The 72,089-nt window shown below is 39.6% G+C and overlaps 2 protein-coding genes across 3 annotated transcripts in view; both read left to right on the top strand.

The window, feature by feature from the left end:
• The window catches only part of PENK (proenkephalin), a 5,826-nt gene extending 5,085 nt beyond the window's left edge, over nt 1-741 (top strand). For both annotated transcript variants that reach the window (XM_010362529.2, XM_030938280.1), the window contains exon 4: nt 1-741. This exon is cut by the window's left edge and continues 247 nt beyond it. In XM_010362529.2, the coding sequence (XP_010360831.2) occupies nt 1-419 (419 nt within the window). In that variant the 3' untranslated portion in view covers nt 420-741.
• A 27,878-nt stretch (nt 742-28,619) lies between these two features.
• LOC104661772 (short-chain dehydrogenase/reductase family 16C member 6) lies at nt 28,620-57,376 on the top strand. The gene is made up of 7 exons (XM_030937976.1): nt 28,620-28,668; nt 29,907-30,253; nt 34,769-34,900; nt 42,278-42,377; nt 43,175-43,319; nt 54,028-54,153; nt 55,677-57,376. Exons 2-7 carry the CDS (start codon nt 29,933-29,935, stop codon nt 55,801-55,803), a joined length of 951 nt encoding a protein of 316 aa, XP_030793836.1. The 5' UTR covers nt 28,620-28,668; nt 29,907-29,932; the 3' UTR covers nt 55,804-57,376.
• The last annotated feature ends 14,713 nt before the right edge of the window (nt 57,377-72,089 follow it).

Below are 72,089 nucleotides of genomic sequence, written 5' to 3'. Positions count from 1 at the left end.
GTGAGATCCTCGCCAAGCGGTACGGGGGCTTCATGAAGAAGGATGCAGAGGAGGACGACTCGCTGGCCAATTCCTCAGACCTGCTAAAAGAGCTTCTGGAAACAGGGGACAACCGAGAGCATAGCCACCACCAGGATGGCAGTGATAATGAGGAAGAAGTGAGCAAGAGATATGGGGGCTTCATGAGAGGCTTAAAGAGAAGCCCCCAACTGGAAGATGAAGCCAAAGAGCTGCAGAAGCGATATGGGGGCTTCATGAGAAGAGTGGGCCGCCCAGAGTGGTGGATGGACTACCAGAAACGGTATGGAGGCTTCCTGAAGCGCTTTGCCGAGGCTCTGCCCTCCAACGAAGAAGGGGAAAGTTACTCCAAAGAAGTTCCCGAAATGGAAAAAAGATATGGAGGATTTATGAGATTTTAATACCCTTTCCCACCAGTGGCCCCAGGCCCCGGCAAGCCTCCCTCCATCCTCCAGTGAGAAACTGTTGATGGTGTTTTATTGTCATGTGTTTGTTGCTTGCCTTGTATAGTTGACTTCATTGTCTGGATAACTATACAACCTGAAAACTGTCATTTCAGGTTCTGTGCTCTTTTTGGAGTCTTTAAGCTCAGTATTAGTCTGTTGCCGCTATCTCTTTTTCATGCTAAAATAGTTTTTGTTATCTTGTCTCTTATTTTTGACAAACATCAATAAATGCTTACTTGTATATAGAGATAATAAACCTATTACCCCAAGTGCATAATATCCTTGTAAGTCCCTTTTTCTCCAAGGCTGTCATTTACCTTTGGTTTTCCACATCAATCCTAGTCTCAGGAACAGTAGAACCATCTGCTTTTGACGTAATAATCATTGTCCTTCTCTTTCAGCCAAGGCCACAAAAACATTTTTATTTAATTCCTCATATATGAAATCTTAGATGAGTAAACACATGGGAGCAAAGTAAAATGTATTTTCACTCTCATTTCTGGAAATCAGATACATGAAGAAAACCCAAAGCCTAATAAAGGAGCCAGCTATGCCTTCATTACACACACACACACACTTGCATTTACATCAGATGTGTATGTCTTCTTCAGTAAAGTATTTTAGAAGCTAGTAAGAAATTAAAGATAATTTAATCCAATTTTACAAATGAAGAAAGGGAAGCCAAGAAAGGTTGTGTAGTTGGCTCAAAGTTGCCCAGCAGTTGAAGGATAAAAATAGGATTAAAACCCGAAACTTTTTGTGCCCAGTCAATATCCTTTTCACTGCAGTTCCTTATCTCCTATCCAGGTCACTAGTAAGAATTGTAAGAACATGGAACTACATCTTAGTCACCATTGTACACCTCTACACTATGACTGTAGCAGATTATCCAATATTGGATGAATGGATATATGTGTGATGAATGAATGAATTTGGTGACCAGATAATGAGGAGATTGTGAGTGTTTGTAAGGTAAATTCCCAAAACACAAGGTGCTTATGACTACTTCATACTAATGAGACAACACTCAGATGTAAGAAATGTAACTTTTCTTCATTTTTCTAACTGAAACAACATACAGCTCAACCCCTATTCACTAAATCATTTCTCCAGGACCCCCACCAACCCTTTCTTTTGTGTTTTTCAAAACATTGCAATTTAGCAACTCAGGAAAGTGGGAGATGAGCCTCTGGTCTGCAGTCCACCAAGGTTGCTGCTGAGATGCTCACTGTGCAAGCCTGTGTGCCCCATCTGGTAAGGCAGCTGCACTGTGCTTGGCAGTTTGTTCTCTATGCACAGCCCCACCAGGGCTCGCAGGACATCCGCATGATCATGCTGTTAGGAGACCCATCTCCCGGAATTAGTGCAAAGAATCACAGGGCCCCACACTCATAGAGCCCCAGTTCCATCAACCTTCCTTATCCTTGGCAAAGCCCCGGAGGAAAAAAGATAATGCAATTATTATTGATAAGATAATACCATTATCTCACAATGGTACAATATGTATACCTACATATCTCATACAATATGTGCGAGAAAATAACACAAGTTCACCATCAGACAAATACATCTTTTAAAGCAAGCACAGTTCTTTCTTTTTTTTCCTTTTTTTTTTTTTTTTTTTTTTTTTTAGAGATGGGGGCTCACTTGGTTGCCCAGGCTGGAGTGCAATGGCTAGCTCACTGCAGCCTCGACTTCCCGGCCCCAAGCGATCCTCCCGCTTCAGCCTCCCAAAATGCTGAGATTACTGGCGTGAGCCACCACGCCTGGCCAAGTACAGTTTTTTATCTAGGAGGCTTTCTTCTTTTGGGGGGAAGAGGTGTAGACTGGGCTAAGGCACTCATGGTAGTTAACAGACAGTTGCTTGCGGCTCCATTTCACCCCCCACCCCCGAAGGCCCCTCCCTCCCCCACACGCCCGTCGCCTCCGCCAAGGGCTGCACGATGCTGGGGGTGGGACAGCGTCAAACACTTGCAGTTCCTCATCTCTCTCATGTCTGGCGTAGAATCGGGAACCTAGAGGATGCTTCAAAATTGCCCAGGGGAGGAAGGAACAGAGGAGAGAGGTTGGGACACGAGGAAAGGGGGAAGGGGCAATCGGAGATGACTCCTCTCCAGGCCGCGGAGCAATGCCAACCAAGGCTGTGCGCCCGCCCCGGGCATTACAGGACGCAGGACTCCCTCCTCCAGATGTCCTCAGCAGTAAGTACCGGCGGTCATTCACACATCTTGACTCGAGGGGCCTGCGGAGGTCTCACTCACTCTCCAAATTTCTCCTGACCTGTCTGGCCTTAAATTTGAAATTCCAGCATTAGTAGTTTGCTTTCCAACTTTTAAGGGCTTTGATGTTTGATGTTTTTAAGAATTTCCTATTTAAATTCTGAGGGGCCCAGGCCCCCTGGTTTGCTATTCTAAGGGCCGCTAGCCGGACTCTTGACACTGTGGCACTCAGTGCGTACTCAGCGCAAATGTCTGAGTTCTGAAAACACCAGACAGGCTAAGGTGGGGACTAACCTAGGACTAGGACTTGGGTGAGATGAACCCAAAGCCGCCGCTGACTTGAGAGGGTCCAGAGAAAACCACGTGGAACAAGAAGAAGGAAGACCAACAACCTGCAGAGGGCGCTGCTTCTCCATTCCGCGCTCTCCCGTAGCTGGGGCTCGTTCTCACCCACTCAGGCCTCCCACTGCTACCACCAAGCCTGCGCCCCCCTCTGGGCTCCCTCCGAGAGTTCATTTGTGAGCTCCGGAGCCAGGCGGCCTGCATCGAAATCCCAGCTAGCTGTGTGAACTGCAGCTCTCCCTGCCTTGGTTTCTCCTCTGTGCCTCATTCAGTTGTTGTGATAAGTAAAATGTGTTACGGTGTAGAGTCCTTAAGCCAGGGTCAGCGCACAGCAGCACTTACAGAGTTAGCAGCCATGATTGCTCTTCCAAGTGGATCTTGGGGCTTCCCCCCGCCCCCTCTTACCCCCCCCCCCCCCCCCACACACACACACCCACTTCACCCTGGACCTTTCAGATATTAGATACCATCCATGAGCCTCCATCCTGGTCACCAGGTAGGGGGATCCTTTCCTGACAGTTATATCCCATGAGGCAGAAACTGCTTACAAAGCCACCTCACACTCATCTGCACTTTTTCGGTTTCCTACTACAAACCTGGAAAGCTCATGTAATCAAAGAGTTATCCACATGTCATTCTGCATTTATCCAAACCACAGAAGGTCCAACCCCAAGAGCGAACCCTAATGTAGACTATGGCCACTCAGTAATAATGATGTGTCAGTGCAGGTTCATCAGCTCTAACAACTGGACCTCTCTGGCGGGGGCCTATTGATCATGTGGGAGGCTGTGCATGTGCCGGGACAGGAAGCATACATGAAATCTCTGTACCTGCCACTCAATTCTGCTGTGAACCTAAAACTGGTCTGAGAGACAGAGAGAGAGAGTCCAAAAATAAAACGCATGAAGACTCTGAGCTTTAAGCTAAAGCGATTTCTTAGGAGAAGATAGGGGAGGGGTGTAAAGCTTTGACCATTTTTATTTATGCGTTTGTTTTCCTTCTTTTCCTGAAATGTACAGAAGCACCCCCGCATAGATCAATTCATTCATTCAACAAATGAATATTTGATGGAAGAGGCTCCAGATGGAAGGAAGAACAAGTGCAATGCCTCAAAATGGAGACATGGTGGATTAGTGGAGAAGCAGCAGGATTTGTGAAGCCTTGGACAAGGGCTTAGGGTTTTATTCTCATTATGATAGAAAATGATTCAAGGCTGAGAGCAGGAGAGTGGCAGAATATAATGATATATTTAAACCTCACTGTCTCCCACAAAGAACAAATTTTATCTCTCCTCATTCTCCTGAGAGAAGAATGTACTACTTATCTGCCATCATTCTGCATCCATCAAAACATCTGGGTTTACCTGGAAAAAAAGTTCTATAAAACTTTCAGTGTTTTCTAATAAAAATGCAATGAATACATTTTCTTTATCAATTCCTATGCCAAAAATCAGAACTCACAGGGCTCACCAATAGCTTTGAGAATGAAAAATACAAACAAAACAAAACATGCAATTATATTATTGGCCAGGCACGTGTGTCTCTGCAGGGACTGCAAAACACATCTGCAGGGGAGGTTAGCAATAGCTTAAACACACCCATCCATGTCTCATGCTTATCCTTATTCTCTTACCTTTTTATCAGGTATAACATAAACACAAAGAGTTCCACACATCACGAGGGCACTTCTCACTGAATTGCTGCGAAGGAAACATTCCCATGAACCACCCTCCAGGGCGAGAAAGAGAGTATCACCAGCACCTCAAAAACCCCACTCACGGCCCCTCCAGATAACCATTCTTCCCTTCTGCCCAAGGTGACCACCCTCAGGACTTTGAAAATCATGGATTAGTTCACCTGTTTTTAAATTTTATAGACATGGAAACACACTTCCCGCCCCCCATCTATTTGGCTCCATATTTGATTTGTGAGATTCATCCATGGTGTTGTATATCGACGTGGTTCATTATTTCTATTGCCACAGAGTATTCCAATTTTATGAAAATATGACAGTTCCATTTCATTACTTGTGGATGCCTGGATGGTTTCCAGGTTTTGGCTATTGCAAATAATGCTGCTGTAATTGTGTACACTTTATTCTGCCACGTTTTTTTCACTTCATGTATCTTGGCAATATTTCCACATCAACATGTGAGTCTACCTGATGCACTTTACTGCATGGAATTGTGCCATGTATATGCTTTGGGTTTATTCTTAATAACTCCACTAGTAATTAGTTTTTTTCACATTACAAACAGTGCTTCAGTAAACATCCTCCACTGTGTCTCTTAGCATACACGACACATTTCTCCTGGGTACTTAACTAAGAGCAGACTTGCCAGATCATAGCGTATACATGTATTCAACTGTCGTTTATAGTGCCTGAACGCTTTAAAGAGTTTGTACTAGGCTGGGTGCGGTGGCTCGCGCCGCCTGTAATCCCAGCACTTTGGGAGGCCAAGGTAGGTGGATCACCTGAGGTTGGGAGGTCAAGACCAGCCTGGCCAATATGGTGAAACCCAGTTTCTACTAAAAATACAAAGTATTATCTGGGCGTAGTGGTATGCACCTGTAATCCCAGCTACTCAAGAGGCTGAGGTAGGAGAATCACTTGAACCCAGGAGGTGGAGGTTGCAGTGAGCCGAGATTGTGCCTTTGCACTCCAGCCTGGGCAACAAGAGCGAAACTCGGTCTCAAAAAAAAAAAAAAAAAAAAGAATTTGTACTATTTTGGACTTCTATTTGCCGTGTCAGTCTTTTTAAAGTAGGCCATTCTGTTTTCATTTACATTTCCCTAATTACTAGTGAGATCAAGCATCATTTCATATGTTATTTGATCATTTGGATATCCTTACTGTTTTGCTTTTCAAATGTGTTTTTCAGGGTACATATCTAAATGATTTTCTGTTCTGCGGTGAATTGCCTTAGACCCATCAAATGCATGAGTTCTTTAAGCTATAAATTGCCTTCAAGAATCATTTTTCATCACCTTGTTACAATCCACACAAGCCTATCCATCATCCTGACTATAGACTGACTCCATGACAATGCTAATTTGTCATTTACTGACTAGCAAAGTACTGGATATGCTTTCTGTTTTTCCTTCCAGCTTTTGTGTTTAGAAGTCCTGAGTGGAGTGTTGGGGTTGGAACAGCCCTCTCCCGTGGTCAGCCTTACCATTCTGCCAGTCTCCTTGCAGACTCCCTGGGATTAGGAGAACTGTGCAGGTCCTCCCAGGACCTTCCCCAGCAAGGTGAGGAGCACACCCCACTTCTAAGGGATTCACAGGTTTTGATGACTGAGTCATTTCAAGGAGCCACTCCATCCCAGGCCCGCAGCGAGGCACCCCCTTCCCTCAGCCACTAGGCTTTAGTCTCTCACCTCGCCCCTGGGGTTTCTTGTTACTCTTTTCCCTAGAGAACTCTGGAGGACCTCAGGCAGACCCTTTGCTGGCCACCACCTTGGTTAGTCTCATTTTGATACTGATCTAGAAAGAAATCGGAAGGGAGAGGGAGTTGTAGACATGAAAGAGCTAAATTTCTAAAATTCCTCTTTCAATTTATCAATCAAGTAGAATACTAGATCTTCAAAGTATCCAGAAAGGACTGAGTAGAGGATGGGCCATGATGAAGGCACACAATTTGAAATCAGCAGTGAGGTGATAGGAGAGGCCACTCTTGTTAAAGAATTGTCTGGCAGGATGGAGACTTAGGTGAATTTGGAACTAGCAATAGAGAATTTGCCCAGAAAGTCATTATTTCCTTTTCCTTACCCAAATTACTAACTGAATAAATAATTATGGAGCATATACTATGGGCTAGGGGTTCCCAGTCCCCGGGCCACAGACCAGTACTGGTCCATGGCCTGGTAGGAACCCAGCCGCACAGCAGGAGGTGAATGCCAGGCTAGTAAGCATTATAGCCTGAGCTCCGCCTCCTGTCAGGTCAGCAGCAGCATCTGATTCTCATAGCAGTGCAAACCAACCCTACTGTGAACTGTGCATGTGAGAGATCTAGGTTGCACACTCCTTATGAGAATGTAACTAATGCCTGATGATCTGAGGTGGAACAGTGTCATCCGGAAACCACCCCACCCCAGTCCGTGGAAAAACTGTCTTCCACAAAACTGGCCCTTGATGCCAAAAAGGTTGGGGACCACTACTATAGGCCATGCACTACCCTCAGCTCAGAAGCTACTGAAAATATAAGTCCACCCGATTATCTGCTTTCTCAAAATTTACATTCTATGGGTAGAGTGAGACAATGAACAACAAGTAAACAAGGTGATTTTGGATAGTTCTAAGTGCCATAATTGTTCTTCATAACAATGCTTAAATGCCGATTTATACAGTGTTATTGGTGAAATTCCTCTTTCACCTTCTGTAACTCCCACAGAAGTAACCACTGTTAACAGTTTGATGCTTAATCTAAATATATTGTTTTTATTAATGAATGCACACACATGCATTCACAAACACACACACACACACACACACAGAGTTTTATTTTTGTTTTTAACACAAATGAAACAATTCTGTACACTTTATTCTGCCACCTTTTTTTTCCACTTAGTATATCTTGGCAACATTTCCACATCAACTTGTGAGTCTACCTGATGCTCTTTAACTACTGCATGGAATTGTGTCATATATATGCTTTGGGTTTGTTTTTAGCAACTCCACTAGTAATTAATTTTTCCATGTTACAAGCAGTGCTTCAGTAAACATCCTTATAAATACATATGCACTATATATCCCATTCTATGTAAAAGGCACATGTGTGTGTCTGTAGTAATGGTAGTAATAGTAATACACATTGCAAATATTGCATAGGATTAACTTTTAAAAGTAGAATTGCTGGATCACCTTTATGTTAAAAACCCTCCACAAACTAGGCATTGAAGAAACATACTTCAAAATAATAAGAGCCATTTATGACAAATCCACAGCCAGCATCATACTGAATAAGCAAAAGCTGGAAATGTTCCCTGCCTGAAAACCAGAACAAGACAAGGACGTCTTCCCTTACCACTCCTGTTCAACATACTACTGGAAGTCCTAGCCAGAGCAAGCAGGCAAGAGAAGGAAATAAAAGGCATTGAAATTTTTAAAAACAAAGTCAAAACTATCCCTGTTTGCAGGCAATATGACTCTATACCTAGAAAACCCCATAGTCTTTGCCCAAAAGCTCCTTGATCTGATAAACAACTTTAGCAAAGTTTCAGGATGCAAAATCAATGTACAAAAATCAGTGGCGCCAGGCGTGGTGGCTCACGGCTGTAATCCTAGCACTTTGGGAGGCTGAGGCAAGCAGATCACGAGGTCAGGAGTTTCAGATCAGCCTGACCAACATGGTGAAACCCTGTCTCTACTAAAAATAAAAAAATTGGCCGGGCGCGGTGGCTCAAGCCTGTAATCCCAGCACTTTGGGAGGCCGAGACGGGCGGATCACGAGGTCAGGAGATCGAGACCATCCTGGCTAACACGGTGAAACCCCGTCTCTACTAAAAATACAAAAAATTAGCCGGGCGAGGTGGCGGGCGCCTGTAGTCCCAGCAACTCTGGAGGCTGAGGCAGGAGAATGGCGCGAACCCGGGAGGCGGAGCTTGCAGTGAGCTGAGATCCGGCCACTGCACTCCAGCCTGGGCGACAGAGCGAGACTCCGTCTCAGAAAAAAAATAATAATAAAATAAAATAAAATAATAAAAAAATTAACTGGGCGTGGTGGCACACGCCTGTAATCCCAGCTACTCGGCTGAAGCAGGAGAATCTCTTGAACCCAGGAGGCAGAGGTTGCAGTGAGCCAAGATCGTGCCACTGTACTCCAGCCTGGGTGACACACTGAGACTGTGTCTCAAACAAACAAACAAACAAAAAATCAGTGGCATTCCTATACATCAACAACATCCAAACTGAGAGCCAAATCAAGAATGCCATCCCATTCACAATATCCACAAAAACAATAAAATACCAAATAATACAGCTAACTAGGCAGGTAAAAGGTGTCTACAATGAGAATTATAAAACACTGCTGAAAGAAATCAGAGAGGACATAAACAAATGAAAAAAAAAAACATTCCATGATCATGGATAGGAAGAATCAATACTGTTAAAATGGCCATGTTGCCCAAAGCAATTTACAGATTTAGTGCTATTTCTATCAAACTACCAACAACAGTCTTAATAAAATTAGAAAAAATATTTTAAAATTCGTATGGAACCAAAAAGAGCCTTACTAGCCAAGGCAATACTAAGCAAAAAGAACAAAGCTGTAGGCATTGCATTACTCAACTTCAAACTATACTGCAAGGCACAGTAACCAAAACAGCATGATCCTGGTACAAAAACAGATGCATATACCAATGGAACAGAATAGAAATCCCAGAAATAATTCTGCCCATCTGCAACCATCTGATCTTCCACAAAGTCAACAAAAACAAGCAGTGGGGAAAGGACTCCCTATTCAATAAGTGGTGCTGAGATGACTGGCTAGTCTCATGCAGAAAATCGAAACTGGACATCTTCATTACCCATATACAAAAATCAACTCCAGATGGATTAAAGCCTTAAAGATAAAACCTAAAATTATGAAAACTTTGGGAGATAATCTAGGAAACACCATTCTGGACATAGGATCTGGCAAAGATTTTATGAGGAAGACACTAAAAGCAATTGCAATAACAACAAATTGACAAATGGGACCTAATTAAAGAGGTTTTGCACAGCCATAAACAGACAACCTACAGAATGGGAGAACATATTTGCAAACTATACATATGACAAAAGTAACTATCAAGAGAGTAAACCAGCAGAATAGGAGAAAATATTTGCAAGCTTTGCATCCAGCAAAGGCTTAATGTCCAGAATCTGTAAGAAACTTAAACAAATCAGCAAGCAAAAAGCAGCCTCATTAAAAAGTGGACAAAGAGCATGAACAGACACTTCTCAAAAGAAGACATATGTGAGGCCAACAAGCATATGAAAACATGTTCATCATCACTAGTCATTAGAGAAATGCAAATCAAAACCACAATGAGATGCCATCTCACACCAGTCAGAATGGCTATTACTAAAAAGTCAAAAAATAACAGATGCCAACAAGGTTGCAAAGAAAAGGGAATGCTGATACACTGCTGGTGGGAACATAAATTAGTTCAGCCACTGTGAAAAGCAGTTTTGCGATTTTTCAAAGAACTCAAAGCAGAATTACCTTTCAACCCTTAGATGCTATCTTTCCTCTCTTTTGCAATAGATAAGAGGAACTACAGGCTCTGGAACTGGACTGCCTAGGTTACAATGTTGACATTCCAACAACTAACTGTGTAATCTTAAGCAAGTTACCTAATCTTTAGTGTGCTAAATGGCATGATAATATTACCTAAATTATGTTTGTTGTGAGAGAAAATTGGCTACATTGAAACTATGTTCCAAAAGTAGAAATCTGGAGGAGAAGGTAAAAATTCTTAAAAGAATAGGAAAGATGGTGGAAAAGTCAGTATTTCCAAACTTTGGTATTCTCAAGTGCACCTTGCCAGAAGGTCCCTCTTCTCCCATCCAAACAGGGTAGGGATAGGACCTAGCCTTGGAAGGCAGTGAAGGCTCTCAATCAAATAGAGCACTTGGGTTATGAGAAAACAAACATACTGACCAAACCAGAGACAAGTTCAACAGAGGATTAGTTGAGACGGGGTCAAGCAAGTTATGCCTATTCGTTTCTCTAACAAATAGTTATTAGACATTCTTCTAGGTTATGTCCACCTGAAAAGGTATTCAAAGTGTAAGTTCTAGGTTACAAAACCGACATCAAGCTCGCTCAGCAGATATTGAGGGAGGGAGGGCTGTGGGGCTACTGAAGTTGAAGACAGAAATAAAGCAAATTCTACTAAGAGCTCAAAATCCATTGACTTGAAACAAAGTCAAGCTTTGCCTGAACTGATGGCCACACTTTGGCTTTCTTAAAGTGGCCAGGTTGCATTACAGAATTGTGAGTAACTGTCTGATAAACAGCCTCTACTTGGCTCTACACCCCCCAGAAGCTACCTAAATAGATTACATGGATGGGCTGCATTGCTCTCTGGCTTCCTGTTGGGTTTGAGTGAGTGGAAACACCAGCAGATTAGAGAGTAAGTGACGAATTATTTATACCTCCAGCTTCTTGCCTGCAGAGTTGTCACTGGCTAGCTGGGCCCCCGGACTAAAGGTCTCAGATTCATCTCCATCTTGCCTCTCTGCCTTCAGTTCTGGTAATGCTCCCTGTCTCTGCTCCTTCAGACCCAGGGCAACCTTCTGTCACCAGCCACCGGATACTTCATTCTCCCATGCAGTTTCCTCATGCCCTGTCTACATCTCTCTAAATAGTCTCTTGATTAAACTCGACTTGAATTATCCTAATTTGGGTGTTTCCTACTGGGACCCTAACTGTGTGGCTGCTGAGACCTAGCATGTAGTAATGAGCAGATAAAAATCCCTGAGACTGCAGAAGAACAAAAGATCTCAGAAGCAGCTCCATGTGGAGGCTGGCACCTGAAGTCAGACCAGGCTGTTCAGTATGGTTGGCCATTTGCAGAAACACAAGTAGAAAAATGGGACTGGTGAAATAACTGCAGGGTCAGAGGGATTTCACATTCCTCAGATGACCAGAATTGTGACCATTTCCACTCTGTGTCCTTTCCTCCCTTCTTAGAGTGCATCAAAATATATTATAACAACATTCAAATCTGCTTACAGGAAGGAGGACTCAACTCCAGGCAAGAGATGATATTTTATGAATGAAAATACACACACAGTAATTTTCATGGATTATTTTAATAAAGTGTAACTCTCTAGCGCCCCTAAGTCCCTGGAGTTTGACAGAATCGACAAAGAAAGCTGTGTTCTGCAACTCCTACTTCCCTTAAATGGATTTTGTTCTGTTAGAGTTGGTTTTACTTATGTGTATGTTTTTAATTTTATATGTATTTAATTGTGTAAATTTTTCAGATGTGATGCTGTGGAAAGAGTACTAGGGTCTCGCTTTGGGTCACTTGTGTGACTTACACATGACCTCCCCAAGCTCTGGATTCCTTATTGATCAGTTAAGAAGGAATGATAGCCATCAGTCTCATTTGGGACATTATTGAAATGGACGTCTTTATTTTAGTTTCACGAGCTCTGCAGGCCTAGACTGGCTGCATGTTGTGCTCTGCATAAAATATGATGTTACGTAAAAACAAAACCTAGTATCTAATAAGGGAGAAACACCTTTGTAAATTTTATGATAGTGGAACCGATTTGCATTTCTATATTCAACTAAAAATATTTCTTCAAAATCACTTTTATTAATTTTTTGCTATCACTTTTAATCTAGTCTAAATAGTCTGGGCAAACTAGGTCTGTTACAATTAACCTTGTACTATTATGTTGTAAAAATTTCAATGATGGCTTGTACAATTAAGAAAACTTCACAACAGCCCCAAATGGTAAGTGTTCTATGAAGTCTTCTAGGCCTTTTTATTAGCCAGTGTGGTTTCTTAGTGTTTGGCTGACTGTTGAACTTTACTTTGATGTCAAAATTCTGGCAATAGGCCAAATAACTTCAAAAGATCCATTACTGTCCTACAATTCTATTTCAGAACTATGGACATATTTCAGTAAGTTCCAAAAGGTAAAAGGAAACCAGGTATCTATTCACAATACACTTGAAGTATAAAAACTATCAAAGTGTTTATCTTTAAATCTACTGTGACTTTTTGCATCTATTTCATGTCAAGAGTTAGGTTTTATGTACTTTATGAATGGCAGAAATCCTGGTTTGCTAATTAAGCAATTAATTAATAGATACTGTATCCCTATAACGTGAAATGCTATGAGGTAACAAAGCACATCAATCTCTCTAGGTAAGATCTGTTTGGGATTCTCTGAGAACAATGCATTTTTCCTCCATCACGTATAACTAGAATTAAATATTTTTGCTCAATTAGTTGTTTTCTATCTGTCTCCCATGAGACTTACTAAGAAAAAAATAATCCTTGGTGCTTTGTCATAGCTATAATCCCTGGAGCCTAGTAGACAACTTTTGACAAAGCAGGTATTTGAAAAATGATTGTAAAACAATGAAAAAAAGCTTAACATCACTGATCGTTAGAGAAAAACAAATCAAAACCACAATGAGTGAGATAACCACATCTCACACCAGTCAGAATGGCTATCATTAAAAAGTCAAAAAACAACAGATACTGGTGAGGTTGTGGAGAAAAAGGAATGCTTTTACATTATTGGCAGGAGTGTAAATTAGTTCAACCATATGGAGGACAGTGTAGCAATTGCTCAAAGATCTAGAACCAGAAATACCATTCGACCCAGCAATCCCATTACTGGGTATACACCATAAGGAATATAAATCATTCTACTATAAAGATACATGCACGTATATGTTCACTGCAGCACTATCCACAATGGCAAAGACATGGAACCAACCTAAATGCGCATCTATAATTGACTGGATAAAGAAAGTGTGGTACATATATACCACGGAATACTACACAACCATAAAAAGGAAAGATATCATGTCCTTTGCAGGGACATGGATGGAGCTGAAAGCCGTTATCCACAGCAAACTAATGCAGGAACAGAAAACCAAGTACTGCATGTTCTCACTTATAAGTGAGAGCTGAATAATGAGAACACATGATGGACATAAGGAGAAGGAACAACACACACTAGGGCCTGCCAGAGGGTCAGGAGTGGGAGAAAGAATGGCTAATGCATGCTGGGCTTAATACCTAGGTAATGGGATGATTTGCTCAGACGACCACCATGACACAGGTTTGGTTAAATAAATGAATGCTTTAGAAATCAGCTGAATGAATAGCACACAAATGGCATATGTACTTAAAATTATCAGTGGAAGGCAAAAATAAACAGATCAGACAATAACTCAAGAAAAGTGCTGTCACTGTGCACTGCAATGGAGAAAATGGAATCAGAGCTGTGATGGGATGGAGGACCCACTCATCTAAGAATGTGGTGTTTAGGCAGGATAGGGCCAGGAGGGTTCTGGGAGGTGGGAATCAGGCCTGGGCCTCACATTACTAAATCTTACATACATTGTCATAGAGACCACTCAAAGTTCTGGAAGAAGATTATGCTCATTATAGAATACATAACAAGCATTATGAATTAATGTTTTTTTAAAAAATAAACCCTGTAGTTGTGTCATTATCAAAATTATACTACAGTGTATTTTCTGGGTTAAAAATGTAACTTAATCAATTTTTAAAGCCATAATTGGGGTGACTCTTATTTGGCACTTCTTTTTTCAGTATTTAGAGAAGACAACACATGGAAGGGCCACTGCCTCTCTGTGTCTAAACTATCAGTTGGGACTGTCAATTGTCAATTGTGGAAGAAGAGAAGAGAGCTCATTCCAAGCTGGGAAAAGTGCTAGCAAGTGTCAGAGCTGGGAATATAAACAGTTTGCTCCTTGGACTGTGGGTAAGCTAGGTGGCACAGAACTTAAGTGACAGAAAAAAAATCCAGAAAAACTAGTTAGAATCAAATTACAAAGACGTTAAATGACAGGCAAAGGCATTTAGACTATGTCCACCATTGGATCCCTCAGTTACAGTGGTCACACAGTCACTTCTTTCTACAGTGCCTCTGACACCTGCCCCTCCTTCCATTTTCAAAGCTGCCTGTTTGGCCTGCTCAGGCAGGTCCCCAGTTCTGTTGAGGGTGCAACCTCCAGGTCACCAGTCCCTATCAGGAAGGCTTCACTGTGCTGATGGAGGCAAGGACGAGACTAGCAGGATGTGTGATAACCGCCAGGCAGTCCTCTTCTCCCTTGAATTTAAGATTCTTGATCTCCTATGTTTGATGTCACACAGTAACACAAACTCAGCCATTTAAAACAACTTTATTTATGTCACACAGTCTACACGGCAGAAGCCTGAGCACAGCACGGCTGGGTCCTCTGCTCCAGGTGCTGACAAGGACATCTGGAGCTTACATTTCTCATTCGAGCTCATGTGGAGTGGCAGGGATCCGTTCCTGTGGTTGCAGGTCTGAAATCCTATTTCTTTGCTGGCTGTCAGAAGCCACTCACAGTCATTCCTTGTCACATGATTCCCTCCGTCTTCAAATCAGCATAGAGAATCTCCCTCACGCTGAATCCCCTTACCCTTCTAGTCTCTTCTGTCAGAAAGAACGTGGTCATCCCAGTCTCCTCTAATGGGTTTACCTGTTTAGATGTGATCCAAGGAGGATAATCTCCCTTTTCTTAAGTCAACTAACTTGGGACCTTAATCACATCTGCAAAATCCTCTCACAGCAATGCCTCGATTCTTGTTGGATTGAATAACCTGGAAAAGATGTGTGCACACCACAGGCAGGAACCTTGGGGCCCTCTTAGACTTCCGCCTACCACACCTTCATGGGTAAACCAATGAACCCATGACAGGTGGTTCAGGTAAAATAAAAATAAGTCAAACTCTTAGCTAATCCATTATGATGTTACACTTCCAAAAGTTGGGTCATGACTAGTTTTTTTTTTTGTTTGTTTTTTGTGGGTTTTTTTTTTTTTTGTATTTGTAAACAAGACTCTGTAACATAATCCAGAATCTTGTTTATCTCCTAACCTTCCACCTGAACCCCTGTTGCTACACAGTATGCCAAGCTCACGCAGAGGTTCAAGACATGCTTCGTTCTCTCCCGCCTTCTACAGGCTTGGAATCCCTCCACACCTCAGTCTGAGGATGTGAGCCCTCTCACCTGCATTCCTATGCTCTGATGCTGGCCAGACACCTTTCTCTCTCTGCACCTGGCACAGATCCTCAGTCCTCTGTAGATTATGGCCCAGTGGGTCTCAAATGTGGTGTGCATCAGTATCACCTGGAGGTCTTGTTCAAATTCAAATTGCTGGGCTGTACCCCAGAGTTTCTGATTCCATAGGTCTGGGGTGAGGTCCAATAGTTTGTATTTCCAGCAAGTTCTGAGGGGATGCTGCTGCTGCTGCTGAGACCTCACTGCTGAGACCACAATTTGGAGCCACTATATTTTCCCTCCCTTCACCTGAGTAGAAAATACACAGCCCACTGAACTTACTGCCAGAGAAGTCAGTTGACTTTTAACTTGGAGCACCTCAACACCACTGACCATCAAGGACCCACACTAGTCTTTGTCGAGAGCTTCTTGGTGTCCACTTCTGATGGGATATGCTGAGCAGAATCCAAATACATTAGAAGCTAAGTTTTCAGGTCACCAGACTTCTCTTCATGGTGACTGTTATTTCACATATTCAGAAAATATTTATTAAGCACATAATATGTGCCAGAAATGCAATTGTAAACAAGGCAGACACTTCATTTCCTGGCACCTGGAACTTCCAATAGACCACTGAGTAGTCTCTGACCTGTTTTGTGCCGAATGCAGCTGGATCAACAAGGATTTGAATAGCTCATGTAACTGGGAAAGTCAACATCAAGCAGAGCTTTGTTTGGGTATGAGATGGCAATAGGTTTCACCTCAGTTTCCAAGTGTGATTAATCCCTAGGAGGGGTTGACAAGGATTCCAGGCCATGTCAGAGTTCAGTAGGGTTAAAAGATAAACTTAGGCACATCAAAATCGTGTGTGTGTGTGTGTGTGTGTGTGTGTGTGTGTATAAATTCATATGGACGTGTGTGTATATATATGTATATACATCTGTGTGTGTGTGTGTATGTATATATATATATATACGTAGAGAAAGAGAAAGCACGGAAAATGGGATGGGGTAGTTATGGCTAGAATACAAGGAGATCCACCATGCGTACCCGGCTGTATAACTTTGTCCTTTAAATAATTAATATGAATTACCTATTCCAAATAATAACTAAAACTAAATCTTAAAAGAACATTTTTAATTTTAAACAACCTGAAACAAATGTACCTGTGTGTATATCAAGTTAACAACACAGGAACCTGTATCTCAATTTCCTTTAGAACACAGTACTTTAACCGTATGCTTATAGTGGAAGACATTCTAGAAATAAAAAGAAACTCAGGGGAATTTTGAACTTCCTCAGCAGTTTTGTTGTTTGTAGTAATATTTATGTGTTTTGTAATTATTCTCCTTATATTGAAAGAAAATGAAGAAGAGCTATGGGAAGGAAGATTTTCAACATAAGAGGAAAAAGATGTATATAGAATAAAAAACAAGTTAAAATGATTCAATGTTAAAGTTGATTTGAGAATGTCAATGTCAAGATATTTTAAAATATATACAATCTGGCTCTGCCACTTAAAAAAAAAAAAAGAAAGCTTAGAATTTATTACTGCCCCAGTAGTAATGAGCAACCCAAGATCCTAGATTTTGGTGTCTGATATTCCACTGGAAGGAATAATTCTTTTTTATTTTTTTGAGACAGAGTTTTACTCTTCTTGCCCAGGCTGGAGTGCAATGGCGCGATCTTGGCTCACCTCCACCAGGAGGTGGAGACCTCCTGGGTTCAAGCGATTCTCCTGCCTCAGCCTCCTGTGTAGGTGGTATTACAGGTGTCTGCCACTACTCTTGGTTAATTTCTTTTCTTTTTTTTTTTTTTTTTTTTTTTTTGTATTTTTAGTAAAGACGGGATTTTGTCATGTTGACCAGGCTGGTCTTGAACTCCTGGCCTCAGGTGATCAGCCCACCTTGGCCTCCCAAATGCTGGGATTACAGGCATGAGCCACCACGCCCAACCCAGGAATGAAAATTCTTACAGAAATAGCTAATTCGAGTTCTGATGTAGAAGTTTAAGGTGGGCCTGAGGTACCTTATTGTGCCAGAAAGCAAGGTCATTTCCAAAGCTCACAAGGCTTTCCTCCTCCTCCTCCTCCTCCTTCTCATCCTCCTCCTACTTCTCTCTCCTCCTCGTTTTTCTTTTTCTTCTTGTTCTTCCTCTCCCTTCCCTCAGAGGCGCCAGGAGTGAGGTGAGATGAGAAGTTGATGGTAAGGTCAAGGTTAAGGAGGAGGAAAGATTGTCAGTTCTGTGTATTCCTTTCAAAAATGCATGAATGACCTATATCTGGACATGAGGACACATTGGATGGACATGAGGACATACTGGATGCTGAGGGTCTTCCTACAGAGTAAAAGGACTGCACTTTGTAAAATTGCCAAGGTCTTGGAATTTTGGAAAACCAAAATTTTCCTGGGTTTCCATAGAAACCCAGAAAAGACTGAGGAATAGTTTCAGATTAAGGGAGATTAAAAAGAATGTCAACTACAAGCAACGATAATCCAATTTGTTACTACTGGGGCAGTAATGAATTCTAGGCTTTTAGGTGGCAGAGCCAGGTAGTATATATTTTTTAAATATCTTGACATTGATATTTTCAAATAATATCAATATGAATATTATTGATATTTTCTTTTTCTTTTTTTTTTTTTTTTTTTTTTTTTTGGAGACAGAGTTTCACTCTTGTTGGCCAGGCTAGAGTGCAATGGTGTGGTCTCAGCTCACCACAATCTCCACCTCCCTTCAAGAGATTCTCCTGCCTTAGCCTCCCAAGTAGCTGGGATTACAGGCATCCACCACCATGCCTGGCTAATTTTTGTATTTTTAGTGGAGACAGGGTTTTACCATGTTGGCCAGGCTGGTAGCAAACTCCTGACCTCAGGTGATCTGCCCATCTCAGCCTCGCAAAGTGCTGGGATTACAGACACAAGCCACTGTGCCCAGTCGATATTTTCAAGCAATAGTAATCTCATTTCCCCTTTTGGGGGAATAATAATCCTGGATTAGGTTCTGGACCAAAAGGGAAAAAGAGACAACACTGGAGTGTTTGGAGAAATTTGAATGGAGACTGTGAGTTACATATTCAACTTCTGATTTAAATGGTTATATTGTGGTTTTGCAGGAGTGTGCTTGTTTTGTGGAAACACACAGTGGAGGATTAAGGGGCAATAATGCAATGAGACATCACGCAGAAAAAAAATAATAATGGATGAAAAATATATGTGTGTGTTATTATATAGGTACATATATAGAGGAAGAATTTAGGGTAAAGAGATAGGGGAGTTCTCTGTAACATTTTCACAAATTTTCTGTAAGTTTTAAATTATTTCAAAATTTAAAAAACACGCTGGGCACAGTGGTATGCACTTGTAGTCCCAACTACTTGGGAGGCTGAGGTGGGAGGATTGTTTGAATCCAGGCGTTCATGTCCAGCCTGGACACTACAGTGAGACGCCATCTCTTAAAAAAAAATAGAAACATACAATGAGATATTATTACATAATCACAATAGCAGAGACTTGGAATCAACCCAAATGTCCATCTGTGACAGACTGGATTGAGAAAATGTGGCACATATATAACATGGAATACTATGCAGCCATAAAAAAGGATGAGTTTGTGTCCTTTGTAGGGACATGGATGCAGCTGGAAACCATCATTCTCAGCAAACTATCACAAGAATAGAAAACCAAACACCTCATGTTCTCACTCATAGGTGGGAATTGAACAATGAGATCACTTGGACACAGGAAGGGGAACATCACACACCGGGGCCTGTTGTGGGATGGAATAGCCTTAGGAGATATACCCAATGTAAATGACGAGTTAATGGGTGCAGCACACCAACATGGCACATGTATACATATGTAACAAACCTGCACGTTGTGCACATGTACCCTAGAACATAAAGTATGAAAAAACAAAGAAATCACAGTAAAAAAAACTAAAAAATTTAAAAAAAAGAAATTCCTCATTTTGCCCATTTGCCTTAGTTCATTTTGTGCTGCTGTAACAGAATACCACAGAGTGGGTAATTTACAATAAACAGAAATGTATTGGCTCACAGTTCTGCAGGCTGGGAAGTCCAGGATTGAGCCGTCATCATCCGGCAAAGACCATCTTACTGCTTCCTGACATGGCAGAAGGGCAAAGAGAGAGTGAAAGAGAGAGGCAAGCAGGGGGCAGATTCATCTTTTTATAAGGATTCCACTCCTGTGATAATGGCATCGATGCACTCATGAAGGCAGAGCCCCTCGCGGCCTAATTGTCTCTTAAAGATCTCACCTCTCAATACTATTACAATGACAATTACATTTTAACATGATTTTGGGAGGCAACAAACACTGAAAGCATAGCAAAAGTAGTGCAAGACCAGAAAAATGACCCAACAAATTTCAGTGCAAGTTGTAAACATATAAAACAATCACAACAGTAAATGGGAAAATTACAATTATGCCATAACCATTAAAAATTTTTGCCAAAGCATTAAAAGCTCTGTTATCATTGGTTATAAATGTATGAGGAAACTTAAAAATAGTAAAACCAGCATTTACTTTGTACAGTGCAATTTAAAACTCTTGAAACACTGAGAATTAAAGTGTTTTATTTATTGGTAAAGCATGTATTAAAGTGCAACCTATGCTTGTCTTCTTCTCATCATGTAATTTACCATATGGGAAAAGCATCTTTCCTGTGCTTTCTTGAATTTTCCCACACCTTTCTAAGCTTGGATCAGCTTTTAATATTTTATGCATTGTGCTTTCAACATCATAAAATTACCTCTGAGAATTCTGTATGTGAGGTTTTCTGATGGCATCATTTCCTCTGGGACATATTTATCCTTTTTGTCACAACCCCTTTCCTCACTTATGTTGGTAAGTAACCCTTCGCTGAGTTCTCCTGAACACATAGCTGGAGTCTCTCCAATAACAGCAGTGTTCCCATTCCCAGCAAGCTATTTCTTCTATTGCTCTATTTACATTCACTTCAAATCCTGCGGCTATTTGCACAACACAGTAAGAGTTTTCACCATCTTGAACTCATATCATGCACTGTTGCTTCCTGCCTTGATGCTTGAATGTTTCCAATTGTGTGTCACATTTTTTCTAAAACTCAGCTAAAGAAATTCCATGATCTTTGTGTCTTAGTCTATTAGTGCTGCTATAACAAATTATCTGAGACTGGGTAATTTACAAGCAACAGAGATTTATTTCAAGGTGGAGGTAGCCATGCCTCCACAGCTCATATACTCTGTCCACCTAAAGATTTGGCACTGCACAGATGCTGCCAAGGCTTACTGCTTGAGCCATCTGTAGTGGCAACCCCAGCCACATTTGAGCCTGCTTGAGGCACAGCTGGGGCAGCCAGGGAGTGCTGCACCAGAACATATCAAGCAGAGACTAGAGGCAGGCCTGGACAGAGAGCTGTAAGGTCCCACTGGTGCCCTGGGCCCCTCCCTTGAAACCACTGTGCCCTCAAAATCTTGGTATTCTGGGCCTGTGATGGGAGCAGCAGCCTCAGATATCTCTGAAATGCCTTTGGGGTCGTTCTCCCACTGTCTTGATGAATAGTATTGTAGTTTGCCAGCCACCATTAGTATTCTCCCCCAAACAAGCCTTTTTTTTTTTTTACTACATGGCTAGGCTGAGATATTTCCAACTCTTTAATATCTGTGTATTTTAGGATTATAAATTCCATATTTGGGAGGGGGGAGGGATTGCACTGGGAGTTATACCTGATATAAATGATGAATTGAGGGGTGCTGACGAGTTGATGGGTGCAGCACACCAACATGGCACAAGTATACATATGTAACAAACCTACATGTTATGCACATGTACCCTAGAACTTAAAGTATAATAAAAAATAAATAAATAAAAAATAAAAATAAATAAATTCCATATTTAATTTGTTTTCTCTTCTTGCATTTTATCATAAGCCATCAAGAGAAACCATGTAGCACCCTGAACACTTAACTTGGAGATTTCCTCTGCCAAATAGCCCAGTTCGTTGCTTGCAAGTTCTGCTTTCCACAAACTACAGGCACAATTCAGCCAAATTCCTTGCCGTTTTGTAGACCTTTTGTCTAGTTTCCAATAATATATCCCTAATTTTCATCTAAGACCTTATCAGAATGGCCTTTCCTGTCCATATTTCTACCAACATTCTGATCACAACCACTTAGACAATCTCTAAGAAGACCTCTTCCTCTTCTTCTGAGCTCTCACCAAAATCACACTTAACACTCTACTCACAGCAATCTAGACTTGTTCTAGCATGCATTTTTCTTTTCCTTTTTTTTTTTTTTTTTTTTTTTTTTGAGACAGAGTCTCACCCTGTCACCCAGGCTGGAGTGCAGTGACGCCATCTCAGCTCACTGCAACCTTTGCCTCCTGGGTTCAAGCAATTCTCTGCCTCAGCCTCCCAAGTAGCTGGGATAACAGTCACCCACCACCATGCCAGGCTAATTTTTGTATTTTGTAGAGATGGGGCTTCACCATCTTGACCAGGCTTGTCTTCAACTCCTGACCTCGTGATCCACCTGCCTCAGCCTCCCAAAGTGCTGGGATTACAGGCGTGAGCCACTGTGCCTGGCCTAGCACACACTTTCAAACAGTTCCAGCCTCTATACATTACCAAGTTCCAAAGCCACTTTCACATTTTCAAGTATTTGTTATTAACAATATCCCAGTTTGTGGTACCAATTTCTCTTAGTCCACTTGCGCTTCTATAACAAATCCTAGACAGAGTAATTGATAAATAATAGAAATGTTTTTCTCACAGGTATGGATGCTGGGAAGCCCAAGAACAAGGCACCAGCAGATTCAGTGTCTAGTGAGGGCTGCCACCCTCAGCTTTCAAGATAGTGCCTTGTTCTGTATCTTCTGGAGGAAATAAATGCTGTGTCCTTGCATGGCAGAAAAGACAGAAAGGGCAAAAATCCCCACAAAAACAAGCTAGCTAGTTTTCTAGAGCCCTTTTATAAGGGCTCTAATCCTTCACAAGGGTGGAGCCCTCATGATCTGATTACCTCTTAAAGCCTCCACCTCAATACTATCACACTGGCAATTAAGTTCCAGTATAAAAATATTGGGGAATATTCAGACCACAGCAGATGGCTACTGGCTGTTTTATTAAGCAGCACAGCTCTAGCTGCTTAGAGCAAACCCTAAACTCTCACCAAGGTTGTTAGACCCCTAACTCAGCCACTGAAATGCGTCTGTGTCTAGGTCAAAAGCTCTATGTTCTCTGGAACTAAAAGATTTGCTGAGGATGCTGGCTCCTCTTTGGACAGGAGACAATCTCATCTGGGTTTGGATTCTTCCTTTCATTGAACGTTTCTCCCTCTGATGTTTAATCTTCCGCATTCCTACTCCAGGGCTAGGGCAGAGATCAGCATAATGAGACTTTCATAGTGTTGCTCCTGAGTTTTTCTTCATGTAAAATGTTACCTCACAGTTAACAATTGAAAGATTATAGTAAAATCTGAGAGGCATAGTCAAGCCAGCCATCAGCCTCTGCATGCCCACTCAGGTGACCAGCAATGACCCACTGACTCTCAAGGGATTACACAGAAAGGTCCTGTGAAACATTACCCAATGTAGTGTTCCTAGTGGGATGTCCTGTGTCTGACATGTATTGACTAACCACAAATATGATTTAAAAAATTACTCAACCAGAGCAAAGGGTCAAAAACAGGGATTTAAGTTGCAAAACAAACCTTTGGAAGACACAGACTTGAAAGATAAACATTTTATGAGCTTCTTAATGTACAGCCTAGAAGACTCAGTCAAGGAAAGGAAGGAAGGCAGAATCTGCAAGTGCAATGGGCCACTACACGGACAGGGCATCATTAGACAACCACCACATTTTTAGGGAAAGGGCTGGCAGGATCTCAGAAAGGATAGCAAAGAAATTGCTGATGGGCAGAGCAGGCAGAGTGATATGCGTGATCTGGCCCCTGGATATCTGAACAGGGTGGAAATCCCAGCAGGAGACACTGTGAGGTAGAAGTCCACAAAGAGTGAAAAGGAATGTGACATCAACATCAAAAGCCACAGGGAAACTCAACCAAGAAGACCTATGCCTTCCTGCAGTGCCTTAATGCCACCCAATGGAATGAGGCAGAGAGTAGGATTTTGACTTATCTATCCAAAAAAAGACTAGGCTTTAACCTAGAAGACATAGGGAATAACTTGGAAATTGTAAGATTAATCATCTGCCGTAAGTAGAAATGGAGCCTTGAGAGCTAAGACAATTCAGCTCTAGAGAAACAAAGTGCTGTTTCTTCACCTGGGTCTTGTGTTCCTATTGGCTGTGTGGGATGTGGGTGTGCTATGATGAATTGATGATTACACTGTCAGTAGCAAATACAAAGGGTTTTGGCAGGAACAGGGTTTTGAGGACAAACCTCCCATGGCCAAAGGTATGAAGACAGACAAAGGCACATAGATAGCCCATCCACCTGTGCTCTCACTCTTCTGATCGGCAATGTCCAGATGCCTAGCTAAGCTCAGGTCTCCTCTGCAGCTGGACAGTTGGCTTCCCAAATGTCAGCCAACTATTGCAGGGCAGACACTTGGCACCTTACATCAATGATTACAAGAGAAAACAAAATTATTATTCGGAATACATGCTTATAGTGTAAATTCAGTGATTACTGAATAAACAAGCAAACACCTGAGTAAGAATGCCTAGTACTGTACTAATCAAAACTGCCCCTGGACATTGTAGAAGAGAGTCCTGTCCTAATTCTATACTCCTGCACTTGTTGGTTCTGATCTTTCACACCTTCCCCTCAACATCAATCCCAGTAAACCCCAGAGAGCTATGACAAAAAGGGGTGTGTGTGTGTATGTGTGCATGTGTGTGTATATGTGTGTATGTATATGTGACTGTATACAGGGATGGTGGATATAAATACAAACATATATGCTTTGTGTTCATACGTATAGAAACATATATTTCTATGTGCATATATAATATAAATGTATACATACATGCATTCGTGTACATGTCTATGTATGCGTATATATGTACATATATGTATATATAGATGTGTGTATCAAAGCATTATTTCCTCAGAAGACAAATTGGAAGGATGAATTCAACTAGAGGGAAGACAAATCTACTAAGGATTTCAAAATAGAAAAATAGGAAATTTTGTCCCAAACTGATTGTGCCAGAATACTACCCCTGCTTACCTAGTAACAGAATGCTAATGTTATTGGAGGAGCAATATGCCCAGCTAAGAGATGACATTTCTCAATTTCCTCTGAAGATGGCAGTGGTCATGAAGCTAAAAGCAGAAGTAGCAGAAGCAGGCTTTGGGGAAAATGATCTTTTTGCTTTTTGCCTTCCCCTTCTTCCTGGTTGGAACTTAAATGTGATTGTTGAACACTAGCAGCCACATGGTGAACCTGAGAAAGGAAGCCGCAGGCTTAAAAAGACATGCTAGAATGACAGAAGAAAAAAATAGTCCAACAATGAACCAATCTTACAACTTTATTTCATGGATTCAGCAAATATTTATGAAGAACCGATTGTGAGTTATACCCCTCACTGGGTACTAGGAATACAAAGTTAATTTGTCCAGTCCTTCCCCTTGAGAAATTCATAGTCTAGTGGAAGAGAGAGACATGGAAAGCAGTAATTATGGGATGTTAATCTTAAAAGTATTTCAAAACACTTCTCTTCTGCCATAATATATTTGATTCATATCATTTTTGTTTTCCAGGAACTTGTAAGTACACTGAGAGTTCATTGACGACATCCATAATAGCATTTGAGACTCATTCTTAAATTAAATTAAATTCAACAAATAATTACGAGTGCTTGTCATATGCAAGACATTGGCTAGGTTTTATGAGGCATACAAAATTTTGGAGTAACAGTCAGTTACATGTAGCTTTCTGTGAGTCCCTGAGAGTCACAAAGCATGACAAATCCACATGGTGAGAGTCATTCTTTTCTTTAGAATCCTCCATTGCAAGAAAGAATTTTTAAAAAATACAGCAAAATGATACCTGTTTTAGAGGAAGGCCAGTTAGTAAATGTAGAAAGAATGCTAAACCAGAAAATCAGCATTTTCATGCCCAAGTGGAATCACTGATTTAGGCAAGGGTCATTAACAGATGTTAAAATCTTGAGGTGTATTGCACATTTATTAGAATGGCTAAAATTCAAAGCACTGACAATACCAAATGCTGATGGAGATGCAGAGCAACAGGAACTCCTATTCATCGCTGGAGGAAAGCAAAATGGTTATAGCCACTTTGGAAGACAGCTTGGAAGCTTCTTACTAAACTAAGCATACTCTTACCACATGATGCAGCAGTTGTGCTCCTTGGTATTTATCCAAAGGAAATGAAAAGTTATGCTGACACAAAAACCTGCACATAGATGTTTATAGAAGCTTTATTTGTAATTGTTAATATTCAGAAGCATCAAAGATGTCTTTAAGTAGGTGAATGGATAAATAAACAGTGGTACATCCAGATCATATAGTATTATTTTGTGCTATAAATAAGCTATCAAGCCATGAAAAGACACAGAGGAATCTTAAATGCATATTACTAAGTGAAAGAAACTAATCTGAAAAGGCTATGTACTGCATGATTCCAACTATATGACATTCTAGGAAATGCAAAGCTATGGAGACAGTAAAAAGGTCTGTGGTTCCCCACGGTTAGGAGGAAGGGGATAAACAGGCAGAGCACAGAGTATTTTTAGGGCAATAAAACTACTCTATATGATACTGTAATCATGGATACTTGTCATTACATGCTTATCAAAATCCCAAAATCCGTAGAACATAAAACACCAAGAGTGAGCCCTAATGTAAACTATGGACTTTGAGTGATGATAATGTGTCAATGTAGGTTCATCAATTGTAACAAATGGACCACTCTGGTGGGGGATGTTGATGTTGGGAGGACTGGGGCAGGTGGGGATTATATGCGAACTCTGTGCTTTCAATTTCCTGTGAACCTAAAACTGCTCTGAAAAATAAAGACTATAGTTTAAAGAACCATTAGGCAAAAGATTATGGGGAGCAAGAGTCAACATGGTGACCAAGTACCATTCCACAGACTTCTAGCAATTATTAAGTGGGAAACATGCCTGAACAACGGATAAAGCTTGTGGTTGCTGCCTTCCCCTAGTGACTGAATTTACCATCATAATAACAGAACAGCCTGACATTAGACATTTTCATGTGTTGCAATAAAGTGTTCCACATCATGGATGACATTTTCTTGATAAAAATATTTAATCTGAGTATAATCAACTCTCCAATTCTAACTTAAAGTTTGAAGAAGATACAGGGAACAGAAGTCCAGTTAAATGACACCATGAGAAAAGAAAGACAAACAGAGAATATGGGGCACTCTACATGACATTTGGCCTGGACTCCTCAAAAAGTCAGTGAATAGATAAATCAATAAATTTTTTAGAAAGATGAAGCAGAGCTGTTCCAGACAAAAGATATCACAACCAAATGCAATGCATGACTCTAAATTGGATCTTTGAGACAAATGGGGAAATTTGAATATGAATTAGATGGTAGTATGAAATTATTGTTAATTATACCAGGTCTCATCATTTTATTGGAGTTATACAGAACAAGTCCTTCTTAGGAGATGAAGGCTGAGTATTTGCAGTATAATATGATATTTACAGCTTATTTTAAATAAGTTGCCAGAGATAGAGAGGAGGAGATAGAAAGCAAATATGGTGTCCGGGCATGGTGGCTCACGCCTGTAATCCCAGAACTTTGGAAGGCTGAGGCGGGCAGATCTCCTGAGGTCAGGAGTTCAAGACCAGCCTGACCAACATGATGAAACCTCATCTCTACTAAAAATACAAAAATTAGCTAGGGGTGGTGGTATGCACCTGTAGTCCCAGCTACTTGGGAAGCTGAGGCAGGAGAATCACTTGAACCCAGGAGGTGGAGGTTGCAGTGAGCAGAGATTGGGCCACTGCACTCCAGCCTTCGTGACAGAGTGAGGCTCTGTCTGAAAAAAAAAAAACAAGAAAGCAGTCAGGCACAGTGGCTAACGCCTGTAATCTCAGCACTTTGGGAGGCCAAGGTGGACAGATCATGAAGTCAGGAGATTGAGACCATCTTGGCCAACATGGTGAAACTCTGTCTCTACTAAAAATACAAAAAATTAGCTGGGTGTGATGGCGTGTGCCTACAGTCCCAGCTACTCATGAGGCTGAGGCAGGAGAATCGCTTGAACCTCGGTGGTGGAGGTTGCAGTGAGCCAAGATTGTGCCACTGCACTCCAGCCTGGTGACAGAGCGAGACTCCATCTAAAAAAAAAAAAAAAAAAAAAAAAAAGAAGGTAAAATGTTTAGCTTGACTGTTTGGTTCCAGTTTGGGTTCTTAGAACATTTATGGGCCATTTCCCAGAGTTTTCTGTATTGGTAAGTTTTCATAATACAAATTGGGAGAAAATATTGTATCCTGACAATCAAATTGTTTAGATGACGCTGCAATTGTGTTTCACATTTTCCTAACAGAACTAAGGAAGCGTTTGTGTCCTCCATGTAGAAATAAAGATTTCAGGATACCCACGGGAAGCCTGACATAATGGCAGTTATGCCTATAAATTACATCACAGGACATACCTCTATTATAGGCCACTGTGGGAGTTGAAAGTGCAGGCCGTATACCATATATTGCATATATTGCACTAATAAAAACACAGGTGAAGCACAGGGAAATTCTCACGGTTGACACTCCTTTATCTTGCACATCGAGAGATCTCAGAAGTTGTGAAATAGTAATTTCAGTTGAGAAATAGTAAACCCAAAGTTATTTAAGAGCGAGCTTCTAGCTACTGACACGAGTGCTGTTTGCTTCAGCCCCTGTGAGGACGCCCGTGCGACCCGAGTGCAGTATTTCTGCAGGTAAGATTAGTTTATTTAGCCACTCGGGAGAACATTCTAAGTGTCTGCAGCTGAGAATGAGTTTCTCTGAGCATGATTTAGTGCAATTTCTAAATAGGGGTGTGAAGTCATTTTATGATCATCTCCAATGTCTCTTTATTCCTCTTTGCTCATTGTTGTTTGCTTGCATGGCTTTTGGCAAGTTGAGGAGAAGAGGTGGTTTAAGGACACGAGAGAAAGCCAAGAGAGAGTGGAGGGAACGTGCTTGTGTGTGCCACACACATGTGCCTGAATTCCTGTCCTGGCCCCTCACTGGGGTCCTACACCTATCAACAAACTTGTCTCCCATGCCCTCCTTAGCAATTTCATAGTTGAGACACAACGCTAAACAGTAGAGAAAAGCTTCCCATGCCTGCATGTTTGGCATCTTTACGGCCAGCTGGCTGCAAACTCAGTGCCATACTCAAAGAGGCTCCTGTACAAGTGATAGAAGCTAATATTTGCATGGCATTTTACAATTTATAAAATGCTTTGTTATATTTGATATTTGAAAATGTATAGCATTGCTGGGAGTTAAATATCATGCCCACTTCACAGACAAATACACAGAGGCTCACAAAGGCAAACCTTGCCCAAAGCCCTCAACTAGTCGATGGCAGCGCCAGCAGTTGAATCCATGTCTCCAGAGTGAATCCTACTCATTCCACCCTGCACAATGTGGGTGAACATGGTACTAATACTTCCTCCATTCTCATGGCCTATTCTTCAACCTGAAGCACTCACTACATGCCTGAAAAATGAAAGAAGATCCTTGTGATTCAAGACCCAGTTAACTGAAGTTATTTGGGGAGTTACATGTGTAGTAGTCTAAAGAATAAGAGCTCTGGAATAATAGAATCTGGGCTCAAATCCCACTTCTACCTACAAATGGTGCAACCCTCAGCGAGTATGTCACCAAGGCTCAAAGATTTTATGTCTTTAAAATCTGCCCTAGTAATCTGTGACCTACCTATGGGTTAAATGAGATTAGTGTAAGAAAGTGCCCTGTAGGGAAAGGTAGTTGTTAACAAAAAATATTTCCATAATCATTATTTATATAAATTTTAAATTTGACAATTGTGTCAATTGTTGTTAATTTGTATGTTTTGGAGAATGAAAGGTAAATCTCAAAGGTAAATTTCCTTGTGCAAAATGCTCTCTGTGTACTATAATTGTTGCCTTAGTATCATGGATTTATCAGTTACCTTTTTTCTTATTAGGACATTCCTTTCTGCAGTCAATCAACATGGATGTGATTGCAGATATCGCCATAGTTTTGGGAAAATTTCTATATTACTTTTTGGAATCTTTGGTTTACAAGATAATTCCCAAGACGAAAAAGAATGTTGCTGGAGAGATTGTACTTATAACGGGAGCTGGAAGTGGACTTGGGAGGCAATTGGCCATACATTTTGCCAGACTTGGAGCCATTTTAGTTCTATGGGATATTAATCAAGAAGGCAATACGGAAACGTGTAGACTGGCCAAAGAAAACGGTGGTGAGAAAGTGTTTCCCTATACGTGTGACTGTAGCAACAGACAAGAGGTCTACAGAGTTGCTGATCAGGTAAGCTGACTGGTGTTCTCTGCTTCTATTCCCAAGGAAAATATTGCATCTCGTATGCACTTTTACAGATAGAAGTTTGCCATAAATTTCCCTCAAGCTCTCTATATGTTTCCTGCTTGACTCTGCATGTCAGACATCAGACTGTGTAAGCTCCAAAAGGGAGAACAGTGTAAACAAGGCAAGTGGGAATCTGAGAAGACTGAGCCCAGAGCTGCCCAGCTGCGTTTTCGGGGGTCTCATTCACCGGCAGGAGTTGGTGGAAAAGAGGCCTCCTCCTGGCTTTGCAGCTCATTGGTTATACAATGTTTAACAAGTTACTGGCCCTTTCTAGGCCTGTGTTTCTTCATCTGTAAAATGAAAGGATTGAACCAAATGATCTTTAAGATGATATCCAGCTTTAACTTAACTTTCTATGTTTTGTGATTTGTGATTCCTCTTTTTGTGTTGTTTGTTTTTGAGACATAGTCTTGCTCTGTTGCCCAGGCTGGAGTGCAGTGGTGCCCATCTCAGCTCACTGAAACCTCCATCTCCCGGGTTCAAGCAATTCTCCTGCCTCAGTAGCTGGGATTACAGGCCCACACCACCATGCCCAGCTAATTTTTATATATTGTTTTTAGTAGAGACTGGTTTTCACCATGTTGGCCAGGCTGGTCTTGTACTCCTGAGCTCAAGTGATCCGCCCACCTTGACTTCCCAAAGTGCTGGGATTACAGGCATGCACCAGCGCACCAGACCGATGGTTTGTGATTCTAATGCATCATATCCATTATCATCATGTACTGAGGCTATATAAGAAATATACAGTAAAAAAATATATAAATATAAATATGCATTTAGCATATTTTAGACCAAATTTCCTCTTAGACTTAGCCTGTTGATATTTGTTCTAACTCCACATTAAATATTAACAAATACTCTAAATTGCAGCTACCATTTGTTATGTAGCTAGCAGGTACCCTAACAACAATGGGTCAGCTTTTGAGTAGCATTTCAGCCATGTTACCTCAAGTATGGTGTGGTGAGGCCGGATGCAGATGGAGAGAAAGAAACAGAATCAAGCATTTCCATTTTGTTTTGCTCACTATCCCTGGGGCCGAACACAGCACAGCCTGCAGGACCATGAAGGGGAGCACTGGGGTCACTCATGAAGCAGGGAGGTCGGGCCAGTGGTGGGGGCCTTTATGTGTTTTCCTCAGAAAGGAATGGGCAAGGCAGGCTAAGCATGTTCAGCCCTGGTTAATTATAATAACTTCAGGGGGCTCTAGGGCATAGAGGCTGCCCCTGGTTGTCTGGTACTTGGCCCTGGTGTGACTGGGGTGGGCATAGAGCAGCCCAGAGTGTGAGGACTCAATAAGGGAAGTGTTTGGATATGTGGACTTAACTGGCTGCTCAGGAAGGGGAACTGATCAGCCTCTAGCCATTGCCTCAGATTGGTCAAGACAGCACTAGAAAAAAACCAAAAGCCCACTATATTACAAATAGTTACTATTCTAAGCACATTACACACATCACAACTCACTTAATCAACACAATACCACCTTCTCAGGTATATATCATTATCATCATCCCCACTAACAAATGAGAAAACTGAGGAACAAAATGAATATGTAATTTGCCCAAGATCATAAAACTAATGATTAGCCAAAACCCAGGCAGGTTGAAGCCAAAGTGTGTTCTCTTATCTACTATGCTATGGCCCAAAAGGGTGCAAACACTTTGATAACAGAATCTCCAAGAGATTTTCCATCCCTTTGGCATCAATCTAAGCTCTACATATGGAATTCACTTATTGATCCATTCAAAAAACATGGATTGAATCCTACTCTGTGACACTTAACTTTCTGAAGCACCCTCTTCACCCTTATCCATCATTTTCTATTGCCTTCTTCTTTATTTGATGGTCCCATAGGATTTTTTCTTTATAATTCATCATGAGCTAATGCAAGTATTGTATTGTAGATCCTTAGGCATATTTTAGTACAAAGCAAGTGGAATCAAAGTTAGTCCTCATTTGTAAAGGGAAAGACACATGGCTGGAAAAGTTCGTAGACGAATATATCCAGGATGAGCTCGGGAAGTAGTCTAACAGAGCTCCAGTCCCAGTACCACTAACTAGCCAGATCAGGACCCTGGAGAAAGTTTTTTCTTCCCAAGTATTATCCCATATAATCTTCACAAGGAAGTAGGTACTATCATTTTCTCCATTTTACTAGTGATGGAGCAGAGGCAGAGAGAGTTTAAGGAACTTACCCAGGCCATAGAGCAGACAAGTGAGGGACCCCATCACTTAGGACAGACCCCATGCTGCATCCCCAAAGGGACATAAACAATATGTGCATAATGGAAAGACCCCTTCATAATCCTCTTTCTTTGATCAAAAGTATTGTAATCTCCTGCCCTTTTTCCCCACTGCCAACCCCTAACAAATCTTTCCTTCTTGGTCAACATTTTCTTGCTACTTAGTAGAAACCAGACTAAAAACTTTAACCTAAAATTATCTTTTCACATTAAAATGTTCTTCTCTGCACTCCTATAAATAGAATTTTTTTCAGCCAACTACTTTATATGCTTTTTTTGTATAATTTCAATTATGTAGCAACTTCCAAGAAACCTAAATACTAGGGTTGTACTTAAAGACTTTCAACAAACCACAGGCCTTACCAGATTCCTTGAAATTTGTGGAAAGGTGAATAGCAATAACAGTATTCTGAAAGTGCATAGTCATTAACTTCCCAAAATTAGATTGAGGTAACATTCTCATCTCCAACATAGAAAACCAATATATTAATAAATTGCTTTTGTTAAAATAAGCAGGTTCACAATTTATTTTCAAATGTCCAGATCCAATCAATCATTAATATTTATTTATACGCGTGTGTGTGGTGTGCATGTGCACACACATGAGACTTGCCTGTTAAGGCAATAATCATTTTGACTAGAAAGAGTAGTAAATTTGGGGGAAAACAGCTTTTTGTGTGAATTTAAATTGGGTGTGAATCACTGTTGCTCTTCTCAAAAGCTGTGGGTCTTTTGGCAAGATCTTAATTTCTCAGAGCCTGTTTCCTCACCTGTATACTAGGATAATGATGGCTCCCTAGACTGCCTCTTGGAGTTACAGTGAAAATTAAATCCCATGATCTAGATAAAATTTCTCTTGGCCCTGTTGTCCCTAAGGCTCAGGGCTTCTTAAACTGCATGACAGCAGCCACTGGGCTTTTCTTAAGTGTTCAGGAACATATTAAGCTGAAGATTCCACCTCTTTCTTGGGTCCCTGTTTCCACCTCATTAGTCTTGATGAGCACTTGCTCACAGATTGCTTCACCAAACCAATGGGATGCCCTTCTTTAAAAGTTAGTCTCCTGTGGATGTTTGCCTCTGCCCTGCCTCTCTCCCTAGTAGAGGAGTCTAATTCCTCAGCCCAGCATCAGCTCCGCAGTATTAACTATTCCTTTCCTAGCTCATTCCAATCTACTACATCAGCAGCAATATTTACCTTATTCTCCAAATCGTGTTATCTGGCAGGCTCAACTAGCAGTGCATGGACCAGGAATTAGAAAACAAAGTCAGGGCAGGCAGTGCTCCTTGTTTAGAAACAAAGAAACAGATGGTTGTATAAGCTGAGAGATCCAGTTCAGGGGAGGAAAGTCTTAATTGCTGTTTAAACATACTTCATGGTTTGCCATGGGGTCAGCTTTCTCAATGTCACCTACACAGTCATAATCATGTGAGTCAAAAAGGTGAAGAGAGGAAACCAGTCCCTCAGGTGTTTCCTGAAGCATACTCTTCTCCGAGCAGCGCTTGTGGTATACTGGGGTTTATGCAGGCAGATGAGGTGGGCAACTTAGGAGGGAAGGGTGAAGGAAAATGGATGAGGACTTAAGAGGCATAAGAGCGGCACAGCTGAGGGACTCAAGGCAACATGAGTCACAGAGAGTAATTCGATTCGACAGGGTCTGTTGGATAGAAAAGCACAGAAACATGGAATCCCTAGGCAGCAGATGAAAGGCATCCATGTTTAGGATGTGTTCATGCCGAAAACTGATCTGGCTTGAGGGAATGAGATATGTCTTGCCTTCCTCCTCAAAGAGGAGTAGGGGAGATGATGCCCACAGAAGCAGGCATCAGACACCCGCTGATGTGCTGCGGAAAAACCTGTAGGCCATCTGAAGGGAACCGTCCTGAGACATGCAGGGAGGCAGTGTCACTCAGACTCCACTGCCATTAGTGACCCGGGAACGGGCAGTCGTGTAACAGAAATGGGAGGTGAGGAAAATATGCTGCAGGCCGTCTCCACACAAAAAATCCAGAATCTGGCTAAATCTGTTTTTTTTTTTTTTTTTTAAGATAATTTGTCATAAAGTTACTTTAAAGCTGAGGAATTTCTACATGCAAGATAAAAATATCTAGCTTCAGAGAAACTACATGAAAAAAATGAGAAAAAAAATCGCAACTTGGGAAAATAAATGTCAAAATGCAACGTCTCAGTTGAACTAATGCTTGCCTTCCTCTGGCCAGGTCAGGAAAGAAGCTGGTGATGTGACTATCCTCATTAACAACGCTGGTATAGTCACAGGAAAGTTCTTCCTCGATATTCCAGATCACATGGTGGAAAAATCCTTTCTTGTAAACGTCATCTCTCATTTCTGGGTAAATCTCTTTCTTTACCATTTTCTTTCGTTGGTGAGTACGAAAATTCCATGCAGTCCTATAAACACTTGTTCGTGCATTTCTCTATAAACATACCATTTGGGGATTTTCCATTGAAAGATGTGGGGTCTCAATCCTTGCAGGGTTTATCTGCTGTGCTTTTCCTGATCTTGTTTTATTCCAAATTATCAGAGTAATTTCCTTCCCTCTACCCTCTGCAGTTTGTTCTCAAGACTTATTAGGCTGTTCAGAAATCTTCCCACCTAAATACAAACTGAGAGTGACAGCAATTATACAAGAGAGATTTAATTTGGCCATGAGTGCAAAAGGAGCTTGTGCAGAGACAGGGGCTATTTTTAGTGTGGTGGTTTATGGGCATGCAGGACTGGGCATTCTAATACAGGAATTAAGGGTGGGATGGATCACAATCACCACCATTTATTGAGTACCTGCAGCCATGATGCCTTTTTCATTCTCATTTTACAAATAAGGAAACTGAGGCCCAAAGTATTTAAATGAATTCCCCAAGGTCAGGAAACTGGTAAATGGTGACCCATGCTTACAGAAGGAAGAAGTGTGGAGGAGGGAAAAATTACAGAAAGAGAATGAGTGAATTCATGACTCAGGAGTGTCTTTCCTGAGGCCTGGAGTGGTTTATACAATGTTGCCCAGTAGGGCTGTCTTTGATGGGGGAAATGCCCTTCATCTGTGCTTCCCAATATGACAGCCTCTAGTCATCTGTGGCTACTGAGTACTGGAAATGTGGTTAATGGGATTGAGGCACTAAACTTTTAACTTTATATCATATAATCTATTTAAATGCATGTTTATTTATTTATTGAGACAGAGTCTCACTGTTTTGCCCAGGCTGGAGTACAGTGGCACAATCTCAGCTCACTGCAATTTCTATCTCCTGGATTCAAGTGATTCTTCTGCCTCAGCCTCCTGAGTAGCTGGGACTACAGGTGCCCACCATCACGCCCAGCTAATTTTTGTGTTTTTAGAAGAGATGGGATTTCACCATGTCGGCCAGGCTGGTCTCGAACTCCTGACCTCAGGTACTCCGCCTGCCTTGGCCTCTCTAAGTGCTGGGATTACAGCTGTGAGCCACCATACCCAGTCTTAAATGCATATTTAAATAGCCACACATGCCTAGAGGCTACTTCCTTGGTTAGTGCAACTCTAGAAAGTGGGTTGAGGCTAAAGGAGAGAGGAGTTACCAGAGATGTTTTCACTAAGAGGGTTCATACTTGATGCTGCCAGGGGATGAACAGGGATCAGTGGCAAATGGGGCCTGTGGGAGGAACAGGTGCTGAAACCAGGGTCTTGGGAGACATGGGAAAGTGGGGACAGGTATGGCCCCAGTCCTCTGTGTCTCCGAAAATAGGACCTTGGAATGGGCTTCCTTTACGTGTCACCTGATTCCTCGCTCTTTCCATGCTACTCTTTTATACCACTCTCCGTGGAACTCAGAACTATATCCTTGGTCTTCTTCCTTGGTCACCGAAAAGTTAATGGGAACCCCCACTAACCTATTTTAACCAATATTCCTTGAGCACTTACCACAGTGCTTGCCATATAATATAATTCCCAGAAACATTTGTGAAAACCATTGATTTCCTTCCCTGTACTACCTTACCCCAAATATTTCCTTCAGAAAGGGGAAACGTCATCTTACTAAATGGAGCTAGGGTGCATTCATTCCAATCACATCACAAATCTAGAAATCATCCTGATTCCTCCCTTTCCCTCACCCCACATCTTTGGCTGTCCCTGCACAACTTGCCCAAGTCCATGTCTCTCCCTTCTGCCGCCAGCCCCTAGATCAAGCCATCCTCCACTCTCACCAACAGCTCCTCAGGGCCTTCCACCCTCAACACTTTTGCCTTCTAACCCATCTTTATATGGAAGCAAGATGATCTTTTCAACAGGTTAATCAAATAATCATCTCACTCCACAGCTCAAAAATATTGAGACTTCCAAATGCACTTAGAATAATATACAGTTGCCTGTCATGGCCTCCCTTATCTGTCCCTCACCTCTCATTCTCTCTACTTTCTGCTAACTTTCTACATGCCAAGGTTCCTGATTAAACTCCAGAGAACATCAAGCTCTTTCTCATCTGAGCGTTTTTGCACAAGCTGTTCTCTCTCCAACAGGAATATTCTTTCTCCTGACTCACACAGTAGCCCCTTCTCATTCTTCAGGCTTCATGTAGCCTCTGAACTTGTATCTTTATGTTGTGTGTGTGCTCTGTTGTTTGCCTTGAATCAGCTCTACAGGTGCTAAGAGCTATTAATAAACACACATAAGCCTTCTGGTTGTGTGTCAGCAAGCCTAGAGACAGATGATACTGAGCAACCACTGAAACCAGAAAATCAACTTCCATCTGAAGATGATGGAAAGACTCTTGATTCATCTCAAGAATTAGAGAGCTTTTTAAAATTTTGTTCTACTGCTCTTACTAGCTCATCTATTCCAAGGCTGTGAAACCAAGCCCAAGAAATATGTCTCCACCAGGTGCTGCCTGCAGTACTTCTAGGGAGAAATTGTACTGCCGTTCTTCTAGTAAGAGATTTGCTTTTTTATCTTGAGGTCTCTCAAACCTGTCAAGGCTACTGGTTTGCCAGGAAGTGACCTCCCTTACTACCTGTAAGGCTGGAAGGGGACCTATGACCCATAAAGCAGGTATCAGTTCAATTTCCTAAGGAGACAGCTGGTTCAATATATGAACAACAACCATCATCCCTAAAGAATAGGCTTGTCATACATGATTAAATTAAACTTATTCTTAAATGGGGCACACCTGTGCTCTGGTTGCATTATCAAGCTATTCATTATATCCTGGAAAAAGAAGGCCTGGCTCTTACTGAACAGGTACAAATAGGCACATCACCATGAAAGATGAAGGATCTCAGTAAGCCATTGCAATAGAATCTACCCACTGCCTTCAGTAGGTTTGTGCACAAGGGCAATTAATAGCTCTCATATTATCTGTAAAATGAGCTTGATTGTATATGAATGTACAATGATTAGAATAAGTTAAATTTCATTCCACACATTTTTCTAAGCTTAACCTATTGTGAAAACATTTGTCCGAATTTCAAGTACTAAAATTATTATCATCCTTACATTCCTTCGAATCTTCACTTAGTTTATAATCTAAACCAAGATCCTCATAAGATATTTTTCCCTGAATTAAGATAGCATTCAAAAAGTTGCGTTCCACTTTGCATTAGCTTCCTGAAGAGAGAACTGGAAACACATCAAGAAAGAAAAGGGGCTTGCTCACATGCCCATCAGAAAATAGAACTTTGACCACATGAAATTTCCCTCACTGATGCTGTGACCCAGACATATACCATTAATTCTGTTCTGCCTGATGCTGGTCAGGGCCTGCTTTCACATAGCCATCTGCTCCTGGACTAAACAGGTTCTATGGACCTGGCTCAGCCCCAGACGTGACCTTGCAGGGGCCTTCTCACTGTGGCAATGTCAGCCTACACTGCGAAGCCCATTCCAATGAGTCAATCCTTGGCACGGTCCAGGCCACACTGCAACTCTGAGTGTGTCCTTCTGGGCTGTCTTAACAGGCACAGTTTCCAGTTTGTATTACTAGAAGCCTCCAGGAAAGAAAAGGAAGACTAGAAATTACCTACTGATGACGAAACTGAATGGCTCTAGTTAATTCATTTCAAAAACCAAAAATACCAAATTAAGAAAATAGAAACTGCTATTGGGATGTAAGACACAATTATTTCATAAGAATTTGGTTACTTATTATAGCAAGAGCACTGACAAATCCTCAGGGTCTTTCTAACTGCCCTGGCAAGTGTGCAATCTCTGGGTAAATATATTTGTATTAATAAATTCATCCAAGAAAAGGTTGAGTTTCCTTTTGGAGTTGACAATTTTTCCCCATATTTTCTCAGGGCAGGTCCTAAATAGGGTTCAGCTAATTAGGAAATGTGGAGCATACCCAATATACCTCATTTTCTCTAGCAACCCTGCTGCTAATTGCTGTGTTATGAAATCAGGCCAAGGGAACAGACAATGGGTGATTTGGTCACCTAAGAAGTACCAAAGATGACTCTGAATGCAAAAACACCTCTATAGATTTATTTTTCTAAACAAAAACTATGGAATAGCTGTAATTGGCTGCCTTAAGAGTCAGAGTGACAATAGTTTTGTTTTGATTTTTAAATACACCTAACAGCACATCACAGTACAATTATTAAGGGATTTTAGATCTTTCAGATGTGGCAAATTTTTGGCTATTTGATTTAACAAAAAGTTAATTAGGGCTCAAGTGCTCAGAGTAAGAATATTTTGACAAGATAAGAATCCGTGCTCTCTGGGCAGACTACACAAAGGTAAAAAATAACCTTCCAATACCTCTTATTTACAACAGACTGGAATATTCCAAGAGATTTTAAGCTACCAGGTCCATCATCTTTATCATACTTGTTTCTTTTGTTCATTAACTTTAATATGCTCTTATATGTGTGTATGAGCTTAAACACACACAAAAACTGTATCACTATGTACCTATATCATTTTTAGCTTTCAATGATCACTTTAAAACATAAATAACTTTATCATATTAAAAGTTAAGGTGTGTACTACATTGAATTTACTATCTCAATTGAAGCTTTACAAAAAAAAACAAGTCAAAGTGGTGCTGAGTGACTCAATACCTTTTCTCTGTGAATTTTAATTTTTTTAATTGTATTGATAACCAAAAATTTCTCATAAATTTATGCAACTTAATATTATCTTAAAATATTCAAGCCATTTAAGTTACACTACAGAGCAATACAATCACTGGAGATATTAAAAGCTTGTCAAAGGGACAACATTGAAAAATTATAAAAGGCAATGCAAGTGCAGTAACTAAGAAAAAGCAACCTGCAACAGTAAAGTTCAAAAACATCAATCTTTATTTGACAGTAAAGTCATCATTCATTGTAGCACAATTTAACTGTATGCATATCTGTATTCTTTATAACCAGAAATGTTTTGTGGAAACAAAGATAATCTGTCTGACCCATAAACCAGCGTTGAAAAATTTAGAAAGGGTATTAATTTGACTTTTCCATGAAAAAAAAAAAAACAAGTCTTACATAAATGCATTAAAATGAAATCGAGCAAATCTGATGTTTTTTTTCATTATATCCCACATGTGATAAAATCAGGAAATCCTAATTAACAGGATATAGCTGTTTATCAAACAAAATCCTGATAAACAGCATATAGCTGTTTGTCAAACAAATCTGATTTGTTCACAGATTTACTTTGATTAGGAGTAATGTACAAATCTAGATCCATATGTAATTTTCTACTAATTTCTCAGGCACTAAAAACATTTCACAAAAGGTAAAATACATTTTTGGCAACTAATTGCTGACTCAACACTTCCTTTACTCCTTTTTCTTTCCTTTAATAATAGATACACAGCTAGTGAGCACTAGTTATGGGTCCCTATGAGCAATTCGTCTTCTAGAATGTCCTAAAAAAGTGCTCCACTGGTACATAGGGCTGCAAATTCAAACAGACCTTTGTCATTACCTACTACTTTTCCCTCTAGGAGGGAGAACTTTTCTCAACTGAACACACAAGAAGCTAGCCGCAAATTCAGCCACAGCCAAAAGTAAACACACATACAGAGACATTTGCAGAGAAAAAAAGTTAATAGAGAAAGGCAAACAAAACTGAATTCCTAGGCCAGGCACAGTGGCTCATGCCTGTAATCCCCGCACTTTGGGATGCTGAGGCGAGTGGATCACTTGAGCCCAAGAGTTCAAGACCAGCCTGACCAACATGGCGAAATCCCATCTCTGCAAAAACTACAAAACAAACCAGGCATGGTGGTGCGTGCCTGTAATCCCAGCTACTGGGGAGGCTGAGTCATAAGAATGGTTTTAACCTGGGAGGCAGAGGTTGCAGTGAGCTGAGATCACACCACTGCACTCCAGCCTGGGTGACAGAGAGAGACTCTGTCTCAAAAACCAAAACTCCTAAAAGTGGCTACATCCCTGTGAACAGGTGACTTCCCACCCTCATCATTTTTTTTTTTTTTTTTAATTTCACCAGTGTTCAGCTGTATCACAAACTATTGTAGGCCACTGCTTTCTCTCCCTTACTCTGGGGAGTTTCACTGTCCTCAGCCATGGGATTTCTTATAAAGGTAGCCCTGACACTCACCTTCAATCTATTTCTCAGTTTCATTTTCTTGAAAGTTTCATAAACTTTTAGATATCAATAGTGGTGCCACTGCTGGGCCTCTGTACCTAGGCTTCCTGTCCTTAAACCTAACTGGGTCTACCAGACAGTCACTGAGATGTTCTCTGGGCCTCTGGCCAGATCTTTCATACCTTTGTGTTGAAAGACAATAACCAGCTCTTGTCATTTCTAACTAGTCTACAGTCATGACTGATGCAACAAGAATTTAATTTTTGAAAGACAAAAATGTTACAACTATAAGACACAGATGTATAAATTGCCACCGCACTTGGATAGGAAATGTCATAAGAGGCCAATTGTTCACATCTAAGCAGAAACTTGTCAATTAGTTCAGCAGCTCTAGGACAAGGTTACTGAGATAAAGAATATCTCAAAAACAAATGTGTCACTCTTTGATCCAGTGTCTCCTCTCTGTTCTACTGGTCCCTTGTAGGTGAGCACATCTTGGCACTCTCTAAAACTATAAATACCAAATTCTGACAATGTTAACATTGCAATCTCATAGAAACAGATTATGAGCATTGTAAAGGTTAGGTTGAAATCATTGATGAGAAAACCAGTAGAATAACACAACCAACAAGATAATGATATTAGAAACGTGGATTTACACAGTGAATGAGAAAAGGAGTGCTGAAATAAGAATAGATCTAAGATGTGGTAGTGCTTTACTTACCTGGGTGTGTTTAGCTTGCACTGAAATTCACTTTTCCTTAAACAATTCTTCCCATTCTGCCAAACCATCAGGGCAAGGGCAAATCTTGTTTAGGGTAAAGCCAGGAAGGTAAATGCAATTAAATTTTAATATGAATTGCTAAAAACTACACGGAAAAGTTCAGCTTACCAGAAAACTAGGTTTTAAGACTTTTAGCCAACCACAAATATAAAATGTTCATTTGATTCAATTAGTACAGTTTACCTCAAAAGAAAAAGAAATCAAATAATATAGATTAGTACATAATAACCTCTAATCTCATTGAAAACAATGACTATATGGTACTTACTTTTCTACTGCCACAGAATTTAACACATTATGGTGTTAAATAAGTATGTGTTAAATTAGTCAATTCATCAAATACTTATGAAGCAAATATAGTAATGAATGAAATATTGACAAAATGCATTTATACCTTCCAGACTTGTAAGGCCTTCCTTCCTGCCATGATTAAAGCTAACCATGGTCACCTGGTTTGTATTTCAAGTGTAGCAGGAGTATTTGGTATTAATGGACTATCAGGTGAGTACTTTGTTTCACCACGTGTCACAGAACTCAGAAATTAGGACTCTTCCAAGATAGATAGAAGCTCTTCCTGCACCACGGGGAAATCTCTGAAATAGGTGACTCTATTTATAATGCCAGCATTCTCTTCTATTTCCAGAAGGACATATATTCTCTTAAAAAAACAAAAAACAAACAAACAAAAAACCGGAATATGCCTATTGGCTTTGGTCTTCTTGGGTTAGGAAACACTGATATGATTTCCATTTTTTGTTGGATATAGAGTGTGGAGATGTAAGAGTGGAGTGTGGAGATGTAGGAGTGGAGTGTTTGGCCACATAAATTGACTCTGACAGAATGCTTTGTCCCCAAGGACAAGCCAGAGAAAGGGGAAGGAGATTCCTTTTTTTTTTTTTTTTTTTTTTTTTTTTTTTTTTTTTTTGAGAGGGAGTTTGGCTCTGTCACCCAGGCTGGAGTACTGTGGCATGATCTCGGCTCACTGCAAGCTCCACCTCCGGGGTTCATGCCATTCTCCTGCCTCAGCCTCCCGAGTAGCTGGGACTACAGGCGCCCGCCACCACGCTCGGCTAATTTTTTGTATTTTTAGTAGAGATGGGGTTTCACCGTGTTAGCCAGGATGGTCTCGATCTCCTGACCTTGTGATCCGCCTGCCTCGGCCTCCCATAGTGCTGGGATTACAGGCGTGAGCCACTGTACCCAGGGAGATTCAATTTTTAAATGTAAGAGTTAATTCAAATTTTAAGATAATTCCAATTGTCAAGCTCTATTACTAATAGTTCCTCGCTTTGTTTCAGATTATTCTGCAAGTAAATTTGCAGCCTTTGGCTTTGCTGAATCTCTCTTTTTGGAATTAACTATGGTAAAGAAAACTGAAGTTAAAACCACCATCGTGTGCCCACACTTCATCAACACTGGAATGTTTGAAGGCTGTACAAGCAAGTAAGTTAACTCCTAAAGTAATCTTTGCTCTTATAATAATCTTCCACTGTATGTCATCGTCTGATGATTTTGAAGTTTTGAAATATGGAGAGTAAAACAAAAGAAACAATGAGAATGACTAATTTAGTAAAAGAAAATTTCAATATGTATGATATTTATAAATTTATTCAATTTAAAGACAATAATATAGTTGTGAGGTTTATGATTTAGTAAAACTTTAAACCTAAAGTACTAATCAGTATATTAAAATGTAACAGAGAAATTAATATTGAGAACTTTGAAAATATTTAGCATTGTAGTATTGAGAAGATAATTTTTTCCTAAAGAGAATACAAAGGTATAAATAACCTCAGAAATAAAATATTTTGTAAAATTGATTAATATATAGGGGGAAGTATTGCAGAGTGACATTTTGCTATGAAGGTTAAATTTATCTAGAACAGTTCAAACTAGGATGCAAATATAATATGAGAACTTTTACATAGAGAGCCAGTCAGTGAGTATATTGGAAAGTATAAACTGGATATGAGGACAAGCATAGTTATTACAATAATTAAAAAAGAGACTGACACAATCCAAATGACATGCATCAGCTGTATTTGTGGGACATGGAGACAGCCAACAGAAAGCCTGGCTTAGAGGCAATCAAACTATTTAGAGTCTAGTGAAGCTTTAAAATTAAATAGAAAGTTCCAAAACAAGTGGTCAAGAGTTAACAGAATGTATAGGGGAAAGCTCTCCCCAAAGAGACATCTATTAAGCTGGTCAAAATTAGCAAAGACAATCATTCAAAATTTCTGGAGATTTGCCGGGCGCAGTCGTTCATGCCTGTAATCCCAGCACTTTGGGAGGCCAAGGTGGGCAGATAACCTGAGGTCAGGAGTTAGAGACCAGCCTAGCCAACATGGTGAAACCCTGTCTCTACTAAAAATACAAAAATTAGCCAGGTATGGGAGTGGCGCACGTCTGTAATCCCAGCTATTCGGGGGGCTGAGGCATGAGTATCGCTTTAATCCAGGAGGTGGAGGTTGCAGTGATCCAAGATCACACTACTGCACTCCAGCCTGAGTGACAGAGCAAGATTCTCAAAAAATAAATAAATAAAATCTCTGGAGATTGATCAAAGGGGATGCAAAAAATCGAGAAGCATTTGTTGAATAAACTCTATGGAAATTCAGTAAGAACACTAAAAGACCACAGCTCTGGGGCTTGGGACAATCCCTCTTGCCTTTTGGGATAATGGTTTCAGCAGACTTGACAACAAAGTGACAGTTCTTTCACTCTTCCTGGGGGTGAAACTGCTATTCTGGGTGGTTTGACAGCCATTGGAACATTGGCAAATCCCATTTTTAACAGCTCCATGCAGGAGAAGGCCTATATTGTGTGAATAACCTCAGCCAGACAGTGCTTGATCATCTTATGAAGGGAAGATCCAGAAAGGGACTGTTGGTGAAGAAGGCAGTTCTTCTTCACAGAACAGCTCCTTGTTGTGACAGAACGGCTCCACTAAGCTCAGCAGTCAAGTAGCAAGTTCCATCTTCCCCAGATTCCTAAGGCAGGATACTTGTTTTAGGTAGATTTCCCAGGCAATGAGTATTAGCAGATCCCATTATCCCAGGCTCTAGGCTGTGGAAGATCCATACAGGGTAGTGGCAACAGCTGGTTGGCAGAATGGTTCCTGTCATCTCTACCTCCAACCCTTACATCCTGATTGATAAAGACAATTTGGGTAAAGTAGCCATGGAAGAGTAAGTTTTATATTACCCTTATCTCCTGCTCCATAGCACAGAGTAACCAGGTGCCAGGTGAATGTCAAGGTCTTCCTCAAAGACTGGTATCTCTCTGCTTCTGCCATAGGGTCTGACTTCAATTGGGTAAGACCATGAACCAGAATACAAAAAGAACAGGACAACCAGCTAGCAAATTGTGGAGGTTAAGAGGCGGGTGTGATAGTAGAAGCAGACCAGCCAAAGCTTGACTAAGAGACGAGCAAAAGAGGCAGTAAAAGATTGTCTGGCTAAAACCACAGTCATCTCTGACAATCAGGAAGATAGTGTGCATGCCCAAGATTGTATCCTCTGAGGAATGACACCAAAACTACACATTGACTGTAGAAGAGGGAGATAGACTTCACTGAACTAGTACAGCCAAAGTCACTAAATAAATAAACAAGCCAACAACCATAACAAAAAGCCCTATGGGAGAGTATTATCCAGAGTTCCCAAAATATATTATCTGTAATGTCTACTTTTTAACAAAAAATTATGAGCTATTCAAAGAAACAGGAAGGTATGACCAACATAGAAGCAAAAACATAGGTAACAGAAATTGCTTTTAAGGGAGCTCAGATGTTGGACTCAGGAAAGAAACTTTAGAAAGCTATTATACATATATTCAAAGATCTAAAAGAATTCTTGTTTGAAAAATGAAAAAAGGTATTATGACAATGTCTCATCAAATTTCAACAGATTGAAAGTATAAAGAAAAACAAATGTAAATTAGAAGTGAAAAAGATATGATGGACAATGTCTCAACAAATTTCAATAAATAGATAGTAAACAGAAAAAAATGTAAATTTAGAAGCAGAAAAGAAAAATAACTGAAAAGATAGATTCACAAGAGCAGTTCAAGAGTAGATTTGAGTTGGCTGAAAAAAGAATGAGTAAACTTGAAGACATACAGATACAGCTTATGTAATCAGAAGAAAAGAGAGAAAATAAAATGAAGAAAAAAATAGCTTCAGAGAAATCTGGGACACTGTTAAACAAATAAATACATATGTGAAGAGAGTAACATTAAAAGAATATACAGAGATGCTGGGCGTGGTGGCTCGCTCCTGTAATCCCAGCACTTTGGGAGGCTAAGGCTCACTTGAGCTCAGGGGTTTGAGACCAGCCTTGCAAATATGGTGAAATCCCATCTCTACTAAAAATATCAAAAAAAAAAAAAAATTAGCTTGGCATGGTGGCATGCACCTATAGTCCCAGCTACTTAGGAGGCTGAAGCAGGAGAATCACTTGAACCTGGGAGGTGGAGGTTGCAGTGAGCCAAGATCAGGCCACTACGCTCCAGCCCGGGCAAGAGAGCAAGACTCTATCAAAGAAAAAAAAAAAAGAATATACAGAGAAAGGAGCAGAAAAAATATTCAAAGAAGCAAGGGCTAAAAACTTCCTAAAGTTGATAAAAAACATTAATTTACATATTTAAGAAACTCAGTGAACTCCAAGTAGGGTAGACACAAAGGGTTCCACATCCAGACATATCACAGTCAAAATGTTAAAAGATGCAAACAAACCTATATCTTGAAACTAGCAAAAGGAAAAAAAAAAAAGTCCCATCATATACAAAGGAACCCAAACGTGATTAATGGCTGACACCTCAACAGAAATAATGAAAGCTAAGAGGCAGTGCGATAACATATTCAAAGTACTGGGGGGAAAATTATGCACCAAGAATCCTGTATCCAGCAAAAGTCTCTTTCAAAAATGAAAGCAAAAGGAAGGCAAACCGAAACAGAGAATTTATTGCTTAGCATACCGCCTCACAAGAAATATTAATGGAAATTCTTCAGAATAAAAACAAGTGACTCCTGAGAGTAATCTGAATCCACATGAAATAAAGTGACAGTAAAGATGACAAAGTAGGTAATTTTTAAAAGACAGTTCAAATGCCTATTTCTTTTCCTTTCTTCTCTTCATTGATTATAAATACAATTGTATAAATAAAATGCACATAATAGTTTTATTTGGCCTACCACATATAGAAATGTAATATTTTTTACAATAACAGTACAAAGGACATAAGTGGGGACAAAATTATACTGTAGTACATAAATGACACCAGATGGTAACTCAAATCCACAGGAAGAGATGAAGAGAACCAGAAATGAGGGAGGTTGATATGACAAAATCCATAAATATATACTTGTTCTCCTTCATTCTCTCAGCTTCTTTAAAACATAAAACTTACAAAGTAATAACTACAATAATGTGTTTATAACACATATAGACATGTATAGCAACAATAGCACAAAAGTGGGAGAGGCATTACAGCTATATAGGAGTAAAGTTCCTATATCTCACTGGAATTAAGAGAGTATAAATCTGAAATTGGTTCTGACAGGTAAAGATGCATATTATATGCCCCAGGAAAAAAAAAAAAAACGTAATTTTAAAAATTATCGGCTAGGCACAATGGCTCATGCCTGCAATCCCAACACATTGGGAGACTGAGGCAAGCGGATTGCTTGACCCCAGGAGTTGAGACCAGCCTGGGCAACATGGTAAGACTTTGTCTCTAATACATATTTATTAGGCGTGGTGCTGCATGCCTGTAGTCCCAGCTACTCAGGAGGCTGAAGTGAGAGAATGGCTTCAGCCCTGGAGGTCCAGGGTGTAATGAACAGTGATTGTGCCACTATACACCAGCCTGAGCAACAGAACGAAACTCCATCTCAGAAGAAAATTATTAAAGGATGCTCCTGTGATCAAAGGGCATAGAGAATTATAAACTAAGTATGCTTAATAGACATCTATAGAATTCTCCACCAAACAACAGCAGAATGCACATTCATCTCAAGCACACATAACACATTCTCTGGGATAGACTATATGCTGAGCCATAAAACAACCATCAATAAATTTCAAAGGAATGAAATCATACAAAGTATGTTCTCCAGACGAAATGAAATTAGAAATGAAAAACAGAAGAAAATTTGAGAAATTTACAAATACGTGGAAATGTGACATAGAACTTACATAGTATGACTAAAGCAGTGCTTAGGGGAAATTTTATTTTAAAATATAAAACATCTTAAATAAACAAACTAATCTGCCACCTTAAGAAGCTATAAAAAAGAGCACACTAAATTCAAATCAAGCATAAGTAATAATTGTAGCAGAAATAAATGAAATAGAGAGTGGAAAACTAGAGAAAAATCAATGAAACCAACAACCTTAATGATCAACAAAATTAACAACACTTTAGTTAGACTGACAAAGAAAGAAAAAACAGAGAAGTCTCAAACTACTAAAATCAGGAATAAAAACGAGGACCCCACTACTGGTAACATTGCAGAAAGGAAAAGGACCATAAGGAAATACTACGAAAAATTATGTACCAAGAAACTAGATAACGTAGATGAAATGGAATAATTTCTAGGGAGACACAAGCTAACAAAACTGACTCACGAAGGAAAAAACATCTGAATAGACTTAAAGATATTAAATTAGTAATCTAAAAAAAAAATCCCACAAGAAAAATCCCAGATCCAGAGTGCTTCATGGGAAATTCTATAAAACTTTTTAAGAAAAATAGCTACCAATATTTCAAAAACCTCCAAAAAAATACAAGAGGACTGACCACTTCCCAACTCACTCTATGAGGGCAGGACGACCTTGATACTAAAACTACACAGAGACATCACAAGAAAATAAAACCAAAGATCAATACCTGTTATGAACATAAACACAAAAATCCTCAATAAAATACCAGCAAATTGAATCCAGCAACCTATCACATTAATACATCATGATTAAATAGGATTTATCCTGGGAATGTAAGATTGGGTTAATATTTAAAGAGAATTTAATACAGTATATCATATCAGTAGAACAAAGAACAAAAGCTGCATGATCATGTCAAAACACACAGAAAAAGCATTAGATAAAATCTAGCACGCTTTCAAGATAAAAACACTAAGAAAGTAGAAATAAAAGGGAACTTCCATGACTTGATAAGCGGCATCTATGAAAAAGCCACAGCTAACATGATGTTTAATGCTGAAAGATTGGATGCTTTCCCCCCAAGATCAAGAACAAGACAAGGCTATCCAAATTCACCACTCTGATTTAACTACTGTTCAATAGAACATTTAGACAAAATATAAAACAAAAGATATTCGGATTGGAAAAAAGGAGCAAAACTATCTTTATTCTCAGATGACATGATCTTGTATATAGAAAATCCTGAAGAATACATATGCACATACACACACACACACACACACATAATTATATCTACAAAATGAATTCAGCAAAGGATCAATATTCAAAATCAATGCACTAAACTCATTTGTATTTCCATACATCTGAAATGAATAATCTAAAAATGAAATTAGTAAAACAAGTCAATTTAACAATAGCATCAAAAATAATAAAATACTTAGGAATAATTTAACGAAAAAAGCACAAAACTTATCCTATGAAAATTACAAAACATCTTCAACAGAGATTAAAGAAGACTTAAATAACAATAAATCCCATGTTCACGGATTGGAAGACTTAATATTGTTAAAACACAATACTCCCCAAACTGATCTACAGATTGAATGCGATTCCTATCAAAATTCTAGCTGTCTTTCTTGCATGCATTGAAAAGTGGATTCTAAAATTTATGTGGAAATGCAAGGTACTCAGAAAGCCAAAGCCATCTTGAAAAAGAATAAGAAAATTGGATGGAATCACACTTCCCTATTTCAAAACTTACTATAAAACTATACTAATCAAGACAGTGTCAAACTTTCTTAAGGATAGACATGTATAGATCAATAGAATAGAACAAAGAGTCCAGAAATAGGCTCTTACATTTTTGCTCAACTGCTTTTCAACAAGGGTGTCAAGACAATTCAGTGGAGAAATAATACTCTTTTTAACAAATAGTGCTGGGACAACTTGATAGCCATATGCAAAATAATGAAGTTGAACCTCAACCCCTACATCATATACAAAAATTAACTCAAAATAAATCAAAAAGCTAGGAGTAATAGATAAAATCATAAAACTCTTAAAGAAAAATGACGTGAATTTCCATGGCCTGGAATTAAGCAATGGTTTGTTAGCTATGACATCAAAATACAAGCAACAACAGAAGATAAATAAACTGGATTCATCAAAATTAAGTACTCTTGTGCCTCAAAGGACATCGATAAAGTAAAAATACAACTCAAAGAATGAGAAAAGATTTTTGCAAATCTTAGAGCTAATAAGGGACTTGTGTCCAGAATATATAAATAATTCTTAATGACTCAACAATTTTTAAAAGCCCAACTTTTAAGAATGGCAAAAGATCTGAACAGATATTTCTTCAAAAAAAGATGGCCAGGTGCAGTGGCCTCTAATCCCACTTTGGGAAGCTTAGGTGGGTGGATCACCTGAGGTCAGGAGTTCGAGACTAGCCTGGCCAACATAGTGAAACCCCATTTGTACTAAAAATTAAAAAGTCAGCCAGGTGTGGTGGTGCATGCCTGTAATCCCAGCTACTCAGGAGGCTGGGGCATGAGAATCACTTGAACCTGGGAGGAGGAGGTTGCAATGAGCCGAGATTGTACCACTGCACTCCAGTCTGGGCTAGAGTGAGAATCCATTAAAAAAAAAAAAAAAAAAAAAAAAGATGTAAGTGGTCGGTGGTCAATGTGTACATAAAATGATATTCACCATCATCAATCATCAGGGAAATGCAAATCAAAAGCACAATGAAAAAGTACTTCAAACACCCTAAGATGGCTAAACTCAAATAGACAGATAATAACAAGTGTTGATGAGAATGTGGAGAAACTGGAATCCTCATACATTGCTGATGGAATTATGAAATGGTCCAGCCACATTGGAAAACAGTTTGACAGTTCTTCAAAAAGGCAAACAATAAGTTACCATATTTGAACTCCTAGCCATATACCTAAGAGAAATGAAAATGAAATATTTTATACAAATGTTCATAGCAGCAACATCCAAATTGTGAAAACAACCCAAATGTTCATCAAGTGATGAATGAATGAATAAACAAAATGTGGTATATTGATACAACTAAATATTATTCAACCATAAAAAGCAATGAAATTTGATACATGCTACCACATAAATGTACCTTGATAACGTTATTTTAAGTAGAAGAAGCCAGACACAAAAAACCACATACTGTATGATTCCATTTATATGAAATATCCAGAAGAGGCAAATCTACAAAGACAGAAAGTAGACTATTGATTGCCAGGGACTGAAGGAAAGGACAAGGAGAAAATGACTGCTAATGTGAACGAAGTTTTTTGGGGGAGTGATGAAAATATTCTAGAATTAGATAGTGATGAACAATTTCCTGAATATACTAAAAATCACTACATTTTATGCTTTAAGAGAGTGAATTTTATGGTATATGAATTATTTCTCAATAAAGCTGTTATTTAAAAACAATGAATAACTTCACATTAACTTGGAAGGCACAATAAAAAAGACAGACAATAACAGTGTTGTGAGGATATGGACAAATTGGAACCCTTGCACATTGCTGGTGCTACTGTAAATTGGTGCAACTGTTTTGGAAAATACTTTGACAGTTCCTCAAAATGTTAAACATAGAATTAACACATGGCCTAGCAATTCCACTCCTAGGTATATGTCCAAGAGAAATGAAAACACATGTCCCCACAAAAAACTTGTACACAAATGTTTATGCAGCATTATTCATAACAGCTAAAAGGTAAAAACAATCCAAATATCCATCAACTGATGAATGGTTAACCAAAGTGTGTCATATTTATGTGATAGAATATATGTGATGCAAGAATTCAACAAAAATTAACGAAAGCATTCTGTGAAAAGTGATTGATTATATGGAGCTTATAACAAAAAGTAATGTATATTTTATTAGTAGTAGTAAATCACGTACTATACATGTTTTATGTCGGCAGCATTGATAATAAACCTATGTATATACACATATGTAGTTATAGCTAATGTAAGTATACTCTACATGTGTTTTTAAGCTATTTAGTTTGTTTCTAACATTATTATTAAAGCAATATTAGTAAGAATTGTTAATATGTGACTAAGTCTTATTAAAAGCTAAAGTGTTAAGATCACAGAAAGATGACCAGCCAGGATAAGGGGGCATGGTAGCCAGAGAAGTCAGTGACGTTAAGTGATAACTTTTATAAAATTGTTGTCCTTGGATAAACAAACGTAAAAAAAGAAGTCTCCAGAAAAAGAAAGATACACAATCCTAAAATGGTAGAGAATTAAACAATGATCTGTAGATTCTATTTTTAAATAAGCATTAGAGCCCTTTAGGCTATAGTTCTGGAAAACTTTTAGGAGAATAAAATACAAAGACTGTCAACATTCAATTGTGGAAAATTGATCAGATTCCCAAAATCAGCTGAGATAAACAGAATTTTTGAGGGGAGTGTGGTTCAACTAATTAAGCAGAATAATTTAAAAGTATAAAATGTCAAAGTAATAACTTATGTGATATTTATTTACATTCTGATCCATTTCAACTATTGATTTTACAAACATCTATTTCTGCTTAATGTTGTAACTGACCTACTTAAACTGATACATCACACATGTTCAAGAGATCTTTTTTTTTTTTTTTTTTGGTAAGATAATATTTGCTATATTGCTTCTTTTTTTTTTTTTTTTTTTTTTTTTTTGAGATGAAGTCTTGCTCTGTCACCCAGGCTGGAGTGCAGTGAGGCAATCTCTGCTCACTGCAACCTCCACCTCCTGGGTTCAAGTGATTCTCCTGCCTCAGCCTCCCAAGTAGCTGGGATTAAAGGCATGGGCCACATGGGCCACCACACCCAGTTAATTTTTGTATTTTTCGTAGAGATGGGGTTTCACCATGTTGGCCAGGCTGGTCTGAACTCCTGACCTCAGGTGATCCATCCGCCTCAGCCTCACACTCCCAAGTGCCGGTATTAGCAATTGGGCTGCGCCTAGCTGTAATTTTGCTTCTTAATAGGATACAACTATGGGATATTTGGGAGGAACAGAGAGGGAAGAAAGAAGCGAAAAATCTAAAAGCTAATCCCAGTGCTTTGGGAGGCTGAGGCAGGCGGATGACGAGGTCAGGAGATCAAGACCACCCTGGATAATACGGTGAAACCCTGTCTCTACTAAAAATTAAAAAAAAATTTTTAAAAAAATTAGCCGGGTGTGGTGGCGGGCGCCTGTAGTCCCAGCTACTCAAGAGGCTGAGGCAGGAGAATGGCGTGAACCCGGGAGGCGGAGATTGCAGTGAGCTGAGATTGTGCCACTGCACTCCAGCCTGGGTGACAGAGTGAGACTCCTCTCAAAAAAAAAAAAAAAAAAAAAAATCTAAAAGCAATCACTTTCATATGTTTAGACCATCACACAGCAGAAAATCAACAAAAGCAGGAAGTTTACTGCAGGAAATTAAATATATTGGCATTAGTCCTATTACTGATCATAAGAGAAAACACAAGGCAATTCCTAAGATTTGCATTTTGTTTGACTAGATTTTGTTTGTTTGTTTTATTATTATTATTATTCATTATTATTATTTTTAGATGGAGTCTCACCCTGTTGCCCAGGCTGGAGTGCAGGGGCACAATTTCGGCTCACTGCAAACTCTGCCTCCCGGGTTCAAGAGATTCTCCTGCCTCAGCCTCCGGAGTAGCTAGGATTACAGGCGCCCACCATCACACCCGGCTAATTTTTGTACTTTTAGTGGAGATGCCGTTTCTCCATGTTGGCCAGACTGGTCTAGAACTCCTGACCTCAGGTGATCCAGCCACCTCGGCCTCCGAAAGTGCTGGGATTACAGGTGTGAGCCACTGCGCCTGGCCTTTGTTTGACTGTTTACAGCTGTATGTTATAGTTCCATATCTGAAATTTCATAATCAATGCCCTATGATAACAACAAAAAGATACCAGTCTGATAATATCACTATTTGTTATTGTTATTCCAGGTATCCGTTTCTGTTACCAATACTGGAGCAGGAGTATGTGGCCAAAAAAATTGTAAATGCTATTTTAGAGGAACAAGTTTATTTAATGATGCCCAAATTTGTATATATCATATTGATTCTTAAACAGTAAGTTAATAATGACCTCACTATCATTCTGGTTATTGTGAACAAATTGTCCAATCACTGCTACCTCTTTTGCATATGAAGCTACTTTATATATTTATTTAATGGTAAGAGGAAGAACCTTAATAGTGCAAAAACAACTTACCGGATTATTGCTGTGTCTTGGTTGCTTCAGACACTGATTAAATTTAACAATTATTTAGGTCTTGCAAAACACACATTTTTTGTTTCAACACAAACAAGTAACAAATTATTTGGGGTTTTTTGTTTGTTTTTTATGTTTTTGGTTTTGGTCAACTATTTAGTTTGATTAGTGTAGAGCTCTACTTTGAAAACAAGGGACAAAAAACCACAAGTATGTTGCCAGAAAAATATTAAGGGCATTTTACAATTTCTTCATTTTATTTTGCGAAATAGCTCTGGCAACTTCATGCAAGGTCCATGCTATGAGTTCCAGGTATTTGTTAATGGATTCCACCCAGTTCCACATTTAGCATTTATGGGGTGACTACTACATGCTAGCTACTGTGCTGATAGCTTTGTGTGAGTTTTATCAATTTAGGAAACCTGAGGTTTAAAGACAGTAATTTTTGCAGGGTTAAACAACTAATAATATGTGCTGCAACTAAGTTTCAAACTGAAGTTTCCAATTTGATTACAGAGCTTAAGGTCTTACCCTCAAGAAATACTACTCCTTTGCTGTAAGTAGTAGCAGAGTAGAAAGCACAAGCAGAGATTCACTATTACAAAATTATGTTACTGATAAATACAGTACTTTCTTTACTATTTATATCTATTCAACGTATTTCCTATTTATCCTTAGCTGACCTGATTGCTTAGCTAAGTCAAAGTCCCACATTGTACATTCCATCACATCTGTCCCTAGTTTTTGGCACACTCATCACACCTGTGGTTACTTGCTACCTTGCATGATCCCTAAGAATAGAAAATATTGTCTGAATTGTTTCCTGCCCCTTGCCGCAGCCTAGGACAATACCTAATGTGTAATTAGCATGCCATAAATACTTGCCACATCGAGTTGAATTGAGCATAACTGAGCTGAAGATACAGCCTCTAGCCTCAAGGAACTAAAATAATGATTCTTCATCTTGGGTGCACATTGTAATCACCCAGGGAACATTTAAAACTACAGATTCCTGGGCCCTGCCCTCCAGAGATTCTGCTTAAATGGCCCGGTTTTTTTCTAGTTTTTGCTACCTTTTGTTAGCCTAGTAAATAAGGATATATGTACTCTTTCCACAGAACTCAGGGGTGTGATACAGGGCTAAATTGCGGCCTGAGCAATGGGGCTTTTCAAGGCTCTAGTGATTCCAAGGTGCAGCCAGGGTCGAGAGCCATTGGCCTTGAGGATAGTGATGGTACTTGGGAGTGACACAGCACTTTTCTCTTCCGTCCTCCCATTAAGTGACACTTTGAACTTTGTATAATTTGCAGTTACTCTTTGCAAAGTAGTTTATTTGACTCCTCTCAAAGGATCATAATTTTTTCCTCTGCTTTTCTTCTAGAATAATATCTACAAAAATGTTGATGGCCCTTGGTGAGTACCTTGGAGTGGACACTGCCATGGTTTCTTTCAAAGGGAGAAAGAAAGCAAATGAACTTCAGACTGAAACTGAAGGGAAACACCAATAGCTCAAGCCTCAAACATGGGAATCAAAGTGTTACAAGGATAAACTATTTGCAATTCCTCCTAATGCTTAAAGGACTGCAGTCTACCAAGGATTACTGAAGCTTTCAAAAGTGTCAGTTGTGTTTTCTGGACATAGTTTACACACCAATTATTTTTCTAAGCATTCAAGTTATCTGTCCAGTTTTCCTTATCGTTTTTTAGCTTTATAAATGAGGACATTACAGTCTTTTCAATGGACTTTGAACATAATATGTTTATAAAACCATATTAATGCAAGTTGACCCTAATTTAATTTTAAAATAGATCATATATAATACCTTTGGAAGAGAGATAATTATAAATAATGACCTTATAAGTCAGTTTTTTTATTTTGACAATTTTTCAACATCAGCTTTAAAGATACATATCAGTTTCATAATTAAGGAAAATAATGTTTGCCTCACAAAGTAAAGGCATATTTGTGTTGCCTTTTCATTCCTAGTAGATGTTCATCTCAAGGCTCTTAGTGGGATTGAACCTGAATATTTGATAAAATACATTTGTAACTTATCATTTTTGTTTGCATCTGAATATATCAAACTCTTAGCTCTTTTACTCCACTAAAAAAAGTACACATTAGAATTATATACACTATTGGTTTGAAAATGAAACATTTTCATACTTAATTCAACAAAATGCTATATTAACTGATGTAGTTGAATACATGACATAGTATCCTCATGAGAAATGGGCACAGCATGTGCCAGCTATGTGGCCAACATTCCTAACAATCTCACCTCTGGGCTTGGAATAGTTCTTGAGCTGTAATCACTATACAATAGTGTAGCTTTATCTCCATTGGGCTCCAGACCTACTGAGCAATGGTAACACCAAAAACTGAAAATTTCAAGTAAATTAAAGTATATATTCAGTTGACCAAAAAGTGAGCACTCATTTTATCAGATCTATCCTAGTATTTGGGACATAATATGTCTATGTTCATGCAAATAAAAAGTATAATTTAACTTGAGATGAAAAAAAGTGAGAAAAAAATTTAATACAGAAATAAAATAAAACATTCCAAACAAGCAATTTGTAAGAAAATGAAACTTATCTTTTAACAGGTTTGTGAGTAAAGCCCTTCTAAAATTTTGATATCTCTCTGCCTTCTTAAATGGAGTATTCAAAGCACAGTTTAACTTTTCTTTAATGCTGCAGGAGCATTAACATATTTTTACCTAGCTCAATTGACAACCAGCAGTGGTTTTTGAAGGGCCATTTATTTCTAAATAAACTGATCCACAACCCCTCACTCAGGTGTAGGAAGACTTGACATATCAGCTTTTGCTTCACTCAGCCAAGAATGTATCCTGCTACTTGCAAAGCTGAATCTATGAGATGTACTTCTATCAGCATGCCTAATATGTCTATGTATTTATGTGTTGTGTACACAATGTTTCAGTACCACTTTAAAAAGCTCTAATTAATTGGCTTAAGAAAATAAAAGCACTTTAATCAAATACTTTATGTTGGAAAAAGAAAAGACTGGTCAAATGCTTTTTCAAGTTTATGCAACTTAACTGAAATCTTTAATAAATAAACTAGCTTTAAGATTACTGTAAAGTATAATAATATTAGAAAATGTCTTAAGAATTGCCAGCATACATTTTTGTTTGCATTTATTAATTAAGCTATTTCATACTTATCCCTGCTAAATACTATAAGGTGTCAAAATTTGGCATAGGGGTTACAAAACTATAAACACAGCTCAAGGCAGAATGATCTTTGCTGTGTAATATTTAATAAATAAGACATTGATATTAATTTAATAAAAATAGCTACATTTTGAATTTAGTAGGATTACCATAACTGCTAATCTTGTGGCTTTAGACAGTCTAGTCTGCAGGCAGTAAGGTTTATTTTGGGAAGGAACTGTTATCACCTTTGTTTCAAAGCTAAACTATAAACTAAGTTCCTCCCAGATTTGCCCAGAAATCAACAAGGACAGCTTGGAGGTTAGAAGCAAGATGGAGTCAGTTATGTCAAATCTTTTTCACTGTCTCAGTTATAATTTTGCAATGGCAGCTTCATAACCTTAAATAATGACTATGGCAGTTTTCATAAATAATCTAGGTAAATGATTAAAATAAAATAAGTAGGTAAATGTAATGGGATAAATACTTATAGAAAAACTCATCATAATTTAGAAACTAAAGTTATATTAAATTAAACAATACTATTTCATTATTTGGGTATTTTTCAATAAAATATATTTGTAGAAAAACTTTCTTAAAAAAACTTGTGTCCTTTTTTAAAAAGGTGAGCAATTTTTGTCTAATTCAAAGCTCTTTTTTTTCCTGAAAAGATTCTCACTCTCTCCCCTAGGCTGGAGTGCAGTGGCACAATATCAGCTCACTACAACCTCTGCCTGCCAGGTTCAAGTGATTCTTCTGCCTCAGCCTCCTGTGTAGCTGGAATTATAGGTGTGTGCCACCACACTTGGCTAATTTTTGTATTTTAATAAAGACAGGGTTTCACTATGTTGGCCAGGCTGGTCTCAAACTCCTGACCTCATGTGATCTGCCTGCCTCAACCTCCCAAAGTGCTGAGATTACAGGCATGTACCACCACACCCAGCCTCAAAGCTTATTTAAGGGTTATGTGTTAAACAAGGAACCAGAAAATAAGAGAGATGTTTAAAAAGTTACAAAAATAAAGAGTTTTTTTACTAAGAAAGCTGAAAGAGAAATAATTTTATATGAGAAAGAATCTTGTACAGATTTAGTCCTGGAATAAAATGACTGGCTTTTTAAGAAAGAAGGATGTTCAGGAGGAACCAGAAGGTCCAAGCATGTCATGAATGGTCTGTGTAAGACACAATAAGTGGATATATTTTTTAAAAAACCAAGAAACAAGTTATCTATAACTAAAAGGAAATTATAGGTCTTTCTAGAGATTAGGTTTGATGTAAAAAAAACTTATATGCTAAATAATTGGATAGAACAATGAAATTTTCTTAAGGGATTGATTTGCTCTTAATAAATTATAAGAGTTTTTTGTGTGTGTTTTGTTTTGTTTTTTGTTTTATGTGTTTTTTTTTTTTTTTTTTTTTTTTTTTTTTTTTTTTTTTTTTTTGAGATACAGTTTTGCTCTTGTTGCCCATGCTGGAGTGCAATGGTGTGATTTTGGCTCACTGCAACCTCTGCCTCCTGGGTTCAAGCAATTCTCCTACCTCAGCCTCCTGAGTAGCTGGGATTACAGGCATGCACCACCATTCCCGGCTAATTTTGTGTCTTTAGTAGAGACGAGATTTCTCCATGTTGGTCAGGCTGGTCTTAAACTCCCGACCTCAAGTAATCTGCCCACCTCAGCCTCCCAAAGTGCTGAGATTACAGGTGTGAGACACCACACCCAGCCTCAAGAGATTTGTTTTTTAAACACAAAGTTCAACCGTTACTGTGTCTTAGTGTTTTCAGTTTTCTCTCCCGCTTTCAAAGGTGCAAAATAGTAACACTCTCCTTAACTCATTTTCAGATCATATAAGTTTTTTTCCTAGAGTTCTGTTTCTTGTGGTCTGATGCTAACAATGTTTTCTTAAAGGTCTACAGGAAATGTTTTCTTCCAACATAATATTCTATGTAGTGCAGAAGGTTTTTTCTTTTGCCTTTGGTAAGTGGCCTAACAGATTTTACAGGGTATTGAAACAATTCCTATGTCATTATTATTTAGTTTTGGTTTGCTTAGGAAAAAACTGAGATTAATTTTATTTTTGAGAGGAAGTCTCACTTTGTCACCCAGGCTGCAGTGCAATGGCGCAATATTGGCTCACTGCAACCTCTGCTTCCCAGGTTCAAGCAATTCTCCTGCCTCAGTCTGCTGAGTAGCTGGGATTTAATCAAGGTTATTATGTCCATGTATCTTTCTGTGTATGCCTTTAAAGTACTTGTGACATTAAGTTACAAGGCTTTGACTGCTTGGGTCTAAAAAGAACACCAAGTCTTGCTAAATCTTAAATACTGACAGCAATTAAAGCCTCATCTTCAAGCAGGCCCAGTAGAAGGTGCAAATGAAAATAAACTGGATTCCTGAGACATGGGGCCAGAAATTAAAGCTATTCAACTCTTCAAGGCCCAGGGACTATTGCCAAAGAGGGGGACATGTGAGATTGTGAGGGCTAATTTTTGATAAATAAAATAAATTCAGTTTCTGTATAAATTAATCATTAATGTCAAAGGCACACTGATGCAAGACCAGCATACAGGCCCCTATGTCAGATTAACAAGGTTTTTATGTAGCATTAACTGACCCCTTAATAAAGATCATAAAGGTTATAAAAGGTTTATGGAAGTGATATCTTATGGTCAAGATTAAAATTTTATAGATTGTTTATAAAATTTTGAAGAACAAATTTAATTAGTTTCACGCTGTTCTTACTAGGGCTTCTCACTTGGAACTTTAAGTCTCCTCTCTCAAAAAATGAAAGTTTTCACCTTTTTGAAATCCTTGAGTTATCACTTTGGTTAAATGAATGACTTATTTTACAGTGATCTGTGATCCTATTTTGTGATATCAAGTGTTTTAAACCTTTGATATTTGACAGACTTTTCAAAATCAAATTATATATTATGTCTTTTACTGACCTAATTAATCCTTTAAGATATTAAGTTCCCTAAAGTCCAAAAATAACATAATTTGGCTTATTTGGTACAAAAATTATATAGGAAGCATTGTCAATTATCAAATGCTATTTGGTTTTGGGGGGCTGTATTTGTGTAAATATGTTATTGGTGTGTGTTCCAAAACTATGAGAAACTTCTGTAATTCTGATATGACTTTGTTTACATTATTAGTAATAATTATAATTGTTGGCCAGGCGCAGTGGCTCACGCCTGTAATCCGAGCACTTTGGGAGTCTGAGGCAGGTGGATCATGAGGTCAGGAGATCGAGACCATCCTAGATAACACAGTGAAGCCCCATCTCTACTAAAAATACAAAAAATAGCTGGGCGTGGTAGCAGGCACCTGTAGTCCCAGCGACTCAGGAGGCTGAGGCAGGAGAATGGCATGAACCCAGTAGGCAGAGCTTGCAGTGAGCCAAGATAGCGCCACTGTACTCCAGCCTGGGTGATACAGTGAGACTCTGTCTCAAAAAAAATTATTATTATTATTATTATTATTACTGTTATGTTAAATTATTGTGTGCCACAGAAGTAATAAATTTCCTTGTCAATTGTGTCTTTAATTATGGCTGCCCTAAAACTTTTGTCATCCACTGACAATTGTCTTGTTTTTGTCCTCTTTAGAAGGTGGTTTTATAATAAGCTATAAAAACTCTAACAGATGCTCTTGAATTGAGGTTTCTGATAACTTTGGAGATTGTGACATCAGAACAAAGAAAAAAATTTTCAGGACTCATGGAGAGCTGAAATGTTCATGAATATCAGGCAGAATGGGAATTAACTGAATGAACTGAACTAATAAATGATTGAACTAATCTTTTTAGCTTTTTGCTTAAAATGTTGCAATCCTTTGTTTTTCAAAGTCAAGAAAACCTTTCTTTTGAGCTATTGACAGCTTTTAACAATTTAGTATACTCCTATGAACAAAATTTGGCACATATTTTTTTCTTTCTACCTGATTTCTACAGATTTTGGAAACTATTTGTAAGTATTCTTAACTTACAGCAATACACTTATTTGCATAAGTGCAATAAGAATCTGTTTTAATTTGTAACAGGACACAACTAGAGAAGCTGGTTATTTTACCATGGCTTTGACTGGAATGGTTTGCTTTCCTTTAAGGAATCAAACTTGACTTATGGAGCCAATAAAAGCCCGTTGGAAAAACTGGCCTCAGAGCTTTTCTACACAGTCCATGTACAGGGTTCCTGACCTGTTGTAAGTAAAGAATGTCACTTTCTGACAGGCCCAGGACCCCCAAAGTTTATCTTGGAACCTACAGAGAAGAGGGAGTAACCCTTCATAAGTATCTGATGGTACAAATCCGTGACTGGATTCAGCTTTTACAAAGTCTTATGTGAGATTCCTTCTATGGAAAAAGGTTGGATCATAGTCAATTTTAAGGCCTATGTTAAAAAAATTAATCTTGCTGCACTATATACAAATAATCAGGCCAAGTATAATAAGGCAAATCAGTCCTACCACGACTTGTCTTTAGTAAAAATGGGAAGCTGGAGAGAGAAAAATTATATTTCAAAAACGATAGTACACCTGATGTTAGATCTAGACTTGCCTAATGTTTTTCAATTTTTATTATTTTCTACACTTTGGACCAAATTCTAATTTTTCTTGGCTACAAGTCTGCAAAATAATGTTTTCCATTTTTTTCCTTCTCTTTTCCTTCATTTTTCCTAATTTGGAGTCACCAAAAACTAAGCTGTGCTTTTGTAAAGTCCTGTGAACTAAAGCTACTCAACTTAAACTTCAAAAAAAAAAAAAAATAAAAGCAACCAATTTACATACATAAACCACTTTCATACCTACCTACTGATATATGGACTTCAGAGTAATGTGACCTACATTGATTTTCCAGAATTGTTCTTTTCTTCATTATTGTTTTTCTCCCTTCATCCTCCTATTTTCTCTGTATAGAAGGTAAGACTTCACAACCTGCTAAAAATGAGCTTTCCTAATAACTCAGGACCTGCTCATCTAGAAATAAACCATCCTAGTTATGAGAGATCAGATGAAACCAGAGACTCATTTTCTTCTAAAATGCTTTCTCCAAAAGACAGTTTAAAAGAAAAGGGGGGAAATGTGAAAGGAAAATAAATATCGGCACCCCAAATCACTAAGCTAAAAGGAAAAGTCAAGCTGGGAACTGCTTAGGGCCAACCTGCCTCCCATTCTATTCAAATTCACTCCTCTGCACACTGAGATAAATGCATATCTGATTGCCTCCTTTGGAGAGGCTAATCAGAAATACAAAAGAATGTAACCATTTGTCTCTTATCTACCTATAACCTGGAAGCCCCCTCCCTGCTTGGAGTCGTCTGGCCTTGGCTTTGAGTTGTCCCACCTTTCCAAACCAAACCAATGTTTATCTTGCATATGTTGATTGATATCTCATCTCCCTAAAATGTATAAAACCAAACTGCCCTAACCACCCTGGGCACATTTTGTCAGAATCTCCTGAGGCTGTGTCACAGGTGCACAGCCTCAACTTTGGCAAAACAAACTTTCTAAATTAACTGAGACCTGTCTCAGATTTTCAGGGTTCACAGTTCTAATGACCACAATCCTATTCTCCACTTCAATGAGCTCAATGTTTTTAGGTTCCACATATGAATGGGAACATGCAATATTTAATTTATGTGCCTGATTTATTTCACTTAACATAATGTCCTTCCAGCTCATTCACACTGCTGGGGATGATGGGACTCATTGCTCTTTATTGCTGAATAATATTCCATTGTGTATATATACATTCTTTTTATCCATTCATCTACTGATGGACATTTAGGCTGATTCCATATTTCTGCTACTGTGAATAGAGGAGAAATAAACACAAGTGTGCAAATATCTCTTTGACATACCTATATCTTTTCCTTTGGCTAAATATCTAGTAGTGGGATTGCTGGATCATATGGTGGTTCTGTTTTTAGTTTTTTGAGGAGTGATATGGTTTGGCTGTGTTCCACCCAAATCTCATCTTGAATTATGGCTCCCATAATCCCCATGTGTCATGGGAGGGGACCAGTGGGAGGTAACTGAATCACGGGGACAGGCATGAGCTGCTGCACCTGGCCCACTTCAATTTCTTTCATCAGTACTTTTGTAGTTTTCATTGAAGTGATCTTTTGCCTCCTTAGATACATTTTTTTCCTTGATATTTTTATTTTTTGTAGCTATTATAAGTAGGATTGCTTTCATAATTTCTTTTTTAGCTATCTCATTATTGATGTATAGAAACATCACTAATTTTTGTATGTCAATTCTATATCCTGCAACTTACTGATTTTGTTTACCAGTTCTAAGAGTTTTTTGATGGAGTCTTTAGGTTTTTCTATACATAAGATGATGTAGTCTGCAAAGGGGGGATAATTTGACTTTCTTTTCTCCAATTTAGATGCCCTTTTCTTTCTTTTGCTTAATTGCTCTGACTAGACCTTCCAGTACTATGTTAAATAATGGTGATAAAAGTGAATGTCCTTGTCTTGTTCTAGTTCTTAGAGGAAAAGTTTACAGCTTTTCTCTATACAGTAGCATGTTAGCTGTGAGTTTGTCATGTAAGGCCCTTTTTGTGTTGAGGTACATTCCTTCTATGACTAATTTATTAAGAGTTTTTGTTATGAAGGGATGCTGAATTTTATCAAATGCTTTGCTACATCTATTGAGATAATCATATGGTTTTTGTTCTTTTTTTCTGTTGATGTGATGTATCATGCTTATTGATTTGCATATGTTGAAACATCTTTCCATCCCCAGGATAAATTCCACTTGATCATGGTGTATATTTCTGAGACAGAGGAGGATCAATATGGCTGACTAAACACAGGTACATGTGCCTCCTCCATAAAGAGGAACCAGAATAGTAAATAGATATTCACATTTCGGACAGATTATCTAGGAGAGAACACTAAGATTTACCAGAAAAGAGACAGGGAGCACTGGAAGTAAGGAAGGAAAGAGTTCAAGGCGGGCTGCCCAGCCATGGACCTACTGAGAGCCAAGAGAGTCTCCTGGATGCAAAGGAACAGTAAGAGAGAAACCCCCAAAGGTTGGCTTGTATGATCTCAGCTATGGGGGAAACCCTTGGCCCACTGGGCCTTGGGCCTGAAATACAGAGCTTTTTAAAGATTATGCGGAGTTTTCTAAAGATAGAACAGAGCATTGATTCAGAAAGGGGATCAACACACAATCTTACAGGCATCTGTGACTAGACCAGCCTCCAAAAGATGCCATTTTCAGAGCCTATATAATGAAGATCTACAGACATGGCTGCAGCTGATGCACTGTTCCAAGGAAGTAGAGGGGAGACTGGGGGCTCCCACGTATCCCTGAGAGGGTCCCTACTGCCCTGCTGTAGGCTCCTGTTGAAACAAAGACATTAGTGGACTGCACACCCCAAAGTTTCTTGCTCACATGCTTGCCTGGCAAGGACCCCACTCTCCCTGATTTGAGGCCCAAGCTGCCATTTTGAGAGTTTAATGCTGGGTTGCACCCCACACTTGGGCTGCATTTGGGCTGATGTGGCTGGAGCTGCTGCCTGGCCAAAGGGGAACATGGAACTAGGCTATCATATGCATATCTAGGACAATATCCACTGCCCTGCCACAGGCTGCTGTGAGAATGAAAAATGAGCAGACCATACTACTCACAGCTTTTTACCTATGCTGCCTGGCTGAGAAAGACACTGCTCTCCCTGGTCACAGGCCCAAGGTGCCAATTTGAGAATTTAAGGTTGGGCTTCACCCCATCTTCAGGTCATTTGAATTGATGTGGCTGTAGCCACCACCCAGCCAAGAAAGGAAAAGAAAAATCAAACTCTTCTTTACATATCTAGGACAATACCCACTGCCCTACCACAAGCTGCTGTGAGTCTTGAGCAACCACAATCCCCACAGCCTCTTGCCCATGCTGCTCATATAAGGGGGGCTCTGCCCCTTCTGGTCACAAGCCCACAGTTGGCACCATTTTGAGAGTTTAATGCTGGGCTCTGTCACACCCATGGACCAAGTTCAAGCTGATGCAGCTGCAGCCATCACTTAGCCAGTTCAAGGACAGAGGGGATGAAATACTCCTAAGCACACTTAGGACAATACTCACCACCCTACTATGAGCAGCTTTGGAACAGGGGACTAGCCTGCCCAACCCATTGCAGCTATGAGGAACACCAACATGTACCACTTGGATACCCATGGGTTTCCCCACCACTACTGCTGCCACAACTGTTGTCCAGCAGCCTCAGAACCTACCTACCCACTTGGCCCACCAATCCCCATACTACCTTCTAAGCAAGCCATCTAGAAACTCAAGAATAAGCCCTCTAGGATCCACTAAATGGAGACAGTGTAAGCTGCTCTGTGGCTTAAAAACAGGCATATCCATCCCACTGCTTCCACTATTGGGCCCAAAGGTCGGCACCATCGGCATCCAAGTTCCCAGCAAAACTTCACCACAATCTCAGCTAACCCTAAGCCACCAAGGAAATTACAGATACCAAGATACCACTGACCTGTGTAATAGCAAAGAAGTCATACAAAGATCACACTATTGCAGGCAACCAAATCAAAACCAAAATATTCTACTCAACCAACTCACATATATTTTCAAGAAAAATTCTCCCCTACAAAAGCAATTTCAAAAAATTGGAACAAGTGACTGCTACAACTGATGCACAGATATCAACAGAAAAACATAGAAAACACAAAAAAGCAGGGAAATATGACACTACCAAAAGAGCACAATTGTCCAGAAATAGATCCCAATCAAAAAAATTCCTTGAAATGGCAGATATATAATTCAAAATATTGATTTTCAAGAAGCCCAATGAGATGAAAGAGAAATCTGAAAACAAATACAAGAAAGTCAGAAAATCAATTCAGAAAATGAATGAGAAATTGGCGGAGCAAGATGGCCGAATAGGAACAACTCCAGTCTCCAACTCCCAGCGCGAGCGACACAGAAGACCGGTGATTTCTGCATTTTCAACTGAGGTACTGGGGTCATCTCACTAGGGAGTGCCGGACAATCGGTGCTGGTCAGCTGCTGCAGCCTGACCAGCGAGAGCTGAAGCAGGGCGAGGCATCGCCTCACCTGGAAGCGCAAGGGGGAAGGGGATCCGTTTTCCTAGCCAGGGGAACTGAGACACACAACACCTGGAAAATCGGGTAACTCCCACCCCAATACTGCGCTGTAAGCATACAGGCATTCCAGGAGAATATATCCCACACCTGGCCGGGAGGGTCCCACGCCCACGGAGCCTCCCTCACTGCTAACACAGCAGTCTGCCGCGATCTATCCGCAAGGCAGCAGCGAGGCTGGGGGAGGGGCGCCCGCCATTGCTGAGGCTTAAGTAGGTAAACAAAGCCGCTGGGAAGCTCGAACTGGGTGGAGCTCACAGCAGCTCAAGGAAGCCTGCCTGTCTCTGTAGTCTCCACCTCTGGGGACAGCGCACAGCTGAAGACCAACAGAGGAAGTAGCGGGAGCCGGTGCAGACGCGAACGACTCTGTCTGACAGCTTTGGGGAGAGCCGCGGATCTCCCAACGCGGAGGTTGAGATCTGAGAACGGACAGACTGCCTGCTCAGGTGTGTCCCTGACCCCTGAGTAGCCTAGCTGGGAGAAATCCCCCACTAGGGGCAGTCTGACACCCCACACCTCACAGGGTGGAGTACACCCCTGAGAGGACACTTCCAAAGGAAGAATCAGACAGGTACACTCGCTGTTCAGCAATATTCTATCTTCGGCAACCTCTGCTGCTGATACCCAGGCAAACAGGGTCTGGAGTGGACCTTAAGCAATCTCCAACAGACCAACAGAGAGTCCTTCTGACTGTCAGAAGGAAAACTATCAAACAGGAAGGACACCTATACCAAAACCCCATCAGTTCGTCACCACCATCAAAGACCAGAGACAGATAAAACCACAAAGATGGGGAAGAAGCAGGGCAGAAAAGCTGGAAATTCAAAAAATAAGAGCGCATCTCCCCCTGCAAAGGAGCGCAGCCCATCACCAGCAACGGATCAAAGCTGGTCAGAGAATGACTTGGACGAGAGGAGAGAAGAAGGCTTCAGTCCATCAAACTTATCAGAGCTAAAGGAGGAATTACGTACCCAGCGCAAAGAAACTAAAAATCTTGAAAAAAGAGTGGAAGAATTGACAGCTAGACTCATTAATGCAGAGAAGATCATAAACGAAATGACAGAGATGAAAACCATGACACGAGAAATACGTGACAAATGCACAAGCTTCAGTAACTGACTCGATCAACTGGAAGAAAGAGTATCAGCGATTGAAGATCAAATGAATGAAATGAAGCGAGAAGAGAAACCAAAAGAAAAAAGAAGAAAAAGAAATGAGCAAAGCCTGCAAGAAGTATGGGATTACGTAAAAAGACCAAATCTACGTCTGATTGGGGTGCCTGAAAGTGAGGGGGAAAATGGAACCAAGTTGGAAAACACTCTTCAGGATATCATCCAGGAGAACTTCCCCAACCTAGTAGGGCAGGCCAACATTCAAATTCAGGAAATACAGAGAACGCCACAAAGATACTCCTCCAGAAGAGCAACTCCAAGACACATAATTGCCAGATTCACCAAAGTTGAAATGAAGGAAAAAATCTTAAGGGCAGCCAGAGAGAAAGGTCGGGTCACCCACAAAGGAAAGCCCATCAGACTAACAGCAGATCTCTCGGCAGAAACTCTACAAGCCAGAAGAGAGTGGGGGCCAATATTCAACGTTCTTAAAGAAAAGAATTTTAAACCCAGAATTTCATATCCAGCCAAACTAAGTTTCATAAGTGAAGGAGAAATAAAATCCTTTACAGATAAGCAAATGCTTAGAGATTTTGTCACCACCAGGCCTGCCTTACAAGAGACCCTGAAGGAAGCCCTAAACATGGAAAGGAACAACCGGTACCAGCCATCGCAAAAACTTGGCAAAATGTAAAGACCATCGAGGCTAGGAAGAAACTGCATCAACTAACGAGCAAAATAACCAGTTAATATCATAATGGCAGGATCAAGTTCACACATAACAATATTAACCTTAAATGTTAATGGACTAAATGCTCCAATTAAAAGACACAGACTGGCAAACTGGATAAAGAGTCAAGACCCATCAGTCTGCTGTATTCAGGAGACCCATCTCACATGCAGAGACATACATAGGCTCAAAATAAAGGGATGGAGGAAGATCTACCAAGCAAATGGAGAACAAAAAAAAGCAGGGGTTGCAATCCTAGTCTCTGATAAAACAGACTTTAAACCATCAAAGATCAAAAGAGACAAAGAAGGCCATTACATAATGGTAAAGGGATCAATTCAACAGGAAGAGCTAACTCTCCTAAATATATATGCACCCAATACAGGAGCACCCAGATTCATAAAGCAAGTCCTTAGAGACTTACAAAGAGACTTAGACTCCCATACAATAATAATGGGAGACTTCAACACTCCGCTGTCAACATTAGACAGATCAACGAGACAGAAAGTTAACAAGGATATCCAGGAATTGAACTCATCTCTGCACCAAGCGGACCTAATAGACATCTATAGAACTCTCCACCCCAAATCAACAGAATATACATTCTTCTCAGCACCACATCGCACTTATTCCAAAATTGACCACATAATTGGAAGTAAAGTACTCCTCAGCAAATGTAAAAGAACAGAAATTATAACAAACTGTCTCTCAGACCACAGTGCAATCAAACTAGAACTCAGGACTAAGAAACTCAATCAAAACCGCTCAACTACATGGAAACTGAACAACCTGCTCCTGAATGACTACTGGGTACATAACGAAATGAAAGCGGAAATAAAGATGTTCTTTGAAACCAATGAGAACAAAGATACAACATACCAGAATCTCTGGGACACATTTAAAGCAGTGTGTAGAGGGAAATTTATAGCACTAAATGCCCACAAGAGAAAGCAGGAAAGATCTAAAATGGACACTCTAACATCACAATTAAAAGAACTAGAGAAGCAAGAGCAATCACATTCAAAAGCTAGCAGAAGGCAAGAAATAACTAAGATCAGAGCAGAACTGAAGGAGATAGAGACACAAAAAACCCTCCAAAAAATCAATGAATCCAGGAGTTGGTTTTTTGAAAAGATCAACAAAATTGACAGACCGCTAGCAAGGCTAATAAAGAAAAAAAGAGAGAGGAATCAAATAGATGCAATAAAAAATGATAAAGGGGATATCACCACTGACCCCACAGAAATACAAACTACCATCAGAGAATACTATAAACGCCTCTACGCAAATCAACTAGAAAATCTAGAAGAAATGGATAATTTCCTGGACACTTACACTCTCCCAAGGCTAAACCAGGAAGAAGTTGAATCCCTGAATAGACCAATAGCAGGCTCTGAAATTGAGGCAACAATTAATAGCCTACCCACCAAAAAAAGTCCAGGACCAGATGGATTCACAGCTGAATTCTACCAGAGGTACAAGGAGGAGCTGGTACCATTCCTTCTGAAACTATTCCAATCAATAGAAAAAGAGGGAATCCTCCCTAACTCATTTTATGAGGCCAACATCATCCTGATACCAAAGCCTGGCAGAGACACAACAAAAAAAGAGAATTTTAGACCAATATCCCTGATGAACATTGATGCAAAAATCCTCAATAAAATACTGGCAAACCGGATTCAGCAGCACATCAAAAAGCTTATCCACCATGATCAAGTGGGCTTCATCCCTGGGATGCAAGGCTGGTTCAACATTCGCAAATCAATAAACGTAATCCAGCATATAAACAGAACCAAAGACAAGAACCACATGATTGTCTCAATAGATGCAGAAAAGGCTTTTGACAAAATTCAACAGCCCTTCATGCTAAAAACGCTCAATAAATTCGGTATTGATGGAACGTACCTCAAAATAATAAGAGCTATTTATGACAAACCCACAGCTAATATCATACTGAATGGGCAAAAACTGGAAAAATTCCCTTTGAAAACTGGCACAAGACAGGGATGCCCTCTCTCACCACTCCTATTCAACATAGTGTTGGAAGTTCTGGCTAGGGCAATCAGGCAAGAGAAAGAAATCAAGGGTATCCAGTTAGGAAAAGAAGAAGTCAAATTGTCCCTGTTTGCAGATGACATGATTGTATATTTAGAAAACCCCATCGTCTCAGCCCAAAATCTCCTTAAGCTGATAAGCAACTTCAGCAAAGTCTCAGGATACAAAATTAATGTGCAAAAATCACAAGCATTCTTATACACCAGCAACAGACAAGCAGAGAGCCAAATCAGGAATGAACTTCCATTCACAATTGCCTCAAAGAGAATAAAATACCTAGGAATCCAGCTTACAAGGGATGTAAAGGACCTCTTCAAGGAGAACTACAAACCACTGCTCAGTGAAATCAAAGAGGACACAAACAAATGGAAGAACATACCATGCTCATGGATAGGAAGAATCAATATCGTGAAAATGGCCATACTCCCCAAGGTTATTTATAGATTCAATGCCATCCCCATCAAGCTACCAATGACTTTCTTCACAGAATTGGAAAAAACTGCTTTAAAGTTCATATGGAACCAAAAAAGAGCCCGCATTGCCAAGACAATCCTAAGTCAAAAGGACAAAGCTGGAGGCGTCACGCTACCTGACTTCAAACTATACTACAAGGCTACAGTAACCAAAACAGCATGGTACTGGTACCAAAACAGAGATATAGACCAATGGAACAGAACAGAGTCCTCAGAAATAATACCGCACATCTACAGCCATCTGATCTTTGACAAACCTGAGAGAAACAAGAAATGGGGAAAGGATTCCCTATTTAATAAATGGTGCTGGGAAAATTGGCTAGCCATAAGTAGAAAGCTGAAACTGGATCCTTTCCTTACCCCTTATACGAAGATTAATTCAAGATGGATTAGAGACTTAAATGTTAGACCTAATACCATAAAAACCCTAGAAGAAAATCTAGGTAGTACCATTCAGGACATAGGCATGGGCAAGGACTTCATGTCTAAAACACCAAAAGCAACGGCAGCAAAAGCCAAAATTGACAAATGGGATCTAATTAAACTAAAGAGCTTTTGCACAGCAAAAGAAACTACCATCAGAGTGAACAGGCAACCTACAGAATGGGAGAAAATTTTTGCAACCTACTCATCTGACAAAGGGCTAATATCCAGAATCTACAAAGAACTCAAACAAATATACGAGAAAAAAACAAACAACCCCATCAAAAAGTGGGGAAAGGATATGAACAGACATTTCTCAAAAGAAGATATTCATACAGCCAACAGACACATGAAAAAATGCTCATCATCACTCGCCATCAGAGAAATGCAAATCAAAACCACAATGAGATACCATCTCACACCAGTTAGAATGGCAATCATTAAGAAGTCAGGAAACAACAGGTGTTGGAGAGGATGTGGAGAAATAGGAACACTTTTACACTGTTGGTGGGATTGTAAACTAGTTCAACCATTATGGAAAACAGTATGGCAATTCCTCAAGGATCTAGAACTAGATGTACCATATGACCCAGCCATCCCACTACTGGGTATATACCCAAAGGATTATAAATTAGTCTACTACAAAGACACATGCACACGTATGTTTATTGCGGCACTATTCACAATAGCA

The sequence above is a fragment of the Rhinopithecus roxellana genome, chromosome 9, assembly GCF_007565055.1.
Source record: "Rhinopithecus roxellana isolate Shanxi Qingling chromosome 9, ASM756505v1, whole genome shotgun sequence".
Lineage (NCBI taxonomy): Eukaryota > Metazoa > Chordata > Mammalia > Primates > Cercopithecidae > Rhinopithecus > Rhinopithecus roxellana.
This window is presented reverse-complemented; position numbering and strand designations above follow the sequence as displayed.

Excerpts from the sequence above, each read along its gene's own strand:
- LOC104661772 (XM_030937976.1), top strand. The coding sequence starts at position 29,933 with ATGGATGTGATTGCAGATATCGCCATAGTTTTGGGAAAATTTCTATAT. Across the intron at positions 30,254-34,768 it reads TCTACAGAGTTGCTGATCAG|GTCAGGAAAGAAGCTGGTGA; the intron begins GTAAGCTGACTG and ends TCCTCTGGCCAG. Across the intron at positions 34,901-42,277 it reads ACGTCATCTCTCATTTCTGG|ACTTGTAAGGCCTTCCTTCC; the intron begins GTAAATCTCTTT and ends TATACCTTCCAG.